This window comes from Chelonia mydas, chromosome 2, assembly GCF_015237465.2.
Source record: "Chelonia mydas isolate rCheMyd1 chromosome 2, rCheMyd1.pri.v2, whole genome shotgun sequence".
Lineage (NCBI taxonomy): Eukaryota > Metazoa > Chordata > Testudines > Cheloniidae > Chelonia > Chelonia mydas.
This window is the reverse complement of record NC_057850.1, coordinates 106,727,244-106,799,332: the sequence shown is the minus strand read 5'-3', so window position 1 is coordinate 106,799,332 and position 72,089 is coordinate 106,727,244. Positions and strand designations below refer to the sequence as shown.

The window sequence follows — 72,089 nt, the reverse complement described above, 5'->3', positions numbered from 1 at the left end:
TCAGACATGTTTTCTGGATGATGTTCATAAGTGCTCCTGGAGCTCTGGGGCTGGATCTGACCTATTATAGGGATAGGCAGTGCAAAATGACTTTATGGCGGGGTGGGCAAGGATGCTCTTATAGTCGTAGCAGCTTTACACTCCCTACTTCCAGCATAGTGGGTCTCTTGTTGCCATCTGAGGACAGATGTGTGACAGGGACCAGAGGGATAGGACTAGAACACAATGTGATCTGCTGATCCCTGGTTGGCACCATGGTCCTCCTGAGGCATCTATTCTGGCCAGAGTAGGGTAGAGCAATTCTGTGGCTACTTGTGACAGGGTCTGTTTGGCTCCCTCAGTCAGCCCAGATTAAGAGGAGGCCTAAAGGTTGCTTACAGCCACCTTTGCTTCCCTCTACCCCAAATAGCTGGAATGAACATGAGTTCAGTGTAGTTTGGGATTGACTTGTGGGTGTGGATCAGTATAGATAATCATTAGATGTGAAGAGCAAATCCAAGTTCCCTCAGAGTTTGAGAGTGTTTGTTTGAATCTGGAGTTTTGGTTCATGCCTCTCTGGACCTGAAACATTATGTGGTCAAAACAGTAATATTTTTCCTACAAAAGGCAAGCATGGGAAAGGTTTCCAGCTGGACAATTTGATTTTTAAATAAGTGTTCCTGCTTTTAATGAATCATTTAAACAAAAGTGAGTGTGTAAGGAATAGAATACAGGTCGTGACACACTTTTGGTTTCTTAAAATGCTCAGTTTTCATTGAACCAAATAGTTCTTAAAATAACAGCATCTGAAAACCTTGGCAATCTGTTTCCCTGTCTCTTACCCTTTTTACAAGAACTGAGAAGTCTTTCAGCATTATGTAGGAGGGCTGCTAAATAACAGCCAGAACAAGAGCGCCTCAGTCTCTACTGCTCTATCTGGGGACCTATTGGACTATTATTAGCATGGCATACAAAATAGATTTTGTAAATATTTGAAAAGCCTTGCCAAGCTGTGTTGCAAAGACACATGCTCTTTTATAAGTTCCACGATCATTAAACACAGACAAAAAGGAATGAAAGGGCTGATGGCAATTCACATTTATCACTCTGTTTTGTCCTTCTCTGTATAATAAGATGGGTCCATATTTCTTGGATCAAAATTTCAAATGCTGTCTCTGAAACACTGGAAGGGAATTTTGTTGCAAGTTCTAATCAGAACATCTAAGTCCCCAGTTTTAGTTTGCAGGGGCCCCCTTGTTTTCTGTGCTCAATTTGGAGGGTTAGTCTGAAAATTCAGCCCCTCTGCTTTAATGTAACTTGAGATGCAGAACATTTATTGCAAAGGATTTCCCTTGTATCTGCTGTGGCTTATACAAATATATAAGCAGTGAATTGTAGTCTTTATTTTAGTCACTAGAGGGAGGGCAACTACATGGAATTATTCACTTGTCATACTTTATCATCTACTCATCTGTGCATCTACCTCAAGCAAGAAAGTAAATGCTCTTTTTGGTGGTTTTGGTGAGAAAACTGTGTTCTATTGCTCCGCCCCCCCCCCCCCCCCAAAAAAAAAAAAAAAAAAGAGAGAGATTTTACTAGTATTATATGGGAAACTTTTATCATTGTCTTTTGTGGGGCAAAGGGACACATCCTTTCAGAGTAGCAGCCGTGTTAGTCTGTATCCACAAAAAGAACAGGAGTACTTGTGGCACCTTAGAGACTAACAAGTTTATTGGAGTTGTCTTTTGGAAAGGACCTACATAAACCTTTATTGTAGCTGTAGTTCCACTGAGTAGCCGATGAATGTGGAACAGCAAGGGATAGGAAAACTGTCCCTTTAAAGCATCTGGAGTCAGTCAACAAGTGCTAGCCATGTTCTTTGGAAGCTGGGGAATTTTTGTGAGAAGTGACCTCCTGCTTTGTTGGCGAAGAAACTGAGTTCCATCACTAATGTGTTTGCCTGGCAAGTGATGTGGGGGTGGGGGGCAAGAAGGTATTTCATGCCAACCAAATGCTGATGGTCATGCTAAAATTTCAACTCTGTACATCTCTGCTCTGGGAAGGAGAAGCTACAGCCAAGCCAGGTAGTGGTGCCCAAGATACAAGACCCAGAACTGTTCCAAAGAGACACTGACTCGATCTCATGTAGATCCTTAACTCTCAAATTTCTTCATTTAAGACAGTAATGCTAAGTAAAACAGAAAATGATGCTGTGAAGAGAGCTCTAACATTCATGGGGAGGGTTGGTTAAATGTGGAACTGAAGTATGTTGTAATATACTCCAGAGAGAGGAACTGTTTTGACTTTCTAGTGTGTACCAAGAAATGAAAGATTGGAACCACAAAATTCCATGCTGGTAGACAGACAGAGTGGGCCAAGTTAACGCATGGATCTGCCAAAGAGCAGCATACCCTTCAGCTATTTTTTTTTCTACATCGGAGTATATGATGATTCTCCATGTAATCCAGGAGGATGGTTACAACAGTTTGAAATTAGCTACTAGCATTCCTGATGGTGAAGAATATTTCAAGGGTGTTACAGTGCCTCTCAGAAGTGAGAAACAAGAACTTTTTGTTGTCTTTGCTCATTAAGGACATATGAAGAGTCTAACATTTGGCTATTCATCTGCATAGTGGGCTGCAAACATCACGAGCCAGGTTCACCATTACACTCTAGTTACTATGTGCTGCTCTAGTGATGCAAGTTAGCGATAAACTTGTTTTTAGTGGCCAGTTAATCTGTGTTCTCAGCTGCTTTGCATCACCAGAAATGGTACAAACTAGCCAAGGAATCTGACCCTGCCCCACTGCAGAGGGATCATACCTCTCTCTTTCTTCACACAGTTTAGAAGAGGGATCGGAGACCTGGCAGCATGAGCCATTGGGTCTTCAAGAAGAGCAAGGAGCCGAAGTCCCTATACCTCTGACAGCTAGAAGCTGGGCCTGGATGACATGGGATGGATAAGTCAATAAATTGCCCTGTTCTGTTCACTCCCTCTGAAGCATCTGGCACTAGCCACTGTCGGAAGACAGGATACTGGGATAGATGGACCATAGTTCTGACCCAGTATGGCCATTCTTATGTCTCTCCCTCTTTAATTAAATATAAAAGTAAAACAAGCATGTAACAAAATGTTAACTCTGAAAAGTTAGAAAGATGAAACTTTAAACAATAGTTTTTAATGAAATTTCTGAAGTCCTAACTAGACGAGACAGCCAAAAGAGTTGTAATCCACTGAATCATCGCCGGTGAGGGAAGAGGATGAAGTATAACAACATAGGGGAGCTCACCCCTCTCTTCTTTGTCTAAGTAAAATGCCTTTATCCACTATATGCAGTGTAGTTGTAGCCACTCTACTTCGAATGGTCCCTTACAATATGTGCTAACTACTTATGCTAAACAATCTGTTTCGCCCTGGACTTTGCTGTGAGGCTGGGAGTTCCTGTCCCAGACCTGAAGAAGAGCTCTGTGTTGCTCACAAGCTTCTCTCTCTCTCTCTCTCTCTCTCTCTCTCTCTGTCCAATAGAAGTTGGTCAAATAAAAAATATTATCTCATCCACCTTGTCTCGCTCTTATCCACTATGGGTGAAAATGCTATGCATATGTGGGTTGTCACAAAAACTGAACAATAGGTGGAGGGGACTGTATTATGGACGTATAAGATTGGGGAATATGAAGGTTAGTGAAAGACCAGAACTGGATAGTGCTGCAAGGATTTAGCATTCCCAGTGGAAGATCGAAAAGATCTGTAACACTCCGTGAAAAAGAGGGAGCAAAAAGGATTCTAAGAACATGATGATCTACTTCCAGGTCAGCTTGGGCCTCAAGCACAGACTGTGGGTCAGAGTCACAGGTGGTGCTTTTACAGAGCTTTTTAAGTGACTTTGGTTTGTGGAGGAAATGAGGTGGTTTTGTTGGCCAGAGGCCTAACTGAATATTGCCAGTGGCCTGGAAGAGAGGATGGATTCTAGGAAAGGAAGAGTGCCAAGAAGATCTTGCTGGCAGTGGAGCAGCTGGCCTCCATTGCTTAGTCAGATTGGCCGACCCATGAGGATCCTAATTGCAGTACAACTGCTGCCTCCATTATCATTGCAACAGGAGCAGTCAGGCCAGAAGGCTTGGAAAGGACCCTGGATGCTGCTTCAGAGGCTATTAGATTTACTGCACTCTGCCCTAGCCATCGAGTAGCAGAGAAATTGTCAGATGGCAGCAGGGAAGAAATGGGTGATAATCAAGGTACATTTACACAAGTAGTCCCATTGACTACTCATATGAGTAAGTGCTTAGCAATGTGAGCAAAAGTTGCACAGTTACCTTTGTATTCTAGTGAGTGTGATTATAGAGACAGAATTGGAAATGGGATGAGCTCTACTCTTGGCAGCAGGATGTGAACTGGAAAGCACGCGCCACTTGTGAGGCCAATATCTGCCGTAAATAACATGAGCTGCTCAGGTGGAATCCCAAAGAAGGAATGAAGCTGTAGGGGATATTCCTCTACAGTTAGTGATGGCTGCATACACACCTAGCATAGGAGATTCATCCCTAACAAAACAGAGAAAGGAGGAAAAAATTGTGCTGAAAGATTAAGAAGGGCTATAATGAGTGGCAAGGAAATAGTGATTCAGACATAAATGGTCCCCAGAGGCTTGATCGCTTATTCCCAAAGCCAGCTTCTTTAGGAATAGAACAAAATCAAGTGAGCAAGTCCAGGCAACAAGAGTTCAAAGATGTATCACAGAGCTCCAAGTCTAACATAGGTAGATGATACTGTCATCTGGATATCTGTGTACTTGGACCAGGAAAAAGCATAATAGTTATACAGTAAAATGGTTTTAGTGATGCTTCCCCTTCCCCACCCATCCCTCCTACTTTGTTTTCATTTGGTTTCTCTTCATCTAAGTCCAAGAGTTATTTAGTCTCAGGTGGTTAGCAAAAAGTCAGACAAAAAGAACCTGGGAGATTGGGTCTTTTCTGTCGTCATCAGGTGCCACAGAAACCCAGGAAAGCTTTTTCACTCAGTGTTTTATTTCCAATGTGTCCACAGGAAGGTAAATGTCTCAGGGGCAGGGATCGTCCTTTTCTCAATTTCAGTTTGCACAGATGTGTGCAATACAGGTACTGATCTAAACCAAAACAGGTATGAAAAAGCATGAGCTAACAGTAAAATGGGGATAGTAACACTCACCTTTGTAAAGTGCTTTGAGATCATAGGCTAAAAATCATTACATGTGTGCAAAGTAGTCATAGATTCCAAGGCCAGAAAGGGGCAATGTGATCATCTAGTCTGACCTCCTGTATAACATAGGTCATAGAACTTCCCCAAAATAATTCCTACAGCAGAGCTCTTAGGAAAAAAAAATCCAATATTGATTTAAAAATCCACAAAGACCCTTGGTAAACTGTTCCAAATGTTAATTGCCCTCACAGTTAAAAATGTACGCCTTATTTCCAGTCTGATTTTATCTTGCTTCAACTTCCAGCCATTGGATCATGTTATACTTTTCTCTGCTAGACTGAAGAGCCTCTTATTAAATACTTCTTCCCTTTATAGGTGCATATATGCTGTAATCAAGACACCCCTTAACTCCTCTTTTGTTAAGCTAAATAGATTGAACTCCTTGTGTCTATCACTATAAGGCATGTTTTCTCATCCCTTTAATCATTCTCATAGCTTTTCTCGGAACCCTCTCCAATCTATCAGCATCCTTGGTGAACAGTGGGCACCAAACCTGGACACAGTATTCCAGCAGTGGTCATGCCTTAGGTTCTAGGGGAGAAAGGGAAGCTTCCATTTTTTCCACCATCTCTTTGTCAGAGAGAAGAAGCTGGGAAGATGACCCTTGTAGAAAAAAATATTTGAGTGTGTATATATGTCCTTAAAGTATGAGTGTGAGCACTATAATGATAGCAATAGCATTACTTTCTGCTTCTGATGAGCTTGCTTTCCCACATTTAGCATTTTAGCTCTTATTCACCAGTCTACTGTCCTACAGGACAGACTGCAGTATCGGTTTCATTATTGCACAAGATGTTGTTCATATGACATAGTCTGTCCAGTAGCCAGGCCAATCATTTTGATCTTAAACAGTGATGCATGACTAACATTTGTTTTATTTAGATCTGTTCATATTGTTAGATCTTTCCTTGCCAATGACAGTGTGGCAGAGGGAGATATAAGAGGAAAGTATGAAACCACGCCAAGGTGACAAGCTATTTTGCATTGGCATCTGATGGCACTAATCAGTAATGATATACTCTAGAAGGTGTCTTTGATAACATGCTTTCATAATGTAACCCTCCTCATATTTTCATAATTTGGGTATATAATTTGTGTAGGGATTACAACCTGAATCTCTTTAGGTACCTCGGGTTTCTGATACAGCAGCCTTTGAATCAGTGAGTGTCTGCTCTTGCTGCTTAATCTCTGAGGCAGCCAATTTGAGGACAGAAGGAGTTTTTACTTTATCTGCTCCAAACACACTTGTACTTTATTCCTTTGTATTGGAAAACAGCAAAAGCTCTCTGTGTATGTACACATGTGTGCACGTTTATGTAGTATAGGAGATAGAGACAAAACTGAACAAGTGTGGGAAGGTGAGAACCTTCATTGTGCAACAAACTGATGGCACCAAATATGCTGCATTTGTTGTGAGTTAAAACGCTTATACAAAGATTTTCTTAGTAATGTCTAAGCTTTTAATAGGGTAATTAATCTTTCTAAGTGTTAGTGCCAGATTATGGGATCAGCTATTACCCCTGGCTACAGAGTACTCTTTTGTGTGTTGCTATGAACAGGACTCGGTGATGAGGATACTCCATTTGCCAAACAAAGATATGGTTGCAGCTAGCTTATGTTTGAAATGCATTTTCTGGTGCAGTAAAAGAAGCCATCCTTTCCCTGGGAATATTGGTGCCCTTTTAAAAAGTCCAATTAATAGAAGGAGGAGATGAGGCTTTGTAGAATATCCATAGTTTACAAAAATGATTTTTGATAATGGTGGTTTGCATGCTTGGCCTTTCCTTTTTTCTTAGTAGAAAGAAGGAGCTGTGTGGATAGGAGCAAAAGACATCTACACTTTCTCAGATGTTCTGATGGAAGCAGGGGATGAAAGAGATAAGGGGCACTTTAATTGAGAAATTTAAAATCTAAATTTATTCCAGTAAGCCAAATGAACAGGAAATAAAGCTAAGTGACCAAATGTTTCTGAGTAAGATAGATAGCTTTGAGCAAACCTCATGACTCCATATGGCTAGTCAAAGTTATTGATTTTTTTTTAAAGAAATAAGTAGCTAAACGCTTTTTTTCCATGACATTAAGTAAAAATATACAATGAATGTACAGCTCAAGGTAGGTACTGTAGATACAGTGGATTTCAGTGGGCTTCCTCTGATGCAGATTTGGCTCAATTGTGATCATTTCCATACTGCTGAGTGAACAATCTCTATTCTGATCTTGATCAAACTACACTGTCTACAGAGTTAGAGTCTCTGGTCTAGTGAAAGCTGTGAGTTTGAGGGTTAGGTCAGGGATCTGGAGTATATATTGATTTCTACGTCAGCTATAGGGTCTGATTCTCTACTAGCTTGCCCATTGTGTAGCCCTTTACACCTGAGCAAAGGGCCTTTTTCACTCACTTTGCACAAATGCAAGACAGTGGCCAGCCAGGCTGGGTAGTCTTTCATTCTAAATAACTAACCCATGATGAATTTACCCTTGTGGTCGGGGGAATAGTGACAACACTGTTTGTTCATCAGGTGTCCAACAGCTGATTAGTTATGAATAGAGCATAATCAAGGTCTCAATTAACGTGACTGTGCCCATATCTGTCTGTTTAACCCCTGCTCTGCCAGGAGGCCTGGAGTTTGTTGGCAGCCCTTGAAACTAGGTGGGGTCAGATGAAGATGGGATAGGGCTATGGCATGTGGGAAACAAACTGATTCAGTGAACCTTTCAAGAAGCTTCTGCCATTGAGGATGCTGTGAAACCTTAAATGAAATTTAGTTTTCTTTCACCAGGACTGAATCCTTCCCCAAGTGTAGCTGCCAGTTGCCCATGTCGGTGTTAATTGTCACCCTAGGTGTACTGGTGGAGATTTTCAAAAGTGCCTAAGGGGTTTAGGAGCACAAGTCACAATGGGATTGTCTGATGGACTTGTGCTCCTACATTCCTTACGTGCTATTGAAAAACTTCTCCATAGTGAATAATATGCTCCTGGTATGAATTTGTGGGACTGGTAGGTCTCTTAAATGTTTTAACGACTACTGTATGCAATGTTGTTGTAGCTGTGTCAGTCCCAGGATATTAGAGAGACCAGTAGGTGAGATAATATCTTTTATTGGACCAACTTCTGTTGGTGAGAGAGAGATTACCTCACCTACGTTGTCTATTTAATGACTACCATCAGCCAACTGAATATTCATCAATAATGAACAGTCTGAGCCCATGAATTTGTCTCTCTGGCCAGGTACTTACATAGCCCTGAACATTTACCATTAGTATCCTCCCAATAACAATCTGTGAAATTGAAGTCATTTATTTGGAAATCTGTGTTTTCAGTAGGTGATCAGTTTTAGTGCTTTCAGACATCATATCCCATTGTCAGTAACTCTTTCAATTCAGATTCTGTAGTTTGCCATTATACATTCCAGTTCCACACTATAGATAATATACTGCATGAGAAACTAAAAACTCTGAGGCAAAGTCCACAAAAATAATTCCATCAGTCATAACACAAGGAAGTTCCTAGTATTATAAATAATATACTCAGATATTCCATAACCTTTGTTTTCGACATACACACAATAGTAGACAATTGTAATAATCAAATAGTAACTTTATTCCAAGAAACAGCTATAAAATGCCCCTGAGAAAGAAGTGACTAATTAAGAAGTAATGGAACTTTTGCATGCCTCAGGCAATGTTTTCAAACTCTTGCTCTCAAAACCAGTCATTATAATCATACCACTTCCCAAAGAGAAAAGAACAATGTGGGAAATGCATCTAATGCAGTATCACAGGTCTGAGCCTTGGAGCAGAACAAAATGGGTTATTGAGACATTATAGTGAAATAGGTGTGACTGCAACATAACAGGTCAAAGCAAATTCTCAGATGAGTAATTAATTCTTGTTCTCTTACTCGTTCTGTTACATCCTTATGTACTTAATTATACATTTTATTTTTTTCATCTGTCCTAACATACTGCATGTTGATTTTTTTTCTTTGTGCCTGGGAAACAGTGAAAATGATGTGCTGGTACAGAGCTACTCTCCTAAAAATAAAGCTCAGGGGAATGCATTTCTGAAATGTCTGAAAAGTGGTAGGACTAGAATTGTCATAATATTTGTTTGTATTATGGTGGCACACAGAGGACTCAAGTGGGATCAGAGCCTTGTTCTAGTGGGTGCTAGACAAATGTACATTAAGTCAGGAGGTTAAAAACTGAGGTCCCAATTCAGCAAAGCACTTAAACATGTACTTTAAACAAATACTTAAAGCCCATTGACTTCAATAGCACTTAAGCACGTTTAAAGTTATGTATATACTATGGTGTTTTGCAGAATAACTAAGCATGGATTTATGTATTTTGCCTAATTGGAGCCTAAATAAAGACAAGGGTCCAAATTCTGCTTTGATTTAGATACTGCACAATCCACTGACATCAGTGTAGTTACAGATGGGGAACTGAAGAACAGAAAACCTGCTCTAATCTTAAGTCAATCAAAAGACTTCAGTGGGCATTGGATCAAGTCAAGGGAAGACGACACATGGCAGGGTCATGTGGGGTCACGTGCCCCCCAGATATAACTGCTTGGCGTGTAATGAGCATACTCACACGGACTGAGCATGCTCAGTAACATCTGCTGACGACGCTGCCCTTACTTGTGCCCCCCGCATTATCGGCAGGCATGGGTCATCCAGGCCACATAAAGTCTGTGGCAAAATTGGAACTGAAGCCTCATCCCATTCCTTAACTACAAGACCATTCTTCCCTCTCAGCATAGTCTCTGAGCACCTAGCCATCATTTCCTATACTGTGATACTGAGCCCCAAACCTTGATAAGGGAGTGGTGCAGCTCTGCAGGGCTCCATAAAGAGCACTTGGGAGATGACATCTCCTGCTGCTGCTCCCTGTGAATGAAGAGTATGCATTTGGTACCAGTATTAAGCAGTAAAAACGAGTGCACTAGTAGGATTGCCAACCCTCCAGGATTGCCCTGGAGTCTCCAGGAATGAAAGATTAATCTTGCATTAAAGATCTTGTCATGTGATGAAACCTCCAGGAATACGTCCCACCAAAATTGGCAACCCACACTGGGTGCTGCTGTGTGTGTGTGTGTGTGTGTGTGTTGGCTCAAAGTCAGGGTGTGTCTACATGGCAATCGGAGATGTGACTGCAGCCTGTGTAGGAATACCCACATTACCTTTAATCTAGCTAGCGCTGCTCAACTAACAGTGAAAAAGCGGTGCATGGATCCTGGCAAGGGCTACCAACGCAAGTACATACCCAGGGTTCCAGGCAGGCTTGTCCAAGCTGCTCCATCTTCTCTGCTAGTTTTAACCCCGCTAGCTAGATGAAAGCTAGCATGGGTGAGCCTACCAGAGCTACAATCACACCGAAGACAAGGTGGTTAAAATGCCAATGACCAGTGACGCCTTACCTATCCTAGCATTTCCGCTTTTGCTACTGCCAAAGGCTTTCAAAAGTTCTGGGCACTGGAGTAAGTCTGCTCCCACTGAATTTAGTGGTAAAGAAACTCCCAGTGACTTCCGTGGGAGCAGCCTTCTGCCCAAAGTGGTGATTTTGAAAATTCTATGCTTAGGTAGGTAAGGTCTTATTGACTATTATTCTTTTATATTCTTCACAGTATGTTAAGCCTAACCACAGTGGCGTTCTACAGCAAAACTATAGTTTGCATCATACTTAGCCCTGATTGAACCAGACTTTTGTGGAGCTACATTTTATTTTTAATAAAATTGCTGTATTTTCCTTACATTACTTCTGGTTTACTAAGATGGTAAAAGAGAACCAGAGTAAATTTTTTGTTTTAGACATTCTCTATCTATTTAGGTACTTATATGGCTTCTGTTGTAGTATTTCAACACTGCTGCTACTCCAGATTTTCAGCTGATTCCACTATGTAAATTGAGTCTCTGCTAGCTGTTTTCCTCCCATTGGTTAATATTAATAATCTAATATTAGTTTGACTCTTGCAATCACAGTGGTTCTTTTTGTAAAGTGTGTGGTGGTAAGAGACTAAAATTGTTAGATTTAAGAGCATTGATTATAGGCCTGATCCAAAACCCATTGACATCAATACAAGAACTCCCATTGACTTCAATAGACATTGAATCAGGCCCTATACTAATTACTGTAAATTTCTTAGAGTCTGGTAAAGTACTAACGTTTTTCAGAGTTCACTTAAACAAATGCAGCGCACCAACCTTGCTGTCACCTCTTAGTTTTTGTTAATTTTCTTCTTTTTCTGATAATGTTTTCCCCTTTAGTGTTTCTGTGTGAGGTTGTTTTTTTTTTTAAAGTGCTCTTACATCAGCCCTAAATGATCTTCCTATTAGTACAGGAAGCTGGCAGCAGCCAATCTGCAGCCTTTAGATAGCCAACTAATTAAGGGAAAAGCAGGTGTGGATGGATCTATTCAGTCTATAAATAAGTGCCAAAAATTAAAGTTATTGGTCTGTGAGTGTTAGCAGGTGGAGCACTGTTTTGTACCTTTAATGGAGAGGGGAAAAGGGGTTTAGAGGGAAAAATGACTTTTTTTATGATTTAAAAGCTCCTCACAAATACAGTGCTTCTATTTTCCAAATCATTGTCTTCTGTGGGATTAATACTGAAGAGATATAATTGCATGTGCTGGGGTGTTATGTTCACTGAACTGGGCTTGATGATGAACTACATGGTCTGTCCAGAAATAATTCATATTCTCAGACTGATACTTAAAAACATAACAAGTGACTACAGATGTAAGTGCCTATTGTTCCTTTACAGGTCTGTTTATTTATAAACTCGACCTGCCTTCCCTCAAATACTCAAAATGTTCTGATCTGCAAAAATTCTCCCCTAAGTGCTAAAGAAAAATACAATCTACCGAAGAAAGTATTATGCAAGGGAGTTCATCTCTAAGAATACATTCTCTCCTCATACTGATTTCTCCTCCTCCCCAATTTCTTTGCTTGCTGTTTTCCTTTGTGTTGGATTTACTAATTTATTCAAACATTTTTAACCAAGGGGCATTTTTCACCAGGATGCTGTGGCAAGAGACCACAAATGCATTACATATAATAAACACATTCAAAATACATTCATACACATTCAGAGTATACACCATACAATAGAAGGGTGGGATTGTAAATTCATGGAAAATATTGGTTTCATTAATTTTGATCCAACTGGTATAAAACTATTCTGCATGGATGCCTAGTTAATCACTCTTATATTTAGATGCTGTATGTAATGTCAGTGAAAAAAAGTATAACACTGAAGCCTACATGTATAAATCTGGGGGATGGAAGAAAAGCATTGGATTCAAACACAGACATTCACTGGTTTCAAGTCAACAAAATTCTCAGAACATTTATAGTCAAAATTTGACCCAAGAGATGTAATTATTACAATGTAGTCAGGTTAGGGTGACCAGATATCCTGATTTTATTGGGCCAGTCCTGATATAGCTTTGTCTGATATAGATACCTATTACTGTCCACCCCTCCCGTCCCAATTTTTCACACTTGCTATCTGGTCACTCTAAGTCAGGTGGAGGCACAGAGGGCCAAGACTTTTAAGAGTAAGTACTGATTTTTGGGTGCCCCAACTGAGGTACCCTAAAGGGGCCTGACTTTCAGAAAGCGCTGAGCACTCAGCATCTGAAAAATCTAAGATGGCATAAATTGGGCACCCAGAATCATTAGTCACTCTTTAGAATCTTGGCCTGGAAGTGTAAAAGGGATATTGAATGTGGGACCAAGACGTTCAACATTAACACAAACTCCTCCATACAAGTTTTTAGGGGACTGATTCTGCAAGGTGCTGGGCAAGTCTCCTTTGGGGCACTAAGCATAATCAATTCCCCTTGTTTTCAGAATAGCCTTAGGTGAGTTGTTCTAGTATAAGAAATGTTTTACTTACAGGGTGAGGGCAGAATATCATTACCTCACCCCAAAGCACAGACAGACCTCCCATCTGTGAGATTTTAAGAGGGCTATTCATGTGTGTATGGTTATTCCCATGTGTAAGTGTTAGCAGAATCAGGCCCTAAATTCCTCCCCAGTACCATTCTAAAGCATACACAGATTCCTCATATAGGACCTGAGTTGCAAGAGCTCAAAAATAAGATTGGGACTAGAGCTAAGGGCAGGGGCTGGAGGAAGAGGCTTAAAATGCCAATAGAAAATCCCACCCTTTCTAGAAGTTTCTCTTTTTAAAAATTTTTTTACACGGATTTTACAAAACTTTAACAAGTCAGTTTCTGAAGACCTGGGTCCCACTTCTATGTGTAACATAATTTACCACAGTCTGGGCGCTGAGGTCACAGTAAATTAGGTCCTTGATATTTGTTAATGATTTACTGAATAAATACATCTGTATAAATCAACTCATAATTTGTCCTGTGTTACAAAAATAAACAGTTTTGATTTCCTATGTGAACAATATGGCAAACATTTGTGCACGTTTAAGTACTATGAATGTTTACCTGTCTAGAAGGAAAAAAATAGTCAGGGCTATGTACAACAGGATTCAGGACTGATTAGTGGAAGAGTCTAGAGATTCTCCTCTCACTTGGACCCTCAGAAATCAGGAATGCCTCCATCAAGCCAGTGGAGTGACACCAGTGTAACTGCATAGAGAATTGGGCACTCAGAATTTTCAGTTCTCATCTTGTGTTAAATTTTGCCTCACTTGCCTCCAACTGAATGAGAATAGCAAAAAACTGAAGCCAGAAATACCTGACACAAATTTCAAGGAGGCTCTTTGGTATGTAGGATTAGAGCCTCAGGGTGCTAAGTGCTGTAGGAGAAAGACATTGCCTGCATGGAATAGTTTATAATCTAATTCAGACAAGATGCAACAAATGAATGCAATAGGAGGGAAGACAATGGAACCAGTAATAAGAATATGGGTTCATGTAGGATAGACAGTGTGGTTAAGGAGGAGAAAAGAGCAGAGTGTGGGTCTTCTAAGTATAGTAGTCTGAGTAAAAGGATCCAAAGGGAATGTACCTAAAAAGAATGAGCCAAACTTTGCTCAGTTAAAACACCAATGGTCCTATCCCGGGACTTCAGTAGTGGTTTTGTGTGAATAAGGATCTCAGCATTTGGCCCAATGATGAGTCTTCTTGGACCATGCAATGCATTAGCTTGAAGGTTGTATTTTAACACTGGATGCAATCATATAATTTCAGTCTTCCAGAAACAGCTATCTGTATTTGGCATTAGGTCATTTCCAAGCGTTTCAGAAGATGTTACCAGCAATAGACAAGTGACCCTATTGACATGTCTTTCTCCATATCTAGGGGCTGTGATGTGTCACACTGATATAAATTTTCACCTTGATGCTCATTCCATAGCAGCTGAAAGTAAAATAGCAGCTTTGTGGTGTGATAGTGTTTCCCTAATGTATAAAGAGCTACAGAAATGTACGCATGTGCCTTTGCTGTTCTTATTCATATAGTTTACATGACAAAATGAAAACACTCCCATATCATAAATATGCAAGTGGTTATGCTGTTACACAGAAATCCACACATCAGTGCCTGTAGTATCGTTGTACAGCAAAAGTTCTAATTTACGCATTTATTCTGGAGATCACTGACAGTAAATCAGTGTCTAGAAACGGATGAGTTAAACAGTTAGTTACCATATATAATAAATATTGTGTAAGTGCAGTAAAAGTGAAAGAACATTAAGCAATCTGCAGGTATGATTTTAGTGGCTTCATTGAACTGCTGGTGCCCTTCAAAGGGACCTGGGAAGTTTTCACTGTTTGGAGCTTACTGTTTAATATGGCAAAGCTGAGGATCTCCCTAGGTTAAACCTTTCAGACTGGAAGTCAAGACAGAACTAGAGCTTAATGAGCCAGTCCTGTGGTAACAAACTGTGATTAGTACAAGAGGATTTTTAATTTCATGTCAAATTATTCAATAAAATTATACATTTCTCTGAAAAGTTAAGAGAAGACTCTATAATTAACATATTGTGTGTAATATGTGCACAACATATAGTGCGAGAATTTATAAACACCAAGTCAATGGGACTCTACACAGGAGGGGTCCAGTGAAAGACTGAGGCTTGTGAATTTATAAGATCTTAAAAATTGTATAAACACACATGATAATTTGCAGAGGCCAAAATGTGCAAAGTGAGGTGTCTAAAGTTAAGCTTCTAAATTCATATTTAGGCACCTAATTAAGAGATCTGATTTTTCTGAGCACCCTGCACTTCCCATTGATGTTACTTGGAGTCAGCAAGGCTACAAGGGGCTGGAGTAGTAGATCTCAATGCAAGACTGGGGCCTAAGACTGCATTGCATTTGCACTGCACTGTATTCTATAGATAATTGTGCCCAAGTTTTGGCTCACTTTAATGACTGGTTTTGTGCTGAGTCCGTATTCATTCTCAAATATTAATGCAATCCTGACATGAATTGACAGCAACATCATGAAACTTCTTATCCTTGTGTATTTCCAGGGTGAAAGTGCTCTAAACACCCTGAGAAAGGCAGCTTTGGCATTTTCCCTAATGAACTGGTATTGACCTGATTGATCATTTCAGTTTCTTCCATGAAATGGCAAAAGCTTGGTTACATAGGGAAGAAAGAAAAGCTGTGGGAGAATGGGATATACTAAGCCCATGCTGGGCAACACAGGGTTAATGTGGTGGCTTCAACCCATCACACCTGTAAGAGAAGAGCTTAAGAGAGAAGCATTCTTCACACAATACACAGTCAACTTGTGGAACTCATTGTCAGGAGACTTTGTGGGTTCAAAAAAGAATTAGATATGTTCATGGAGGATAAATCCATCAATGGTTATTAGCCTAGATGGTAGGGACACAACCCCATGCTGTGTGTGGTCTTAAACCTCCAACTGCCAGAAGGTGGGACTGGACAACAGGGGATGGATCACTCTAGAATTGTCCTGTTCTGTTCATTCCCTCTGAAGCATCTGGCACTGACCAGCGTTGGAAGACAGGATACTGGGCTAGATGGACCATTGGTTTGACCCATTATGGCCATTTTTATGTATGACCAGCTCAGTTGATGGCAGACCGGGGAGGAGAGCAGACCTTTAGTCCTCAGCTCCTGGAGAGAAGGCTGACCGAAGGCAGGAGCTCCCCAGATGACTGTTTCCCAAGGCCCCACCTGATGGAAGGGAGGAGCAGCTGCTACCTCACGTTGGGTATGTCTACACAGCAACTAGACACCTGCGACTGGCCCATGCCAGTCAACTTGGTCTTGTGGGGCTTGGGCTGTGGAGCTGTTTCATTGCTGTGTAGATGTCTGGGCTTGGGCTTGGGCTGGGGGTGGGAGGATCCCAGAGCTCAGGCTCTAGCCCAAGCCCAGAAGTCTACACAGCAATGAAATAGACCCACAACCCGAGCCCCAGGAGCCCAAGTCAGGGGGCGTGGGCCAACCATGGGTTCTTCTTTGCTGTGTAGACACACCCTTTGAGAAGGAATCATTTCTCTCTACTACCTATGAACTCAGTGTAGGGACCACAGCCTGAGATATGCCCTCTGGAGGAAGAGTCTTAACTCAAGTTTGGGATGAATGATTTGTGTTAATTCCCCTTATTTCTGTTCATTGACTGCCCTGGAAGGGGAGAGACTTTAAAGTGACCTTGCCAGAGGGCTAAGCAAGAGGGAGACTATCCCAGTGCTGGAGTGACTGTTGGCAGGAGGTACCTGGCGGAGAGAGAACTGATACACCAGTCCTGGCCACCAGGAGGCATTAGTTGTGAGTCAACCCCTTCACAGAGAGAGATCCAAGCCTGTTTAATATCACTACAGTATTTTAATAAATATCCTCCCACCAAGAGGCAGTGGATGGTGCTGTAAAATATACTTAAAACCCATTTCTAAAAATACACTAAAATATTAACACAAAAAACCACCCTATGTTAAATTAACAAGTCAAACAAACTGAACGGAGTCCCATACAAAAGATAAAAAGGGAGAAAAGACAAAGGTAGGAAAGAAGATACCTACAGATGCGGCCAACAATTGTTTTCTACAAACACCTTTTCTGTGGGTACGTATATGGTGGGAAAATGTAATGAGATAGATTGCAGGTGAGAGAGAGTTCTACGCCCTAGGGCCTGTCCATAGCAAAGGCACAATTGGCTGCTGACCTCACGTGTGATAACACCAGCTTGATGTGGATTTCCAAAACCTTGCCTCAGCCATGATGTGTGCCCTAGAAAGCTTGAATGACCCTGATGCCTGAGGCACAATCTGGAAAGCCTTCCATTAACGCTTTTATAAATTCTGTATGTCCCCGATACAGATGGCTAGGCTGGAGGGAGCAGCAGGCAAGGAACCACCTGGGCTGTCAGGGCTGGTCTGGAGAGAATGGGGGAGAAAGAGAGAGACACACACAAGGGGAGTAAGAGTGTCCATGTGGCAGATGGAAGGAAGGGGAAAGGCAGATGGGGAGATCGTCAGCAGTCATTGCAGAGGTGGGAGCAGGTTTCAACCTGGCACAGCTTCCAGCTCCGTCTGAGTCCTAGGCAATTTGTAAGCTCCCAGATGGACTCCTGTCACAGAGACCTACTGGGACACTTGCAAAAAACCAAAACCAAACCAAAAAATCTAAAGAGAACTTCCCTCTTTATCATTAAAAAACAAGGAAACCAGCCTCTTTTCCCCTCCTTTTCAGCCGACCTTTAAGATATTTCCCTGAAGTAAATTTTTCAGTCTTAACTCCACATTACCAAAGATTTTTTTTTGCCTGGCATCGGAGAAGGCTTCTTATGAATAACAGCCTAATTCTCACACTAAACGTTGTGTGTATTTTATTATCAACATTGTTGGGGCTGCACTTGGAGATAAGGGGACGTATGTTTTCCTTTTTGCCTCCATTTATCAGACTAGGGATGATCCTAGAGATGCTGTTAGGGAACCCGGATAGGACCTGGGTGATGAACGGAACATGTTCTAAAACCCATCTGCCCTTCTTGTTTCCTTAAGTGAAGAAGCAGACTGATGTTTCATATCAAAACACATAACATACATTGTAAGCCTACTGGAACAAGGACTGTGGGGCTGATTGTGCACTGCCTAGCTCCTGTATACTCATTAACACCAGCACAATGCATAACTTGGTGAATATTATTTGTATTACAGTAGTGCCGAGATGCTCTGATTGAGATTGGTCCCTCATTGTGCTAGGCACTGTACAAACATAGTTTTGTCCAGATCAGGCAAAAATGTCGGAGTTCACTAACCCTACCTTCTTAGCGGAATGTAGAAAAATCTTAGTAGGACAGTTCCTGTGCCAAAGAGTTTATAATGTAAATAGAGAAGCTGGACGAAGAGTGCAAAAAAGGAAGTTGTTTTTTTTCCAGAAAAATAGTGAGCTGATGCTCTGAGATCATAGGTAATTTAGCCAACGACACACGGGAAGGCTGTGGCAGAGCAAGGAATTGAACCCAGGTCTCCCAAAGTCCCAGTATATCAACTACAAGATGATCCTGTACCCCCAGATCAGAATGGCAGTTTGCACCTGCTTTGCAAAGGCTTAAGATGCAAGGCACTGGAGAACGGGACCCCCCGCCTTCTGCCACTCGAAGACAGCACTTTTCAGGGTTATTTAGCTGTTACATCTATTGCCTAACTCCCATTCTCCAGCGCAATGTAGCTCAGAATATCCCATTGGTCTGTGGTATTCATTCCACGCCTCAGCTTTGAGGAGCACAGGGAGGGTTCATGGATGGACCAATCACACCATTCATCAGAGCCACAGAAAAGAGCCCTTCTTCATTGGCTCTAGCTTCTCCATACCCCTGCTATTGGTGGCTGCAGCAATAAAATGACTGGACCTTTCCTATCACGCAGAGAAAGGGGGAGGAGAACAGATGAGGGGGACCATGCAGTGACTAGTAGTGACAGGTTAAGCTGCCAGTGGGTGCCCTCCTGGTCAGAAGTCATATCGTGGCTTCCTTAAACTGCTTAAAAACCACTTCTTAAATAAACCCAGTTGGGATTTTTTTTTTATTAAGAGTTTTTTAATATCTGAAAAGTGTTCTTGGGAGGGTGAGCCCCCTCCCACTTGTTAGAGAGGCAGAAAACTGCTGCAGTCAATACTGAGACTGCAAAAGCACTGTGCAAAACAAAATATTATAGAATGAGACGTACAACACAAATCAATATTACAGGGACTTTGAAATACTGTGTAAAGAAATATTATAGACCACAGAGACTCAGGAATGCTGCTGACTTGGTTGTAGAAATCAATACATGAGGGTGATTATGAAATATGTTTCATTTCCAAAACACTAACTATAGGTCCCAGTCTTCCCAGGAGATCAGCTAGTGTGGACCCTTGCAGAGTTGTGCAGAAATTAGTGAAGCTCTTGAGGGGTCCATACTACTGGATTGGATTGTACATCTAGGGCCTCAATTAAGATACAGATAAGGTTGTAGAGAAGTGTCCATTACTTCTGGCTATTTGGTAGAAAAAACCTGTGTGAAAGCAAGGCAATTCTAAGATGAGGATAAATGTATAGAGAAACAAATGCTTGAAATTCAGGAAAATCAGAATTGAGGTTTCACAAATAACCATAATTGACCCCCCGCCATCCCCTCCAAATTTTCTTCTGGCTTAACACTAATTGTGGAATGCTTCAGGGCAGAAGGAGATGTGTGTGTGTGTGTGTGTGTGTGTGTGTGAGAGAGAGTGTGTGTGCACGCATGTGCATGCTGAAGTTATTAGCGGAGTAGGCATGGACAGACTGGCCCAGGATTCTTAGGCTGCTAAAATCATTACAGGCTGGCCTGTATTTTTGCCTGGCTAGGCACTGTTTCTAATTTTTAATAGTGCTCAGCCATTAAATAATAGCTATTTGCCATACTGATGAAGAGGACAGTGGGAAATTTGCATTGGAGAGAAGACTGGTGGAGGATACTAAATGAATACTGATCTGCCCTCGGAGGAGGTGCCTGCTGTAGCCTGTGCCTTTAGCATCGGGACCTGAGACACAGTGAGTTGCCCAAGGGTGAGAGTGGAGATGGTCAAAATCAGATTTAGAATGGAAATGGTTTTACTACCTGTATCATTCCAGGACGGAGAAAGCGCTGTTGATGTTCACATTGGCATTCTGCTAGGTGGGGTCAGGCTAAACACAGTCAGAGCCCTCTGCAGGCAAGTTCATTTGGGTCCTCCAACCATGTTGTCATTTGTCCCCAGCCTTCATTTGTTACTGAGTGAATGGAATTTTAAGAATCTTAACCTGATCATGATTGTTCACAACATAGCTTGTTTACAAAACTCCCCCTACAATGGATCACATAATTTACACGTTAAATTCTGAAGGGAAATTGACTTTTACTCAGACTTGTGCAGTCCAGCATCATCTTAGACAAGTAGGACCTAATGCTAAATGTTGGCAGGATGTGAAGTGGGTTGAATTTCACACATATTCAATACACAGTGAGTGTGGTGGTAGTCTTGATGACTTGCTTTGCTTGTAGGGGTTGGATTTACTGCAGCATATCTTCCTGATATGAAGGATCAAAAAGAGCATTCTCAAAGGGAGGAGGGGCAATCTGGAGGGTTTCCTAAAAACCTGATCTTGTAATTCCACTAAGCGATGCTAGAAATGCACGTCAGAGATGATCCGGGGGGCATCAGGGATAAAGGCTGCTAGGCTTTCTCCAAAAATAGCTGACTGGCAATATACACTAGAGCCCTTAATAGACCCTTCAGTTTTTGGTGCTTTCTGAGAGAGAATTAGCACCCTTTGGTTTCTTCTGAGGCTGAATGAGGACCCTGTGCTGTGTGGTACAGAGGCCTCCTGCAACCAGCTGTTGATATGAAGGAGCACTTCTAAGTGAAGGCTTTTCCTAGTGGGAGAGGTGAAAGGGGCAGCGCAGGGATGTGAGAGGACACAGGGTGGTCTTAGACTCCTATTCTTTCGCTATAAATATCTCTATCTGTGCCCAAGGAGTTTTTCCCTGGTGAAGGGTAGGTCCTCAAAATTCTTCTAGACCTTGTCATGGAATACAGAGGCCTACAGCCACACAGGTATAGGGAATCTACCCTGACGCAGTAAGTGTTACCCACAGCAAAGTCTGCCCATACCCGATCAAAAGGCCCTCCAATTGCACAAAGGGACTCAACAACATCTGGCAGGGAGAGAGCAGAACTGTGAAGGCAGCATCAGAGATAAGTGAGTAACCTGCCCGGTGTCCCTGAACACACCCTGTCATTCAGGATTTCTGTCTGTCTCCATACCCAGAACCTGAAGCGAAGGGTGTGGTGTTGGTGGTCCCTGAAGGCCTCAATTTTAAAGTTACATGAAGTGGTGCTTCACTAGCAATGCATCATAGGGCATCTCCTACTGTTGCTGCTTATTCAGAAGTGCTCTTTCGTCAGATGAGGCAGAGCTCAGTTTCACCAGCTTCAGGCACTGAGATACAGAAGGTGTGCTGGAGTCTCCAATTCTGAGGGGAATGATGCAGGCTGATTCAGTGATGAAGCTCCCATACTGGGCATAGAGGAAAGTTGGGGCTCTGTTGACACAGGTGGTACTAACAGAATCCTGGTGGTGAAAGCTGAGTCACTTGTATGCTGTGAGGGTTTGTCCTTGAAGCCCTGTGTGCCAGACTTGTGGCAAACTTACAGGGATCTCCTGGTGGTGCCTTGAGTAGGGACTGAAGGTGTTTCCCATGATGCTATAATGCTAAAAGTCCCATCTTCAAGCAGAATGGTCATCTGTGGACTGCATGCCGGACCTCCAGCCAGATGATGCAATGAATGGTACTCCGTTACTAGTGTTCTGATGCTACACTGTAAGCACCCAACCCTCCATTTCTGTCCTTAGGGGCCAAAAGTATAGAGCTTAAAGAGTTCCACTTCTCTCATGCTGGAAGTGCAAGATGCTGGAATGAGAATCCTGTCTAGATGTATTTCAAGAGAATTTTATCCCTAGTTTACAGGGCAAACCATCAAATAAAAAATCCAAAAGGCATGGTGGGGTGGTGGGTGGGGAAACAGGCTTTGTATCCTGTCAAACTGAAATAGCACCTGTCCTCTTTACGTGGTGGCTGAACAAGGAAAAATTACAGCAGAACCTTTAGGTTTGGGAGCTGCCAAGAAAGAAATGCCAAAGAATCTGGAGGCAGCAGAAGCTGAGTTTGCGGTAGCATCAGAGCCCTGGTCAACCCAGCCAAAGCATATTGTTGCTGTTTTATTAAAAAGGTTGATTTGGAGAATGTTGTGTTTGAGATTCAGCGTCGTGCCTCTGAGCCTAGATTTCAAGCCTTTATTTATATGCCTAATTGTTGCTATGGCAATTCAATATTTAAAGAGGTAATTATTGCTGATCTTGTTGCATGTGTCCATTTCTGATGTCCAGCTGTTAGCTCTTTAGCTCCAGACTAGCAGATTAATTACTGCTATTGATTACTTTGAGCTTCTCTCTTCACACCTGCAGTCTGTGTAATTAGCCAGTGGCCTCCTCTGAAAATTAGGAGCAGTTTCATTCTGGCACCTTGCCATTTCCCAGCCATGTGCATTGCACTGATGAACAAAAGCAAATGTACTTTAAATAGAGATATCTGGGTAATGTACTCTTTGTGTTTTGAACTATCCAGGGATAATCCAAATTACCCTATGTTAGCAAATATTACACCTCATTTGAAGACCATCTACAAAAAAATTCCAAAACATTGGTGTTTATTCCTATAACCACCAGTAAATGTGCTCTTGGCTTCCTTAATTTTGTTGTTGTTGTGCTTTTGCAACAGATGCGACCCAGCCATCTAGGCATGGGCTCTTCTGCTCCAGACCTGCTTTCCTGATGCGGGGTATCCTTTCTTCTTCATTCTCATGCATGTAGTTTTCACCATTGGTAGTGGATGTTACGCATGCACATCCAAAGACCAAGCCCATTAAAGGTAAGTGGGTAAAGGTGTCCTTACCTTCCTAAGGCAGAGAATAGGGATATTAGGTTAGTATGAAATGGTTCATGACCCCTCCCTTTATGCAACAACTTTTTCTCTGATGTCCCTTCTCCCCCTTCCTGGTCATCTCATCATGGGCTGCCAATAGCTACTCATGGTCAGTGGCCTCCCCTATGAAGGAAAATCTGTTGAAGAAGTTGCCATTGTGACACTTTCTGCTCCTGTTGAGTCAAGGAGTGATGATTTCAAGGCTGGATTTTCAAGTAGTAAAAGTGTGCTCCACTGTCAACCAGGCCAGCTGATTCATCCGATCCAAAAGAAAAACCTTTTGTTTATTTAACTGCTATTGCAGGTGTAGGGCTTGGTAACATGTAAGTCGACATAAACAGTGTTTCTGCTGCACACATAAAATCTAGGTTTATAGCAGACCCAGGACAGCCAAAACCCATAGTCCTGAGGGTCTATGAAGTGAAGACCACTGAAGATCTGTGAATCTGAATTTACTTTTGTACAAAGTCTGTGTGTTTGTATTATGCTGAACCTTTCCACTTGCTGTCAGTGAATAATATGCTCTGAGCTCATGGGTAAGTAGTGACAGAATCTAGGTGCTGCCTGCTTCTTAGGTCAAATGCAGTGTTGCTGTAGCCATGTTGGTCCCAGGATATTAGAAAGATAAGGTGGGTGAGGTAATATCTTTTATTGGACCCATTTCTGTTGGTGAGAGAGACAAGTTTGGATCTTATGCAGAGTTGAAGAAGAGTTCAGCATAAGCTTGAAAGCTTGTCTCTCTCACCAACAGAAATCGATCCAATAAAAGCTATTACTGCACCCGCCTTGTCTTTCTCAGGTCAAAGATAGCCTGGTTGGAGCCAAAGTTATTGTGAAGATAGTGACCAGAAGACAGGCGTCTACTCACTGATCCAGTGCAATTGTTGCTTTAGAGTGTTTGGTACAGCACTGGCCTTTAGACCAGAAGGTCCCCAGCTGGAATCTCATCACTGCCACTTGTTCCTAGATTAAATTCTAAATTGCGTACTGTCATTTGGAGGCCTTCTGTGCAGGGTCTCATTGAGTCACCAGTTATTAGAAATGCCTCCTATTATCACAACCCTAAAAGCTATTTGAACAGAAGCCTAATGTGACTGTGATTTCCAAGGACCATTTGCTCTTATTGCAACTCTGCTTTTTTTGTGAGCAAGAGAAGCAAACCAAAGTTGCTTTCACGTAGCATGGTGGGGAGGGACGGAGAAGCAGTGGCACTGGAGTGACATTCTGCTGGCAATAAATGTAAATTCACCAAAAGTAAACAATAGCCTTCCTCTTCTTTTTCTTTTTAACTACAGCAGGGTCATCTCTACTACTGGAAAACAAACATATTCATTTTATTAAAAGAGCTACATTTGCAGGATTGTGTAATCTTCCTCATTTCAGTTTGACTTTGGCTAAATATTTTTTTTTCAAAGTAGCTTTAAAAGCTAGTTGCTCAAGACATGAATAGAAGCTCTTCCCTGTGCTGCCCTTGCTGGGCTGGAAAGGGATTACTGCTGTGTAAAGAGGAATACCTGACATCAAGGTTAGAAATCCAGACTGGAGCTGAAACTGCACCCGCAAAATGTACGCAAGTCAAGCAGTAATTTGTGTGCACAAAATGGGATGCTGCAAGCACACACCGAAATCCACGTGTGGGAGTAGAAGTCTAAATTTGGTGGGGATATGAATAATAGAGCAAAGGTGCTTGGAACTGAACCAGCTCTGCCATACTATGGACCCCAGTGGAAATAGGACTAAGAGCTTTTGAAAAATCCCACTCTAAAGCCTTACTCTGTTAAATCCCTCAGTGAATGTCAAATGAAAGTATTGACTGGGGAAAGGACTTCAGGATTTGGCCTTTTTCTTTAAAAAAAATTGTCCTTACTTTAGTAGCTATATTTTTATAAAACGTTAAATGGGTTCTGCTGTGTGTACAACTCCAGCTGGTATAAAATGGACGTACTCCACTGAAGTGAATGGTTCGATGCTGATCTACACCAGCTGAGGATATGGCCCAAGATTTTGTATTATTCCTGCATAATACAGTAGTTCACATAAAACTTTCAGCCCTGGCTTTCTTTAATATACCCCATGGCCCTTAGTGGTGATAAGCCTGTCCAGAGGGGTATTTCAGGCATAAAGTGACAGGTTCCTGCAGATTCTTACAAAGCTCCCTAGTAGCAGGAGGCCGGCAAGGTGTGGCAGCACCTCCCCAAGACAGTCTCCCCCGGCGTGGCATGTATGGAGCCTTGAGCACAACTTAAAGCTGGAGCCCTGGAAGGAAGATAGTGGTGCAGCACGCTGCCCTCCCCACTCAGGCTTCTGGCCAGCCTGAGGGGTGGAGGGAAGGCACTACTTGCCATCATTGTCTTCTGGGAATCCAAGAGCAGCAACTAATTCAATACAATTCAGAGGCAGCAAATAGTCCAGTTACAGCACAGACACATCCAACAGACAACGTACATGGCTCAAGCTTCTTTCCTGTAGATATTTTGACCTACCTATTGGCATTGCTCAGTCTTATATAGATTGAGCCTAGGACAAATTGTTCTCATCCGCGTTCCTAATTTTGGTAGACACTAAAAACAAAGACACCATAGCATCTGGATTCAATAAAAAGGAGCAACTGATCATGCTTCAAGCAAAACCACCTTACTGTCCTGCCCACGATTACATTGATTCACTAAGCCATGACAAGTTGGAAACCCTGGTGGTTCGACTCCCCTTCTATGTGAAGACTCTTGTGGGGGAAAATGTAAATCCTAATGTAACAACCTATAGTGTCTCTTGAAGAGGAAGGAATGAACCTACTAAAAGACCACTGCCTCCATTCTTGCAAGAACCTATCTGGCATGCAACAACACTTGTGATCACTGCTATCAAAGGCCCCTGGTTGATCTAGTAAAAGTGTACTCATCCTGTACTTCCCAGAGTAAGCATACCTGCTACTAAACCACCTAAAGGTGCTTTGATTTATAGCTAGCCAGCTCTGCTGACTCTCCTGGTGAGGGGTCAGGGCAGGAACCTGCCTTCCCTCAATTTAGGCACTTAAATACTATGGTGGTGGGCAGTGTATAAGGCCTGAACAGAACAGAAACTGCTCCTTCCCCTTTTGTGATGGCAAGCACCCATGTGGGTGTGTGGTAGGAGTGAACCTGCACATTGTACATGCTATATACCATACCTTCCCATCACTGCTACTCTCATCCTGCTTCTTCCATTCCCCCCACTTGGTTGTTACTTTAATTTGTGTTTTATTTTTAAAATTTAGATCGTGAGCTCTTTGGGACAGGGGCTATCTTTCACGATGTGTTTGTACAGGGCCTAGCACAATAGGAGTCTGATCTGATTCCATTGTAATACAAGTAAATAATAATGAGAGTGGGAAAGAGGGCAACATGCTGTGACACAGATTAGGAATGTGCACACTTAGCAGGTTTCATGTCAAATGGATCTGCTTTGTGTTCTAGGTTTAAAATACCAGTGATTCCTTGTTTATTTATAGCAGTATATTGACTTATTTGAAGTTATACCTGGTATGAATTTGGACTATAGGCCCACATTCAGCCTTGGCATAAGCAGACACAACTACCATTGACTTCAAGAAGAGCTGCACTCACTTACTACACCAGGTTTGAATTTGTTCCATTATATTTATGATACTTGTATTGGTGTGTGATTTATTCTCCCCTTTAATGGCTTAGCGATTACACTTTCCTTTATAGTATCCTGAAGTTTTCCTTTTAAATAGGTGCAATTGGGAACTGATTTAGAGCCTGTGTGCCTTTTACTAGCCCAGTGAGACCATACTGAGCCATTTACTGGATTACACCATATCAAATGCAGAGGCACTCAGATTATACTTTAAGATTTGCTCTGCATACATGGTATGTTGTGTTTCATTCTGTCACAGAATCAGAAAACTCTTGATCCAATATCCTACCAACCTGCCTGCAAGAATAGGACTAAGATAAAGAGTGAGGTGAATGATCCATTTCAGGCCGTAATAGAGCATCAACTGAGATTAATACCATATCTGTTTAATACCATGGTATTAATATCATATCTGCGTGAGATGAATGATTCATTCCAGTTGCAGTAGCGCATCAGCTGATTAATACCATATCTGTTACAAAACCGACCCCTAAAACCACACTATTGCCGTCTCCTGTGTACAAATTGCCCTGCATGTGTCTCATGTGCCAGAGTATTACTTTGTAGGTAAAGGGGCCAATCTAACCAAAGTGTCTTTTGATATCCATTACTAATTAATGCAGTATCTGCACTGTTCATGGGCTAATGAAAAAAATGCTGCATTATAAAGACCTTGTGCAGTACAGCTGCACTGGGTTTTCTATGTGGCTAAGTGTCTTCAAAGAGCATTTGAAATCCTCATTGTATCCCCCTGATATAAGATTCCTTTTCTCAGGGGACTTCTTTTTAGATTTGCTATATAATCTGTGATCTACCAAAATTACTCCAAAAATAGAGAAAACGTGGTTTGATCTGGGTTTGTGTGTCCCATCCATACTATCCACTCTCACCATAATGAGCTGAAACTACATTAGCAGAATCTTAGGCAGATAAATTGACTTTAAACCTTGGTTTGATGATCCTACCAAGACATTCAATTAATTCTATTTTGCTACTAGCTAATTTATGACTTTGTGTTTATTCAAAAAAAAATGTTGAACATACAAATCAGTAGGAGACAAAGTAATGAATTATTCTACCTTCCTTCATGCTCTTCTCTTCACACTTCACTACAGTGGGAATGGAAGAGGGAATACGAAATAAGTGTCTTTTGATGTATGAAATGTGGGTATTTTCTCATACTGAGCAGTATCTAACTGGTGTAAATACATAATCAGGCCCTCTAGGAGATGCTAATTAGTGCAGTAATGTTAGTTTATTAATTGCCATTACGTTTCTCTTTGTTTCACCAGTAAACGTGTCTTTTCAGGAGAACAGATTTGGTATGACATGTCGACAGAATTTATTTGTCTTCTTGGCATATGAAGACAAGTAGCCTGGTAAAGCTGTGATGTATTAACAGTGGTCTGTGAGATCAATGTTTCTGTAACAAAGTCCACAAAGAGCATGTGCTGTTGCAAGATCTGGACTTGGGGGGTAGGGGGGTGAAGAACCCACAGAGGTTTTGATAGCAATTTATTGCTCCATCCCCCTACTCAGTGTGTTTTTAATGAGCGCTCCAAAATCACAGGTAGTAAAACTTTCCCTTTTTGATGTGGCAGAATACATTGACAAGACATACTGCAGGAGAGTTAGTTCAAAGGAAAACAGCCAGAAAATACAATCGCATTAGGTGAGGCTGCTGTGTATAATTGAGTTCCTCCCATCTTTGGAAAGTGATAGAAGACAGAGTTGAGAGGAAACTGTCCCTTAACAATTCCCTCTTCCTGCATCTCCTCCTGCATCTCCATCTTAATAATATAAATCAATACTCTCCCTGTGTTGTTCACATTTTTAAACTATAATTATCACTTGCTGTATTGCCTGTGCCAGAGTATGAAGAGCCAGAAATATGTATTTCCGTAAATAATAAGGACCTATTTGTGCAACCCTCCTGCACCCATTGGCTGGGGTGGGTTGTAAGTAGGCAAGCAGCAGTGGGGGGGCGGGGGGGGAGGAGGAGAAGAGAATGTAGAACTCTGCAGAGATAAATCAATTTGCTCCTTGTTGCAGGCTGGCAATAGTTGCTTAAAACATACTACTACCCTTCTAGGTGTTGCTCCTGCCGGAAAAAGCTTGAGTGGGTTCTGCTGGCTCACTGAAACAAGTAGCTCGTTACCTGAACTGGGTATAAGGAGGTGGGAGTCACTTTCTAGATAGAGAGGACCTAGGGTGCAGGCTGATCAGATCTCAGGTAAGAACCCTAGTTGCAGCCAAGTTTTTGGAGAAAGTCTGAGTTTCTTTGTTAATAAAGCCACACCATGGGAAGAAGTTTTTGACCCTACACAGTGTGTGGAATCCTGGCATGTCTTATTTTGACTTTGTCTTGGATCAGTCTAACAAAGGTGCACACATACCTTCCTGCACAAGTGGACTAGCCCAGGGGCTCTAGCTAGGAAATCACAAATATCTTTCTCTCAGACATGTACATACTTTTGCACAATTTTCTTTAATTATATTAAAAAGAAAAGGAGTACTTGTGGCACCTTAGAGACTAACCAATTTATTTGAGCATGAGCTTTCATGAGCTACAGCTCACTTCATCGGATGCATACTGTGGAAATTGCAGAATATCATTATATACACAGACACCATGAAACAATACCTCCTCCCACCCCACTCTCCTGCTGGTAATAGCTTATCTAAAGTGATCATCAAGATGGGCCATTTCCAGCACAAATCCAGGTTTTCTCACCCTCCGCACCCCCACAGACAAACTCACTCTCTTGCTGGTAATAGCCCATCCAAAGTGACCACTCTTTTCACAATGTGTATGATAATCAAGGTGGGCCATTTCCTGCAGAAATCCAGGTTCTCTCACCCCCTCACCCCCCTCCAAAAACCACACACACAAACTCACTCTCCTGCTGGTAATAGCCTATCCAAAGTGACCACTCTCCTTACAACATGCATGAAAATCAAGGTGGGCCATTTCCAGCACAAATCCAGGTTTTCTCACCCCCCCCCCCCACAAACTCACTCTCCTGCGGGCAATAGCTCATCCAAACTGACCACTCTCCCCACAATGTGCATAACAATCAAGGTGGGCCACTTCCAGCATAAATCCAAGTTTAACCAGAAGGCCGGGGGGGGGGGGGGGGGGGATAGGAAAAAACAAGGGGAAATAGGCCTAGTTTTTTATATATTAAGTTCATGATCCCACATAAGGATCTGCTTTCTCGGCCCTCTGCACATGTTTAGAGTCCCATTGGAATTTTGCATATATGGAACACATCTCAGAAGTCATAATTCATTCCCCTATTACATGCTACATAGTGACAATGAGTCACACTAATAGATCCTAGTATTAGATTGAGGACTCAATTTCTATTAAAGGAATTTATAGCATAGACAATAACATTAACTAATTAGGTTTATTTTCATATATCAGTAATCATAACATTAATTTTACCCAGGTTGGAACTCAGCGTTTGAAGATTCTGTCCAAAGATTGCACTCAAATGAAAAATTGGATGTTGTGCCTCTGTAAATGGGGTTTCCTTATTTCAGGGTTATAAGCAAAATGTGATTTTTGCATTCAGTTTACAGCTCCAGCACAGGTTTAGGGAGCACGGAGAAAGTTTCATCCCTTTAGTTAAATGGATTGTTGCTGAATTTGGTTGCAGAAATATGATGGAAAGTGGACACTAGCTTTGAAATTTGTTTGAAATCTGGAGACAGAGAAAATAGTATGTCCTCTGAGACATGCTCCATATATGCAGAATCCATCTGAATAAATGAGCCCCTTATTTAACTGGGAACGTACTGTATATTCCATCTGCAGATTGAATGATTGCTCCATTTCAAGCCTCCTGACTCCCATGGAGCCATCTGGTATGTGCTAGTTTGTATGAAGAGGTGAGGATTCCTGCTAATACAACAGCCTTTAAGTAGTCAGAGTTCTGATATGTAGCGCTCCCTTTCACATCTGTGTACAAAGCCATAACAAAATCTCAACACTTTCTCCATTTTTTTAAAATTTAAATGAACCTTACTTTTCTCTACAAAGCCAGTTGGGACCGGAAAAAATAATTAAATTACATCAGAAGAGTTGAATTATTAATATGTCGGCTAAGAAGAGACTTCATGTTATCTGGTGTTTGTGAATTTTTCACCCACTGTTTGCTTAGAGCTGGGGGTGGGTGGGAAATGCTTTGTGTTGATTTTTTTTTTAATGTCACTTTGAGGCATCCTCAAGTAAGGAATCTTGTGATCTATTTAATGTTTGTGAGCACCAGAGAGTTGGAACTCAGTGCAGCAATAAGTGCGAGGTGAAGGTGGACAGAACAAAAGGAATGGAAAAGGTGTCTGGGAGAGAGGGGGCATCTGAGAATGAAGAGGAAGGCTGGCAGCTTGATCAAATTGCTTTAGTATCTAAGAGATCAGTGAGATTTAGTTATTTAGAGTGAAGAAAAACAAGCACATTTAATTTTAGCTTTCTGAAAAATCATCTAGTATCAACAATGTGATTTTAGGGTTTCTCCCCAATATTGTTCAGAGAATAGATTAGCTTAAACTCATTGTCGGAGGGCTGGTCTACCCTGAAAACTTACATTTGGCATAGCTATGTCTGAAAAAATCCACCCTCCTCTTCCCCCCGAGAGAGGAAGCTAAGCCATCCTAACCTCTGGTGTAGACAGAGCCAGCTCGATGGAAGAATTCTTCAGCTGACCTAGCTGCCACCTCTTGGGGGAGCTGGATTAACTATAGTGATGGGAGAACCCCTCCTGTTGCCGTAGTGAGTGTCTACATGGAAGTGCTACAGCTTTCCATCGGTATAGGGCACTTGGCTGCCATCTCTTTACTTCTCTTCTTTTACGGCTTGTGTGACTGCTGAAAATGATAGCAAACCTTTCCAACAGAAGGATCTTTCATTCAAACATCATGACGACCGTAGTTTTTGACACATCCTGACTGAACTGAAGTCACTTCTGAATACTGCAAAGATTCAGGATTACTAGTAATGCAATAAGCATGTTGTTTACTGATGCAGCATCATAGCAGAGCATATTTCTACAGTACATGTCAGCATAATTTCACTTTGTTTTAGCAAAGTGTTGCCCCACAGACATGGGATCACTGCTCAGACATCTATTGCACAATATAGCATACTGAAAACAGCTGTAAGGAGCTCCCTTTGTCTGGCTGGGGTTCTTCACTTAAGTGCTTGTGGTGCCTGATTAAATTAGTAATCAGAGATATAGTCATGCTATTTTGTGACTGAGAGCCTTGATTGTAGATTATATTTACAGACTGCAATTTCTTTCTAAATGGAGCCCTTTGTATTCAAGGACCTTAAGAGTCTTTCAGTCTGAAAAAATCCAGTTTACTTCATAGATCAGCTTTTGCTGTGATGCCAAGATCTCGGTCAGGCAAGCTGTGTGAAATACTTTTCAGTTTTCACAATAAATATAGCTATGGAAAGTTCATGTTTGGTGTGGTGGTTTTGTTGACCCTTTACTCTGAAAAATTACACCATGTTGGATAGACTGTGGCACCAAATGTCTTAACCTCATATAGCCTCAAAACAACAGCATTTCTGTTATTGTCAAAACTAGAGAGGCTTGAACAAAAACCACATACATAACACTAAACTTTGCGGTGTTCAGAATCCATGCGCAGCTCCAAATTCAGTGGCCTGTCTCTAGTCAAAACAAAAGAGCTGGAGAGTTACCCAGTTCAAAGGGCATGTTTAAATTATATATTGCTCATTAATATAATCAGACTTGTGTAAAAGTGATTTCTTTGGCATGTAATGATGTTTTTCTAACTACCAGAGCTGGTTGAATACTATTTGTTTGAATATGTTATATAGTGAACAATGCAGGGGTCAGTGGATAGGACATTGAGCTGGGACTAAGGAGACCTGATTCTATTCCAAGCTCTGCCATTCACGTGTTGTATGACCTTGGCCATGCCTAATCTCTGTGCCTCTCTTCTCCTTGCATCCATTGCCTGTCTTCTTCAGTTAGATTTAAACTCTTCAGACCACAGACTGTCTTACTGTGTGTTTGTACATGTCAGAGTTCATTACTCATTGCTGGGGCACCTCCTTGAGGATCATCTGGGGATTAGCTCTCCACCAGTCTGATGCCCCCCTCCTTCAGTTGCTTGCCACAAGGTGTCTTTCTCTCTGGAGTTAGATTACTCCCTCCTCGTGACTCCCTCTTTCTGGGTTGGCCCTCCAGTTTTCCCCTTCCAGAGTATCAGAGTCCCACTGGATGGACGATCTCAGGCAGTCTTCCTGTTCGCTGCCCAGACTGTGCCACTTCCCCAGTGGCTGGTAGGGGAACCCAGGCCCTCCTACTACTCAGGGTTCCAGCCAAGGGATCCTATGACTAGCCACTGTAGTCTCTGAAATCCCAGACTCTGTTGTTTCCCTGGCCTGCTTCCTACCTTTTTCTACTCCAACCCCCCTCTGGGTTACCACTGAAGCTTCCTCTGCAGGAATCCCTGCAGCTATTTCACCCTTCTCAGGTGCTTGCCGGAGTCTGTAGTCCAAGGTAGGATCCCAGGGTTTACTCTTCCCTAGGACTCTTCCTTGTCTTTTACTAATTCTCCTCCTTTCTGGGAAGTGACTGTAGCATTCCTTCCTGCAGCCCCCTTCTTGCTCTCCATTTCCTGGTTTTATACCAGCTCAACCTGCCCCTGCCCAGCTGGGCTTCATCATCAGTCAGACTTTATCAGCCCTGATTCTCCTCCAGGTGCCGCCTGTCTCAGGGTTAATTGGCCCTTTTTACTTACTCTGGTCTTGTGTGGGATAAACACCCCATCACAGTACAGTGTCCAGAAAATAAAGTCCTGATCAGGGTTACCTCCTCTAGGTGCTACTAGACAATAAATAATAATAACAAACAAACAATAAATAATAATACTTAATAATACTAAATGTATTGAATGTACAAAATGTATTGCATATTTTCACAAAATATTTTTGACTATGCTCGCTGCTCTAACAACTCCTTAACCATTTTAGAAATGAAATAGCTTAATCCCATTCTGAAATCCCTAGGTTACCATTATTAATGACCCCAGGGAGTGGATATGACCCACACATTTGTAATACTAATTTTTTATTTGGACAGAATTATAGCTGTCTCATAAGAACCATTATAGCTCTCAATAATTAACACTTCACACTCCAGACCAGGGGGAAAAAAACCCAAACAAACAAAATGCTACCCTCTTTGAAATAGCCAAACACAAATAAACTGGAAATGCACCAGAACCTCAAATGTGGTGAATTTATGGAGGTTTACGTTCAAACTCCTGTATCTGAATCTGCCTCTCTGGTTTCTGTTTGAGGTTGGATGCAGCTGAGAACTTGTTAAAGCAACCGTTCTCACAAGATTTCAGCCCAAGATGGTGTAACTCTCACAAATCAGCTGCTTTTAAGAGAACTCCATTATTTTGGTCTTTGATCTCATGAGAACACAACTGATGAATGTTTGGCATTGTCAGATCTGAACCCAAAACTCAGCCTGGAGTTGTCCTCAAAACCACAGGCTGAACCACTAGCCTGAACCTAATCAGATCCAAATACCACCACCCCTTCTCATCTCAAATGCTATCATTTGGTCAAGGTGAAATTTATTATACATCAATGAGTAGATCCCTAATGCCATGTGCCTCATTTGGTGCACTGTATGTGTGGTGATATCCAATCAGGCCCTCGGGGTTGCAGAAATGAGTATTAGGTCATTGTTCTATAAAGGAACATTACATACTGAGGAGCAGCGGAATGGCCATAATTTCAGTATAGACCACTTTAAGATTGGACCTCCTTGGTGTGTTTGATTTAGGTTCTCTTTGGAATTCACTCTGTTATACATCATGGGCCTGGCAGACTTGCCATACCATAGTCAACCCCTGGATACAGCAAACTACATTCTCACCTAGATGCATTCCCACCTAGTTCCTATCTCAGGATGTGACAGGTTTCAATCGGTCCACCGAGCCTCTAGGGGGCAATGGAGAGCTACTGTCCCACTGGCAGGCCTTAGTCACACCTTTCGGTCACTGGGGAATTAGCGGAGAATGCGTGCCGGCACGAGTCCACGGCGTGCCCCTAGGGCACGGGGGCCGCCGGCACAAGTCCGCGGCGTTCGGGATTCTGCTACCCGAGGCGGGTTGGCCAGGGTCAGGGAACGCAGGCCCACCCAACTCCTCTGCATTCCAGCCCAGGGCTCTGACAGTGGCAGGAGGAGAGGGTCCTGCCACTGGGTCAGCAGGGAACCATCTGTGCCCTGCTGACCAAATACACCCACCACACTGTGCAGTTCTGCCCCTGGGCTACTTCCTACCCAGTCTCTCAAGCGGGTCTCTCCAGCTCATCCAGGTATTCAGCTGCTGGCAGCTCCCACTCCCCCTCTGCGTCAGGCTCACGCTGGCCCGGGTTACAGTCTGGCCCTTCCAGGTCCTCAGTGGCTGGCAGTCCTGGTAGCCCCAGTCCTTCCTCCAGGCCCAGGGCCTCTCCTGGGTCAGCAGCAGGGTCTGGAGAGAACAGCCTGTATCTCCCTCCCTCCCTCCCTCCCTGGTGCTGCCCTCACTGGGCTAAGGGCCCTGCCCTTTGTACTTCCTGTTCTACCCCTCCCCTTCCGGGGATTGGAGTAAACTTGGTCTGGCCCCGCCCACTCAGGCGGAGAGGGTGGATCTTTACCCTCTGGTTCGGAGGGAAGTCACCCTGGCTCCCTACACAGGACCTATGTTCTGGCTATGATCCAAATGTACCCTCTTCCTAGAATTTCCCTTTATTGTTTAACTTAAATTCCAACAAATCATAAACCTCAGCCTAGGTTTTCTCCTCAGCCTGACAGTTCCTTGAAGGAGCTTATTGTCCCTCAGCCATAGCAGGTAGGTCTATACAGTTGCTGGGAACAAGTCTTGGAGCCTGGATTGATGGACTTGTGCTAGTTGGGCTCAGGCTAGCTTACCAAAAATAGCTATGTTGACATTGCTTGGATGCTTAGGCTGGAGTTTGGGCTCTGAAGCCCACCACCCCCCTTAGGCCTCAGAGCCCAAGCACCAGCCCAAGCCAGAACACTTATACGGCTGTTTTTAGCACACTAGTGTGAGCCCCGCTACCTCAGATCTGTTGAACAAGACGCAAGACTTGCTCCCAGCAGCGGTGTGGACATACCCAGTGAGGCTCAAATCCTCTTCTATTCCTTGGTTGTAGTTAATGGGACCCACCTGGTTTGGCTGCTAGAATGAATCAACAGAATAGCATGGCATCTCTGTGCTGTCCTCTAGCACTTCACATCTTGCAATAACAGGGACTGAAGAATTGTTTTAAAGTGGCACTGTACATTAATAGTTTTTATTGCTTTCACGGGGACCACTCTTCTCATTTTTGTTCATTCGGTTTTTGAGGGGAGTTTATTACCGCAACAATAGAAGTGGTCTGGTGGTTTATGTGACACAAATAAAGCAAGACTAAAACTATGACTGTAAAAGTTAAAAGGACTGTATTTGCTAATGCTATTTTTGCATAAGGATAGCAGCTGCTTTTCTTTTCTTTTTTAACAGATGGAGTTATTTCTCATGTAGTGTTACAGTAATGACCAACATGACACAGAAGGAAAATTCTGTGACAATATGTTAGGTAAGATGTTATTGACAGCTCCACTTGGTTGTAATTTGTAAGATTACATTGTTGTTCTGTTCTTTTTTTTTTTTCCATCTCCCAAATGCTCTCTGTCTTTTCTGCTTTGTAGAACCAGATTTTACACTGAATGGAAAAACTTAATTTTAAGGATTTTAAGTAAAACCATTGGAGGTTAAAATGATTAACAGAATCTACATATAATCTTAAATTAAAATGAATTGCATTTTAAAATAATCTAATTAAAAATCAGTGCCCCTTTCACTTATGTGCCAAGAGTTCAGGATTTTTGATTTCCCCTGTAAGTGTTGATGACTTGGGTATCACAAATGCAGGAGATATTCTGTTTGGATAAGGGAGTCCAGCAGAGATACTGGAAGCTAGAATGACCAAGGAGACTAGAACATCATGAAAACTCAGAATGCCAAGGGAAGCCACATAACTAGAATAAATGCTTAATTAGAAGTAGATCAGTCATGGATTTGTTATAAAGTTTGTTTTTCTGGGAATAGCCTGAACACATTAGTTAAAACTGACTTTTTTTTTTGTTGTCAGTTCATCTCATCCTTTCTCACCTGGCTCCACTGAAAAATTCACAATCCATTCCTCTGACAACTCTAGGAATTCACATGTGCATAAATAAACCTTCACAAGGCTGCCTCCACTCTCGTGGATCTCTAATTTCATTGTTGTTGGAAATAAGTGATAGGAAGATATGATTTTGGGCTCTGATTGAATGTTGTTAGTCTGAGACAGAGAAGAGACCTTAGCTCAGCAAGTCTTTTATTCAAACTTACTTCAACGGTTAGACCAATGTGTCTGGTAGCAGTGTGTCTGAATATAATACAAAACAATAGTGAGCAAAAGAACCGTGACAAAAAGCCAAGAATCATGCTTCTAAGGAGTGGAAAGGAACTGCAGGGAGGCCATGTAGCTGATTCAAAGACACACAGGTCTCCTAGGATAGGATCCTTTTAAATCTGTGGATATCATAGAATCCACAAGTCTGGGGACCAGACTGGCTGCTGCTTCAATGAATGGAGGTGGGAGAAATGCCACCATCCTCTCATGCAAGAATATGGAGGAATCTCCACCTGGAGAACTTCACTGTTTTCCTTCCTCGAGGGACACAATGTAGCTTCTGTGTCACCATGTGTATTTCCGTTAGCATGTTCTATGCTATTTTGGCTGCAGTTGGTAGAAGACTGCTAGCGGCCTACCAGGGTTCTCTATAAATCTGTACGTGACCAATATGTCACAAGGCATTGTGTATGTAGCACCTTGGCTACCTGGTATTCCTGGGTCCACCTTGCCTTGAGTCTTGTAAATTTGGAACATATTCTCAAAGAACACACCAGCTGTAGATCAGCAACTAAAGTTAAAATTCTTTGTGTTGCTTTTTTACAGGAAGACTTAAAATGGCTGCTGCCATTCCATATTTTTTTAGCTATTCTCAAGGTCGACTTATTTTAGGGTGTTCTGTGCTGTCTACCATAGAACGAATACTGCTATACTGACTCTTGCCAGACCCTTCAGAGGAGGAGTTATCCCTGAAAAAAATCTGCTTCGACCTGTCCATTACACATACTTTTGTGTACGCCACCCACTCTCACAGTACGTCTACTGTATTTTTATAGAAGTAAAACTTTTGCAGATGAATATCTGAAAAGGGTGAATTGAATAAAAGTCCCATAATAAAATGAAAAAATATAATGGCTATCAAAGGGGCTGGAAGAAAAAATCCCGTTAATCTGTCTGAGCTAATTAATATAGTCTTTTTTTTATTTACTTATATAAGACAGAATCTTGGTAAATGAATACCAGATAAATATGAAAAGGATGTACTCTATATCAAAGATGTGCTTTAAAAAAAGTTTCAGTTCAGTTAAATAGGGAACTTAGCATAACATTAATAATAATAATTTATAATAAATTAATAAATTATACTCCTTTGTGCTACCCTCCACCTCCCTTATCCCCCCTCATCTTGGACAAGATTAATCAAATATATATTTGCAGGATTTGGGTCCTGTTGGAAGTACGTGTTGCCTTCCTTTAATGAGTTTCCACTCTGCTTTCCACTGAGGCTGTCTCTGCAGTGAATCAAAATGACTTTTTTTTAATTGACAAGTGCCACACTGAAAAGCAGAGCTTGTTACATTGGTTCCAAATTGTTAATGCACAAGCTGGGAGCCCCACCAAGACTCCCAGCCTGAACCCAGACCTCTCTGCTCTTCGTCTTCTTTCTACTTCGACCATTTAAAAGAAATAATAAAGTTACCATCTTTATAGAGGGCTTTGCATTTTAAGAGTGCTGTGCAAACATTAAAGAGTCCTAACAACATCCCTGAAGAAGAGCTCTGTGTAGCTTGAAAGCTTGTATCTTTCAGAAACAGAAGTTGGTCCAATAAAAGATATTACCTTACCCACCTTGTCTTTCTAGAATTGTTAACATCCCTGAGAGGGAATTTAGTAAATAATATGGTCCTGGGGAAAATGACAGAGAGAGGTTAAGGATGTGCCTAAGGCCACACGTTTAATAGGTGGCAGAGTTGAGATTAGAACAAAAGTAGGGCTGTCAAACGATTAAAAAAATTAATCGTGCGATTAATCGCACTGTTAAACAATGATAGAATACCATTTATTTAAATATTTTTGGATGTTTTCTACATTTTCAAATATATTGATTTCAATTACAATGCAGAATACAAAGTGTATAGTGCTCACTTTATATTTATTTTTGATTACAAGTACTTGCACTGCAAAAACACAAAAGAAATTGTATTTTTCAATTCACCGAATACACGTACTGTAGTGCAATCTTTTTATCATGAAAGTTAAACTTACAAATGTAGAATTATGTACAAAAACCTTGCGTTCAAAAATAAAACAATGTAAAATTTTAGAGCCTGCAAGTCCACTTAGTCCTACTTCTTGTTCAGCCAATCACTCAGACAGACACATTTGTTTACATTTTCAGGAGATAATGCTGCCCACTTCTTGTTTACAATATCAGCTGGAAGTGAGAACAGGCGTTCTCATGGCACTGTTGTAGCCGGCGTTGCAAGATATTTACGTGCCAGATGTGCTAAAATTCGTATGTCCCTTCATGCTTTGATCACCATTCCAGAGGACATGCGTCCATGCTGATGATGGGTTCTGCTCGATAACAATCCAAAGCAGTGAGGACCAACGCATGTTCATTTTCATTATCTGAGTCAGATGCCACCAGCAGAAAGTTGATTTTCTTTTCTAGTAGTTCAGGTCCTGTAGTTTCTGCATTGGAGTGTTGCTTTTTTCAGACTTCTGAAAGCATGCTCCACACCTTGTCCCTCTCAAATTTAGGAAGGCACTTCAGATTCTTAAACCTTGTGTCAAGTGCTGTAGCTATTTTTAGAAAGCTCACATTGGTACTTTCTTTGCGTTTTGTGAACTCTGCAGTGAAAATGTTCTTAAAATGAACAACATGTGCTGGGTCATCATCCGAGACTGCTATAACAGGAAATATATGGCAAAATGTGGGTAAAACAGAATAGGGGACATACTATTCTCCCCCAAGGAGTTCAGTCACAAATTTAATTAGCGCATTATTTTTTAATGAACGTCATCAGCATGGAAGCATGTTCCCTGGAGTGGTGGCTGAAGCAAGAAGGGACATACGAATGTTTAGCATATCTGGCATGTAAATAACTTGCAATGCTGTCCACAAAAGTGCCATGCAAATGCCTGTTCTCACTTTCTGGTGACATTATAAATAAGAAGAGGGCAGCATTATCCCTTATAAATGTAAACAAACTTGTTTGTCTTTGTGATTGGCTGAACAAGAAGTAGCACTGAGTGGACTTGTAGGCTCTGAAGTTTTACATTGTTTTGTTTTTGAGTGCAGTTATGTAACAAAAAAAAAATTCTACATCTGTAAGTTGCACGTTCACGACAAAGAGATTGCACTACAGCACTTGTATGAGGTGAATTGAAAAATACTATTTCTTTTGTTTATCCTTATGAAAATGTAGAAAAACATCCAAAATACTTAATAAATTTCAATTGGTATTCTATTGTTCAACAGTGCGATTAAAACTGTGATGAATCGCGATTAATTTTTTTGAGTTAATCGCGTGAGTTAACTGTGATTAATCGACAGCCCTAAACAAAAGAGTTTTTGGTTCCCAGCCCAAGAGGCTGAACGGTCCAAAGGAAAGAGCCCAAGGCTGGGATTCAAGAGCTAAGCCCATCTCTGCCACTGACTTGCTTTGTGGCCTTGCACAAATCACTGAAGGCAAAATTTTGAACTCTTGGATCTAAAATTAAGCATGTAAGTGGCTTGATTTTTCAAAAGTGTTGATCACAGGACATTTATTTAATTGCTTAAATACAAAATTAAGTTCCTATTTTTAGGCATCAAAGTTTAAAAGTGTTGGTCTTAACCTCCCTGCTTCAGTTTCCCCATCTGTAAAAGGGAGGTATTATGACTTACATATTTCTCACCAGAGTATCATTTAGCTAATTATTTATTTATTTACAGTAATACTCACTTTGTGCCAGGTGTTTTCCAAACATTCAAGAAGGATACTGGGGTACTGTCTGCTCGGAAGAGCTCCAAAACCTAAGGAAAGGTCGTCAGAAGTTAGTGGAAAGGGAACAAACATTAGGCAATTTATATACAAGTCAACTTGACTCACTATGAACAGCATGGCAGAAGTGGGTTTTTAAGAGGAATGTATGTGTGGGCATGGTAGGGGTTATTAACACACTTTTGGCTGGGAAGAGCGAGGAGGATAGCAGGTAGGTGAAATCACAGAATACCAAGTTCAGAAACAGCATGATACAGAACTGCAGGGGATATAGTCTATTGTACCTCTAGGACGACATGTGGAGTTTATGCACATCGTAATTTTGACCTTCAATGCACATTTCTGACTAGCTTTCATGGTCCACCTGCATTTGCTTTTGAGATTTGTAGAACAGAGAATTCTATTGTTGGAGGCTGATCCTTAAGAAATAGTTCCCAGGTAGCATATCAAATTAGTTTTCAGGCTTGCCACTAACTGCCCTTCACTTACAATCTTTTTACACGCAGTATAAGTTGCAGAGCATAGAATTTTCTTGATAATTGGAGGGAAAAAATCCCTGCGAGAGACATTTCTCTTTACAATCCAAAGGCAGTGCACAGTGTGTGCTGTGTCCTGCAGGAAGATATTAAATGGGGTTGTTTTAATCTCTGTACCAGATTTACCTTTGTGGATTTCTGGAACTGGTGGGACCTGTGGTGGTGTTTTTCAGGAGGTTGGGTGGAATATAGAGAGATTAGAGTGCTTCTGTATTCAGTATTAACTGCCTTTTAAAATTTTTCTGAGTGAAGGGCTACCAGCCTGCTGCTCAGTGACTAATAAATTTGATTCATCCTCACTCCCCACAGGGCTATCCTCCTTCTTACTAATGTTTGACATTTTACATTTTAATTAAGCTCACCCTCCAAGCAGCAAACCACTAGGAGAATGACAGATTTTCTTACTGCAACAAGATACCAGCAAAAGGGCAGTTCACCAAATATACATCTGATGGTAACACCCACTAATGCTCTAGTCTACACGACCACCTAAAGGGTATATGTGTGATAGAGAAAAAGAAATGACACCCTTTGAAATATCGAGGCGATATGAGTTCCTGCTGCTCCTGCCTCCACAACAAGATCATTCAATATTTATATCACAGTAGGAGCCAGAATTCCAATGAGGATCCAGGGGGCCATTGTGCTAGGTGCTGTACAAACACATATGAAGTCACAGTTCCAACCATGAAAAGCATAGTCTAAAAAGGTAAGTTACATATAAAAGGTGGGAAAGAAGAGGACTGTAAATAAATATACAGTTTGTATATGCATTTGCCATTAAAAAAAAGTGTATGACAACTGACCCCCCCGCATCTGCTCAAGCCATTATTAAATGGTTGATTCTGTGTAGGCATCATTGCAGAGGTGTGCCTTGAGCAGCCATTTGAAGGAGGTCTTGCAGATCAGGGAGGGTGTTCCATGTGTAAGGGCAGCACTGAAGAATGTGTTAAGATGTCTGTGTGACAAGAAATGGGGCAAGCTGGCGTCCCTGGCAAAGCAGAGGAGGTGGTGGGTGGCAGACCAGGGAACAGATTAGAGTAGGCAACTAGAGTTGTTGTCAAGTGCCTTGATGGTGAAGACTAAAAGCTTGAACTTGATGTGGTGGAACAAGGGGAGACAATGGAGTCAATGCCTTAGAGTGGTGAGGGACAGCAGAGGACGCTGGCTGCCGCCTGTTGTATGGACCTGCAGGGGCTGAGGATGAAGTCACAGCAATCAGGAAGGGAGATAACTCATGGATAACGATTTTGACTGCCTGGACAGAAAGAAATAGATCTTAGCAACATTGTGAAGGAAGATTTGGATACAGCCTGGATGTGTGGGGCAGGAGAAAGGAAGAAGTTGAAGATGATGCCCAACTGACAGAGCTTGGTGACAGAAGGATGGTAATACTGTCAATAGTGACAGAGGATGCAGGGCGTAGAGAGAATTTAGGAGGGCTAGCAGTGGAAAGCAGAGGGAGCATACCAGTGAGTCTGGCACTAGGAGTTCAGCTGGTAGTTGAAAATGAGCATATGAGATAGGGGAGAGAGAGAGAGAGACAGTGAAAAGGAGAGGTTATGCGGGCACAGTTGTGTCACCCTGGAGGTGTGATTTTTTTCTTCACATTCCGAGTCAACATAACTATGCTAGCAAAACTCTATAGTGTAAACTAAATCTTAGACTGTAATGAAAGCAATTCAACTACCCACTGATAACTACACACATTCCAAAATAGTATGGACACATGCAGACCCACCATACATGGGGTACCACTGATGCCAGAAACAATTCTCCTAGGAGGCAATATTTCTGGGAAAGACTTCAGAACATCAGGCAGGTTTTTGGTGCCACAATGATGTCCTTGTTTCCGAGAAAGAATTTAGAAGAATAGTGCTGAAATCTTGGCTGTGCCACTACCATTAAGGATTTTGATATATGCAGCGTTATTGCAGCCGTGATGGTCCCAGAATATTAAAGAGATAAGGTGAGTGAGCTATAGGCTATAGGCTCCAGGCTATAATCAAGTTGCCCCTTACCCTTCTATTTGTTAAACTAAATAAATTGAGCTCCTTGTGTCGATCAGTATAAGGCATGTTCTTTAATCCTTAATCATTCTCATGCTCTTCTCTGAACCCTCTCCAATTTATCAATATCCATCTTGAAGTGTGGGCACCAGAACTGGAAACAGTATTCCAGCAGCAGTTGCACCAGTGCCAAATACAGAGGTAAAATAACCTCTCTACTGCTACTCGGGATTCCCCTCTTTGTGCATCCCAAGGAAGACCTTAGAAGAATGGCACTGAAACCTTGACTGTACTATTACTTTTAAGGGGTTTGATAGGAGAATGAAGGCATTTTGTTAACTAACACCAGGAGAGGAGTCCACTAATAAGTTTGCCTGGTTTTGTTTAGTGTACATGTGCAGGGGGGTTGTGGTGGGTGTGTGAATGTTATTTTTTTTTGTCCCTACCCTGGTGTAGCATGTTCTTGGGCTAAATCCTGCTCTCCTTATTCATACACGTATTATTCATACATGTAGTCTGACTGAGTGAGCGAGATCTAGCCCCTCATGTTTTCTTCCTTCTTTTAAAGGGAGTTTAAGCTGACTTATTGATTTTAAAATATTTTACAAGCAATAACTTACAGGAAAATGGGAGATCAAGAATAAATAATAAGGTGCATAGGTGCGAAGAGAAAACAGTCGTATGTATTTAAATTATCGTTAAGAACTCAGTCATATGCTAAAAGAAAAGAGATAAACATGTAGATGGCTAAACCAATAGGTGTGCAAAGAAATAACAATCTACAATGAATTAAAAATGCAAATATTGGGGACTAAAATGCTACTCAATACATTTTGTTTAAGTGCCTAAATGCCTTCAGGTATGAGTGTTAAAATAGAAAAATTATTCTGATGGCTTTTTGGGGGGCAGATAAGTGGAATTCTGTGAAGTCTCCTGTGCCCTAATTCAGTTCCTTATGGTTAAATGTGATGGGCCAAATTTATCTCTAGTCTGCTATATTTACTGCTGGAAGCACTTATGGCATATTAAAGATATTTATAAAGAAGAACTGGATTCCAAACCGACACTCATTTTCAAGCTACAGAGCAAGAAAATAAAATGGAATATGATCTCTCAGGTCAGTTCAGTTTTTGGTAGGAGGAAATGGTTGCTTAGTCATATTAGTCTATTGATTCTGAAACAACAAAGCATGAAATCTGCAGTGGCAAAATACATTTATGTGTGGTGAATCACTGGCAATACTGAGCCTGGTCTTTGTTGCTCCTCAGTTTTCTCTTACAGATTTCATCCTCATTAGCTCATTGATCACCTTTGCCCCTGTAACTGCTAATGCCAGGATCTCTCTTCACCAGTCACAGTGTGGTGATATTAAGGCGACTATCATTCATGTTCTGTAGTATTTGTGGCAGAATATACTGAAAGGGCCTAATCCAAAGACAAGTGAAGTCAGTGGTAGTCTTTCCATTGACTTCATTAGGCACTGGGTTGAACCCTAGAAAAGGACACCATGATCCTGCCTGATCTGCACCAACTTTGGGGGAGTTACTGCCTAAGAGGTGCCTCATGAATCCCCATCTTCCATATAACTGACATTCCACCGCTGCTACTGCCTCAGCCGACTTGGGCAATACTTAACGTGAGGACATCTGCAGCTTTGCGGTGGCCCTGGTACTGCCAGTGATTACAGCAGAATAGGCAGATTCCGTGCCTTTTCGCACGTTTGTGATCCATCTCCTACCGGCTCGAGTGCGCTGGGCCATTAATGAAGAATCTGCCTGACTGTAATAGAATGCAACAAATACTAGGTTAAGGAAAAGGGAGAAAACTTCCTTGGCATTTGTATTTTTTCTGTGCTGAACTAATTTTTGTCCAGATTTTGTATCTCAGCTATGCAAAGCTGATAGCCGTGTCTTTAATTGGAGAATCTTATTTCTTCTGCAGTCATGGGTGTGACTGGCATTTGGCATACACATTGGCCAATCTGTTGCCCTTTGCCACATTATACTCAGAATCTCCTGTGATAGACACGCCACTGCATACAATCTGATCGCTAACACAGCAGGTGCAGTGTCTGATATAGAACAAAAAGAACCATCCAGTTGCGGCATGAAATGTTGCCCAAAGGAAATTAAAAACTGTATGAGGCAGTGTGCATGGCACAGCGGAGTGTATGGTATACTTGCGTATACCCTTGCTTGTCATTATTCTAAAGCAGGAATATAAGAGAACTATCTGAATGCTTAATATATTCGAAAATAGAATTTAATCCAGTGCTTTTTATCATTTTCTTCTTTATGTTTTGGCAGAATTTGATGTAGTTTGGAGAGCAGAATTTGGCAGCTACTGGCTGCATGTCTAAAAACCTTAATTTGTAAATTAGAAAAAAAGGGCTTTCTTTCTGTTTGCAAGCCCGGTTATTCATTTTGCATGTGCAGAATGGAATTGCGTGTGCAGTGAGTTCACTTATAATACTGATTATGAAGATTAAAGGCTTAATCCTGCAGGCTGCTAAATTTTGCTGATAGAGCTCAGCACAGTCTTTGCTCAGCACCTGTGGAAACACATTTTCATCACAGGAAAATGAACATAGTGCTGCATGCATCTGTGTGTGCCTGCGCCCAGGCAAGTAGCGGGGGAAGTGAATGTGGGATAGGGACGATTACAGGACACTGAATTTAGACTTGTTGAATATGGCGAGAGAGAAGGTGGACATGATGGGGTGGATACAGGAAGAAGTTAATGTACTGAAGTTGTGACATGAGACTGGTCTTTATTTCCCAGACCCAGACACATGACATGGATCAGAGTTACAAAAGTTTATGTCCCTCCTCCATAGTGTTATAACTTTAGTCACTGACTCTGGTGGCTACTATAAGAGATTTGGTAAATGCATATGAAATTTGAAGCAGCCATTTTAATGATTCTCAGTTATATTATTGCCATCCAGCAGAAGTGATTCATTTGAGTATGCTTAAGAGCTGCACTTAGCAGACACTAAGGGCAAGGGCCAGACAGCGTGTGGCCTGACCAGTCCACCCTAACCACATCACAGTGGTAACTGAGCACCTCGAATGTGGAAGACACAGAAATGTGTTTGAGAAAAGAGTATCCCTCATAGCCAGCTGCTCTTAGCCTTGTGACGTATGCCTGGCAGAGTGTTCTTGCTGGTCCACTAGCCTGCAATACTGATCTTCATCAGCTTTCTTCAATTTTTCTAGATTAGAAGGAAATAAAGTATCATGCTTGGTAGCACTACTAGATACGGTGTAAGTAGCTCGTATCTGTCATGACTTGTTGTCTGGGCACTGCACTTCTATATGGAGAGAAGTCCCTGTCCCTAATGCAGAGGCAGTGTCCACGTTGTGTTGGGATGCAGCCTAATAAAGAGGGGACAAATGCAAGGGGACCTTAGGGTCCTATTTATTTTTAAGTATTAAAATAATTGAAACAGGCCTTATATAGTTGCTTTTTGTGCAAACGAAAATATAACTGTGATTCAGTGCTGTTTCCTCAGGACCCTCCTCTATCTTCCTGGAGGATTGGGCCCTGTGGGACAGTATTTCCCCCCTACCCCAAACTTGTCCCATAGCACCTCTAATTACACTTGATAAGGGCTAAATTCTTCTCCTATTGAAGTCAATGGTAAAACTCCCACTGACTTCAATGGTGCACGATGAGGCACTAAAAGAGGTGTGCAGACACTTTGCACATAAATTGTAAAATGACTTCAGGTGATTATTTTTTCATATTTCATTACTAACAAGGAAATGGGGCTGTTCTCCCAGAAAACCTAGTTAAGTTATGCCAATTTTTCAAGCAAAAGTTCTTCCTTTTTATAATGAAAACTGTCAATTTTAGTACAAAAATTGCCCCAATTTCTGAGGGGAGAGAGAGATGGCAAATCAAAAACATGCATTCTGGTATGCACTAATAGCAAAGCACTTTTATTAAAACTGTGAGTAAAGCAGTTACAAAAATAATGAACAAAACCATGCAAATTTCCATTCAAAACGTTGTGAAACAAACGTGATTCTTGCAGAGTGCTATGCCTGGTCAAGCTCACATCTCCTCAGAAGCAAACCCTTTATTGTTTTATCTGCTTTTGACTCAATAAGGTGCTCATGAAAGTGTGAGACAGAATATTGACTAAGGCCAGGCATAATGTAGGCAGGTGCTGTGTAAACTCCATATGCTGCTCTGTCAGCGTGCCTCCGTCCCGACCTGCCAACTATTCTCTGTCCTGGGGCATCTCCTCAGCAGCGATAGCCAATCATACTGGCATGTATGAAAGCACACAGTGGGTTTGTATTCAGGTCAAATTGGACAACCCTTCTAGTACGTTTGAACCCAGATATCCAGAGCAAAAGAAACTAGTCATTCCACAGTGCTACCCAACCAATACGTAACTATTTTTTTTCCCTGTGCAAGCAGAGCAGGTAACTACAAACAATCTTTCTCAAATAATTACTGTTTACAGAGACATTTTTCTTGGTTCCCAGAGGTTTTTAGCTTGGGGGTGGTGGGGCGGGGGTGGCGAAAGGAATGGAAGGAAGACACTTGTGGTCGCAGCCAACCAAAAGTTCCTGGAGCCATTCTGCCTGCATAGGGCAGATGCAGGCAATATGGCTTAATGTAGCCCAGGGGAAAAGCACACTCAGCAGGAATTCTTACACCTGCTTCTGTATGGAGCACTCTGTGTTTCCCTCCAGCCCTTCTGCTGCCAGATGCCAGGTGGCATGCAGAGGGATGTAGAGGGCCAATCTGGCTGGCCATGTTCCCCTGGGACTCAGCAATCCTGCTGAGCATGATAGCCAGCCCAACAGCCTGGTGTTCCAGGGAGAGTAAGTCTAAATTCTGAGTGGCTCTTAACACATTGGTTCTTCTATGCTGGGGTAGCCAGAAGTGATCCCTTAATTTGCAGAAGAGAAAGGTAGGCCCAGGTAGGTAGGGCTGAGATAAACTGAGTTTACAAAATGTCATGTGGTAGAATCTTGACGTAAACCCTGTAGTAAAATATGCAGGGAGTTGGTTGTTCAATTAATTTGAAGTTCTTAGGGACCTTTTCCCTTAGAGTTGCTCTCTCCCAAGAGACTTTACCCTTAATCAACATGCCTGGGAATTCTCCTACTTATCATTGTTGCCCTCAGAAAAGGCTGCTGCTCTCCTTTCACCCACAGCTTCCTTGGTTTCTCATACCATTGTGCACTTTTGGGTGGGAACAGCCAAGCAGGGCCATTTCGCTTCCAAATTCAAAGTGTCTTCTACCCGATTGATTGCAGATTGATACTCTCCATAGGACAGCAAGAGAGGGAAATCCTCTGTTTCACTCCAGGTGACTGCTCTGCTATAACAATTAGAGGAACCCTAGCTGTAACCCATCTCCCTCACCTTTACCGATCCCCCACCCCTGTAACTTTTATTTCTATTGCACTGGAGCTACTCTACCACAATGAGAAATGACACATGATCAAATTAAAATGTATGCTGTTGTAAGACAGTGGGAATCACACAGCGTGGTTAAAAAGAAGGAAAACAAGGTTCTGATTATGCTTGTACCCTACCTCCTTGCACTCAGTTCTGAACACAGAAATTGGAGCAAGGAACTCTGATGCTTTGCTCCTAGCTCTGGCAATGAGCTCTTTTGTGGTCATTGGCGAGAACCATTCTGAACAGTTTCCCCTTCTGTAAAATGGAGGATACTTCTTTACCAACCTCACGGCGATATTGTGCGAATTAATTGGTTAATGATTATAAACGACGTTGAAAAAGAAAAGTACTATGGGCCTGGTTTTCAGAGATGCCGAGTACCTATACCTCAAGCTGAATTTAAAAGCAGCTGTGGGTGCTCAGCATCCCTACAAATCGGAACCGAGGTCCTGGCTACAGAATGCCATGATATTGCAAAAGAGCGCACAGACAGTAGAGGGAGGCAGCAGCACACCCAGATTGCCCTCTTGGGTCGTCATAGCCCCTGCAGGCTGGAGAGAAACTCTTAGGAAAATATACCTCCATGTGTTGGCTGGATCTAGGGGCTTGCTTGTAGAAGAGAGGGAAAGTTTACATTTGTCAAAGCAAACTGAAGACGCATGGGAGAGGAGAACACTGGGTGCTGGGAAGATAAGCACCATAGCCCCCAGTGCAATGAGTAATCGAGTCATTAATTCTGCTGATTAACTTGGCCCTGGGGTTCATGGAAATGACATCCACCTTTTTTTTTTATGCTCAAACTGTGGAACAAGGGAGCATAAAAAACAAGCTAATTAGAGGGAAATCAGGAGAAAAGAAGCAGGGAGAAACGAAAGACAGTCTAAGCATTAATGAGACTTGTTTGGGGAGAGGATGTGACAAGCTCTTCAAAAGCATTATTGTCAAATGTGTCACTGTTTCATAGATGGCTAGAGCTACCTTTGAGCGTCATGCTGATAGTTAATGATTTGAAACTATAAAAAGATTGAAAAGGTAAAAGGGAAAATGTCAGACTCGACTGGATTTTAATGAGCCCCTTTCTTTCCATGTGAAACAGCCTTAGAAAGTACAGAAAGTTTACTTTCACTCTGTCTCCAGTTCTCTCCCTTTTTCAGTGTCTCCTGGTAATAATTGTTTATAAAGGAACAGTGGGAGAAAGAAATCAAAGGTCCACCTCCTCCTAATCACACCCCTCCGCCCAAAATCCACTGACTTTACTTTTGCTGGAAGATGGTTGGTGGAATCAGGGCTGCACAAGGATGTGGATGACAACAATAAGCAGAGATTGATGGAGGAGACGGCAATAGCTCTTGTTTGTTTTTTTGTGACGTGCTGAGCAGAAGCTGTCTTCACACTGTGAAATGTAACAAAGAAATCTAAAGTGATTACGCAGGTTCATTTGTCAGTATCACTGCTCTAGCTATTGCTGGGTGCGACAATGAGATGACAAGGCATTTATTGCTGATGGTTGGTTATTAGTATCATTATAGGAAACATTAGCGCAGTCTAGGATACATAGACCAGGGAGACAATAGCTTTCTGGGCTCCAAACTCAGCGGGGTAGCCTTGTCATTAAATTTGGCAGTACCAATTTAATTTTTTTTAAATAAATTGAAAGGAAACTTTGAAAATGAAATCAGTAACCCTACATTTACCTCAAGAAACTGATCAGTGGCTTTCCTCCAGAATATCAGAAGGGGTTACGCAGATTAGAAGCCAAATGAATCACATAAAAATAAACACGAGTTTTTTGCAGATCTTATCCCTTCATTCTGTTAACTTTGCAGTACTGACCTCCACCAAACCACCACTGGCCTGCTGATGGGCTTTTTCCTCTCAAATGGTACATCTAATAACATATTAAGAGGAAATACAAGATCCATATGCAAAAGAGACATATCTCACGACCTCTTATAGCTGTAACCTTTGTGCTTCCCCTAATTACCCACACTGCACCCCACCCCCTTTGTTTGTCTCCTCTTGTGTTTGGCCCAGTTTGGGACCTGACACTGAAACTCTTACTTTCGTGAATAGCCTCATTTAAGTTAATGGAACTAATTGAGTGAGTAAGGACTACTTGAGAGAGTAAATATTTGGCCTTGGACTCTAAGCACTTTGGTGGATTGACCTGTCATTTTTTATTTGTCTGTAAATCTTATTTGCTCTGTGGTAGCAAGCCAGTCCTAAATTCTGCAGCAAAGTGCTGTTTTTTTGGTAGCTCTCAGATGCTGAATTCAGTAGCAAACTGGAAATTCTGTAGCAACTTAAAGTGAATTAAAAGGTGGAGTTTTTTATCGAATTAAATAGGAAAACGATTCATACAATCAGTGCATAATTTCCTGTAACATTTATTTTAATATGAAATTCAATTTATTTTATGCATATTTTTAAAATGCTCCATATTTTTGCATTGACAGTGCTCAAATACACTGGAACAGTTCTTCTGGGGAAGTAGGAGGTTTTGACTGCTGTGTAAAGGACTTCAGATAATAAAATACAAGTACAAGGCAAGTAATTATTACAACTTATTTTAAATCCAAGTATTACTAAATAACATTGCAGATAGTAAAAGAAGTTGTCTCCTGTGTGTTTTGACTACAGCCAAGTGACAAAACCTTCTTTGTGTATATCCTGAACATTCAAAAGTGAATTTTGATTTGACTATATTCATGACTAGAGCTGGGCGAATAAAGAGGAAAATTATTTGTACGTCTTTTTTCCCCCAAAAATGTGACATAATTCCCCAAATTCTTTTACCAATATGTTGGTGAATTATTTCCCCAGCCCCCTAGTTAAGACTAAAATCTAAATAGCCATGAATTTAGCTTCAATTGTTTGTTTTAAATGCAACTTAATCACTTAAGAGCCAGTTCAGGAAAGCAACCCTATTCAGGCTTCACAAGCCCATCCATGACCCCCGGATACTTGGGGGGCTAGCCCACCCTGAAGTCCATACTAGCACAGTTTCATTGCTATTGGTACCCAAGCTAGGTTGGGTATGTCTACATGTGCTGCAATCACACCCCTTGACTGCATTGTAGCCATCCCTCTAGCTCTTAAGTCACTGAGGCACTTTTGAACATTTTACCCCAGACCTTCATGTGGAATATAAATCAGGTAAGAAACCACATAGAGTGATCACAGTTAGCAGGGCAATAACAAATGAACACCACCTGAAAGTGATAGTGATACAATATGAAATTTACTGAGTGAGGCATATACCTATTACTACTTCAAAATGAGCAGAATTTTAAATTGAACCAGGAAGAGACCAAGCTGAATATTTGTGGCCTAAACTAAGAACAGAGTTAGATGCCAAACTGAGGACAACTTTTATTAAAAATTATTTTACTAGCAGTGCTGAGAAAAAAATGCTTTCTGAAATGCATAGCAGTCATCTAAGTATTGAAAAATCCAAGCAAAGGATAGGAGAAAATGTCTGATTTGGGATGAGTACTTAGCTGACAAACAGGCTAGTGCATTGTGATACGTGTAGTCACTTTCTGAAGAGCACAATAAAAGAGCCAATGGTTAGAAAATCCCAGAAAGCTAATGGCCGAGGATCGGGGAGGGGCCGTCTTTAAATTAGAAATCTATTTACTTTAAACTGAATACCACTCTAAATTTATGGAAATTTCCAAGCTATGAAGTATAAGCATAGCCATATCAAATCACAATATGGAAGGCATGGAATGACAACAGACCTAATTTTTCAAGTACTGAATTTCAGGAATTTGCTAAGTCCTACAAGTTTATGCATATAATTTCCTTGCCAAAATATCCACAAAGAAATGGGATGGCTGAGAAAGCTGTTCAGACACCAAAAAAAAAAAATCTCTTAAAGGAAACTAAACACGACAATAATAATTCATGTATAAATTTGCTGAGTCTTAGAAATTCACCAGTAGAAGGATTGATGTCCCTAGTAAAGATACAAATGGACAGAAAACCAGAACTTTTCCACAATAACTCATTTGCTCAAAGTTTAACAAATACCAAACTTACAAATGCAACTAGAACAAAGGTAAAAGTAACAAATTCTACCATGACAGACATAGCAGCTGATGCTCCAGAACCAAAGTATCTTTCTGCACATTTTCTTGTGTTTTTCACAGCAAGTGACACCAAGCTTGATCATGTGTTGAGAATAGGGACACTCCTACTCCCCACTCCCATCTCTGCTGTGGGCGTTCCAGACTAGAATAAACGACTACGCTGCTAGAACAGATAGACAAGCACAGAGAAGCAGTGCTTGGTGCACTATTTCACATGTTGCATCTGGATAGGCAAACTTCTGGATTAATCACTTAATTAAAACTTGTAGGTAGAGGCAGAATTGACAAAATTACGTAGGGAAAACAAAGCTGGAAGAATATTTAACTAGTACTGGCATTGCCATCTAAGAGACTCAAGTGCAAGAACAGACCGTGGTCATTATATTTCACCAAAAGATGTTCTCAGCTTATGGGGAGGGAGTTATTCCTTTACTTCTGGCCTTACACTAAACCCTCTTAAAGCCCAATCGATGGGAGTTGGGATGAAAAGAAAATAAAGGGAGGATGTGAGTTGTTATTTATTTCTATAGTGCCGTACATGTGCCTGGTGCCTTAGAGACAAATATAAGACGACACAGTCCCTGCCCCAAAGAGTTCACAATAGGTTATATGATATGTGGACAAAGGTGATGGGGAGGGACTATAACATATTCGTGAGACATGTACTGTGGTAGTTAGGCATGTTTCCCTGGGTTTTTGTTTGTTTGTATCAGAGAGGCAAGCACAGGAGAAGACAGTTATTGGTGGAAGGCTGGCTCAGAGAAGTGAGTTTTCAGGGAGGATTCAAATAAAGGAAATGGCTAGTAGCTCTTATCTGGGACACTGTCCATGGCGTGTGGGGCAGCATGAATTGGGGAGTAACTACAAGTCTTTCACATCACTATGGTGGAGAGCATGCAGTGTAGTGGTAATTCTTCTTGTTCCCATGGGGGAAAAAGTTTGCAGCCCCCATGGCTCTGAGCAACCAGACAATTCAGGAGTCATCTTGTGGTTAGGGCAGTGGATTGGGACTCACTTAGATTCCCTAAGGTCTCTCAGTGCCTCACTTTCCAATGTGTAAGATTGGGATAGTATTTCCCTACTTCACAGGGGAGAGCATCCATTCATTAATGGCTATGTAGTGTTTGGGTGCTATGGAGTTTGTGGGCCATAGAAATCCTGACCCAGATAACCGATATCACAATGCTTTCTGGAGTTGGAAAGATTGAAAATGTCACCAAAAGGAAAAAAGCATCCAAGATCTGGTTAGCCAGCTTGAATGCAATCCTTTCCATCAGAGACAGGAGTGGGGTGGTGCAATGTTAACATACGCTGAGCCATAAGTAAATTCAGAGTGAGCTGGTGGCAATGTATTTTACAACTGGGAATCCTCTGTTTTTTTTTACACAAACAGTTTGAAATATTTACATTTTGCACCGTTCCCAAAATGATCCCACTATTTACAGAAGTAGCAAGGTGTGAGGTGGGGAGACTCAAAGAGTGATTTTTTTTGCAGGGCAATACTCTGCCAGAAATAGAAAAACTGAGGCAGTTACTCACTCAAACCAATTTGTGACAATATGCAGAGAGAGAAGAATGAAGAGAGAACAAGGGAAACCACCTCTGTGTGTCATCAAACAGATGAACAGGAGCTTTGATTTAGGTAGGATTCAGCACATCTGGGCTCTGCTCTTTGGAATGCAAGGGAGCTTTGTCCTTTTATGGAGCAAAGTAAAACCTTTTACTGGCATGGTAACAGGCAGCTTTCTTGATGAGCTGAAGAATAATACAGTGTCTTAGTAACACATGGGCCAAACAAATGATTTTTAAAATGTAACGTCTGCCAAAGTCTTGCCAGTGTTGCTGAACAGGCAAATTATTTAACAGTCATAGCAGGGATTTTGCAACTGGGATCTGTGCATATGCAAAATCTTGGTTATAGCCTAGCATGATTTTACAATGCCATTGGCTGTAATCACTTTTAAATAGAAATATCATTGAACTTCATTTGTGTGTGTGTGTGTGCGTGTGTGTGTGTGTGTGTGTGTGTGTGTAACTGTAAATTGGCATTGTTTGCAGCAGCATGAAATCCTTACTAGGCTTCCTGGTGATGAATTAACCTCATTGGACTGAGAGGTTTTTTAGGGCACTACAAAAACAAAACAACAACAAAACACTCTCGAAGCACTCGCAGCAAGTTATCCGCACATGAAATGGTAACAAAATGGAGATAGATGAAAGTTAAAGAACAAAGTAAAAGAATGTGCAGCAGAATTGTGTTGTTTCAATTAGCATGGGATAAAGTGAGTACACAAGTATAATGCAGGTATTATATTATATTATATTATATTACATTATATTATATTATATATTAAAAGTATAATACCAAACCTGCACATGGATCAAGGTAATCATCTGCACTGGTATCCTTTCTCCTTTTGGATGTAGTGTAAAGTATGCAGTGCATTATTTCTCACCAAATTGCAGACTTTATCCTATATATGTACTTACACTGCCATGTAATAAAACATACACACTGGTTTTCCCTTCAGCTCCAACTAGTGCTTGTTTTGCTTCAGATATTAACTTTCAGATGTTAACAGTAGAATTAATCATGGCTTGAATCCATATGACAATAGACGTTGTGTAGTCTGACATTACTTTATGCAGCCACCACTGAGAGGGTTGGCTATTATTAGGAGAAACAATATCTGTTTAATAATTGGTTACACAAGTTCTGATTAATTCCCTGAGATAGTATTGTACTTGAGCCTCTTTGGCAATATCCCCTTTTTTTGTCATCTGGAGAGAACTGCCAGTTAGGCCTCAGTTTTCTAACCATCATTCCAATGCAGGCAGCAATTTATTTATTCATTCAAATTTCTGTAACCATAGGACACCCTTTAGTGCTCCGTGTGCCTATTCTGTAAATGATACAGTATTGTTATTACTGCAAGTAAAAACAGTGACCTAGAGTCTTGCTTGAAGGTTGAATTATGACCTAAACAGTCATGAGCGTAGGACAGCATTAAACTGTAGTTGGTCCTGGTTTATGAGTGACCATGAAATGTGTATTAGTTTGCACAAGCTATAGACTTCCTTCCACTTCAGAAAGACTAAGGTGATGTGAGATGTTTGCAATGAAATTTTTAAAAAAAAACCACCTTGAAATGTGAGACATCTTCATGTCTTTTCAAACAAGCTAAATAATCTTGGTTCTGTCCCTTTATATAAAAGTGGCTAAAGAGTCTCAGTCATTTTTTGCGGTCTTGCGCAGTTTTGAATTTTTTAAAAAAGGATACATATATGAGGGATTTAATTTTCTCAGATTCTTCAGTAACAAGGAACCATATTCAAAGTTTTTTCTGAGAATGGAGGATTAAGCAATTCAGGACTGAAAATATATCTCTGTGCTCCCAGTGTTGGGCCAGCCACCTGCCTATCAAGAGTAGCTAGATGTTTGCAACTTACTAAGGGTTAAGATGCAATGTAAGAATGTCTGCCACATGGGCAGCAGGTTGCCTTCGTAATAGGGAGCATGGTACCCTTAGCAGTGGTTTGCATTGTGGTCTTGCTTTGAGAAGTGGTCACCAAGTATATTCACCTACTTGTGGTAGTTGCTAACTTCTGTGGTGCATGAGACAAAGCACAAAAAGCAAAACACCAGACTCGCAAACCTTTAGCTTTCTGTTTTCAACCCTACATTAACATTGTATTCTGAACCCTTCCCTAGATGATGTTTCCCCTGTTCCCCTATATCTTCATTACTCATTCTCAGGCTCTTTGTACTCCCTTCCTCTCTTCTATCCCACCTCTCCCCTTTTGTCTGCTGTTGATCTCTTTTCCCCCCCTCTTCTTCCGTGTAGGTGGCTCTGATGGAACTCTTTTGATTTGGTTCTGAGCCTTAATGCCTTTGTAGAGTGTGTTTCTTTCCCTTTATCCTGATGCTCTAACATAGATTTGCGTTCACATTCATTCATTCACATTCGTTTGCTAGCTCAATTTGGGAACAGTTTCACTCTCTCTTGCTACATAGTGGCTGTACGCCCCTTACCGTCAGCCTGAAATGACTCTGGATGCCTCAGGTGAAGCCAGTCCACTGGCGTGTGGAGTGAGCTGAATTGCCACTGCTTCCTGCTGTTCCAGTGATAGATAATACCATACAATGGCGGTGACGTGGTTCTCAGGCTGTGAGCTGGTTCATACTGAGCTGTATTGATTGGAGTTGGTTCGGTGCCTGCTACCTATTTCATCAATTGACCTTCCAGACTGTGTTCCTGCTTTGCTTCTTTTGCCTCTAATTTGGCTTTATCTCCTGATTTTCTTTTAGTTGATTTTTGTGGCATATTTCTTTAGTTTTCTATTATGCAGAAGGACTTTTCTAATGAAACCGCACTTTCTCTCACCCAGTATTTATTTATTTTTACAGATCTAGTCTGCTCTTTTCTGGTATGTCAATTCCATTACAAGACTCTGGTTCTAAAACAGTTCAGTCCTTAGCAGGATTGAAACTGAGGTGCTATCTGATGAAGCTCATGGGTTCAGAATCCAGGTTTACAGTTGAGCTGATCAAACAGAATTTGTAGAACAAAACAATTCAATAAAATTAGGCCATCACGAATTGTTCCTAGGGCCATATCCTCAGTTGGTGTAAGTATAGTTGTACAACTGAGCTACACTGGCTGAGGATCTGGCCCCTGATTTCTAAGCATGTATTAGTTATTTGTAAGCATTCACTGAATAGCCTGGAGGAATAATCACAACCAAATGCATTTCACTATTTGCAATTCATGATGTGTAATCAGTATGTGCAATTCATGATGTGCATTGTTTATAGACCCAGACAGAAGAACTAGAAAGGCAGTCTGGTTTAGCGTATAGGGCACTGGATTGGTAGGAAAATGAGGCAGAGAGGTTACACACAGTGGGGCTTTAGGCAAGATGCTTAAGTAGCACAGCTAGGACTAGAAGTAAGGAATCCTGGGCTCCCAGCCCCAAGCACAATCCATCAGACCACACTGCCTACATTGTTGCCAGAAGCTTGACATAGAGATTTACTTGGTCAAAATAAGGGATTAAGGTGTCAGGAATACAAGGGATAATTTGAAGAAATGAAAGGCAAATATCAAATAGCTCATTCAGAATTTGTTGTTTGTTTAAATATAAGGGCCAAGACAATGCAAACCTATGGAGCCAGCTATGTGGCAGTCAGCTGCAGACAAGCAGAAAGGGGACAAACAGGTTTTCTAGCCTTTATGTATAAATGGTTAATTGAGGGGACAGACAGAAAATGTCTGGACACGTGAATTTATGGAGTATAGGTGTAGGGTTAATCCACACAGATATGAATTGGGATTGTCTAGAGAGCTCAAATGTAAAATAGTAAAAATTGGTGGAAGACAAGCTGCTGAATTATAAACTACTTCAGAAGACGTTTTTACCAACCCAGGTCATTAACGAATTTGCAGCTCATTTCCCTGTAGAATGTTGGTAATGTCAAAGGGTGACAGTAATTTTGAAATATTTAGTGCGTAACTGTGAAAAGGTACTTGTGATTTCTCTTGGAAATTGTCCTCTATGGTCATTCAGGACATGATTTCTGCAGAGGTGGAGGTAACTTCAAAGCTAGCATTGTTGTGTTGGATAAAAATGCCTGTAATGCTCCCTCACGCTCCCACTCGGAGGGAGGCCACTCAGTCCGGTCCTGTCTGGCCAGGACCAGAATCCGCAGGACAGTCAAGAGTCCACACAATAGGGCTGGGTGACCAATAGTCACAGTCAGGCTTCTGCCTGAGTTTGGGCAGCTCAAGCTGCCAGCCCTTAAACGGAGTCTATAACTGAGCTGGGGGCCTGGGCCTGGGCTTGAGGAGGCTCAGGCAGCCAGCAACAAAACAGTCTCAGGGCTGGCTTTAGCCTGGGTGGAGCCCAGGCAGCCAGCAAAGCCACAGTCTACAGGTGGGCTGGGACCTTGGCTTGAGGAGGCTCAGGCTTCCAGCAAGGAAACAGTCTTAAGGCTGGCTCGGAGGGAGGCCACTCGGCCTCACTGCAATGCCGTGTGTAAACAAAAATACAAAACAATGAGATGTTAAACTAAGATTTGCATGTGAAATTCTGTTCCATTTAAGTCAATAGGAATTTTGTCATCGACCATCAATGGGGCCAGGATTTTACCCTCTATATTTTCTTATAAGTAGGGCTTCTGTTTTTCAGGGTTTATTAATTTCATTTTTTCAGGGTTTATTTTTAGCAATTTTTGAGTTTTATATAGATGTCTAAAATTGGGAGTTTTTTAAGGCTTTCTTTTTGAATATACTGGAAGGAGTAATGGATAAACACTGATTTCACCTTTGGGATCTGGGGTGTTTATCGGTTAAAACCATAAATTCAGGAGCCCTGCTTATAAGGTACAGGAAAAAAGTGTTCTGATACTAGAGTGGTAGGGGACATATAAATAGATAAATATCTCTATGGTGCCAAATGCAGCAGTACAAAGACAACCTCCAAGTCTATATCTCCTTCACAGCAAATGCCAACAGCACAGCCTCCTTTTGCTTGTCCAGCATTGGTGTCAAAATGAAGAACAACTGACTAAAGCTAAAACAAGTCAAAATGCAAGGGATATTGGTAGGACGAGGGAACCACTGTAAGGAGCTGGCTAAAACCCTGGCATCCCCTCATTTGAAGCTATCTGCCCTCCAACTGAGAAACGTTTCACAGTACTAGGCCATCCTGGACTCTTTGCTTCTAAGGGATTCCCCAATAGCAATAGCTGCCACCCGGTGGACAGCTGACCTACCACAGTGACTTTTCAGGCTCAACTACTGCACCACATTCTACCTGGGAATGACAATTGTAAGCAGAGTCAGGATGAGCTCTACCCTGACATCTGGTGGTGAGTCATGGTGGGTTGTGGAAAAGAACTTCAGGGGCTGATCTCATTTGCATAGGCACACCCACCCTGCCTAGATGGTCACTTTGGCTGCTGTAGGAGCCCCAGTTTCTCTGTTATTGGGGCAGGAATAAACTGTTATTATCCTGATTATGTGAATCAAGGACAGTGGAACTGTACTTGGCCTTTTGTTATGATGGAGAGACTCACCATCAACTAAGCAGCACTCACTAGGCAAGGGTCATGGGTTCCAAAACCCAGTGAATAGAGAGAGGCTGGGGACAGGTATTAATACTTGGTGGTATGGCCCCCCTGGTGAGGGCCTTACATGCTACTTGTACTTCCTCCTCTCTCCACTGTGGAATATCAGAGCTAATTTTGATTCTATTAGGAGTCTAGTTAGAAGCTGAAGAGCTGAATTCACTTTGGGCTAATGGTGCACCAGCACTGAGGCTCCCCTACTACAAGCTGAAATCATAAAAGAGCTAAACTTACTAAGAGCTGAAATCACTGAGTGTTGTGTTAAGTAGTGGGGGAGCCTGAAGATATATTGCAGAGCAGTTTGTGGGACGGCTGGCAGAGCAGAGTGGCTGGTGGAGCACAGCAGTTTGTCAGATGACTGGAGCAGCTCATAGGGATGGCTGGCAGAGCGGAGCCCCATGGCGAGGTGGGGCAATCAGCTTTGGACCACGTAAGGTGCCCCTTAACTTCCCCCCCTCATCTCCACCCAGGTTGGGAGGTAAAACTCTGCAGATAAACTTTTGAACTCTGGGGCTGCCCTGACCAGGGACAGAGACTTTTGGGTTGTTGGACTTTTGGGACTTTGGGTGATTTTGGGTTGCTGGACTCAAGAACCAAAGGGAAAGGACATGCCCCAATTTGCTTGGGGTGGGTTTTTTGCTCATGGGTTGTGTTATGAATCCCAACATAATGCCACATTGTTTCTCTCTGTTATTAACAGGCTTTTTTGCTACACTCAGACTCTGTGCTTGCGAGAGGGGAAGTATGCCTCTTGGAGACACCCAGCGGGGGTGGTATATATTTGTCCCAGGTCACTGGGTGGGGGCTTGAGCCGGTTTTGCATTGTGTTATTGGAATGGAACCCCTAGATACTGAGCCCAGCCCTTGTTGCTGCCAACTCTGATGGGCAGAAGGGTTACACAATGATAGCCCTGAAAAAATACCAGCTAGTTCAAGAGACAGTCTCTCTCAAGATTAGCAGTTCTTGAGAGATTTCTGCTGCCTTCAGCCATATTTGAACCAGATTAGGCTAACAAAGCCCTCTTGGTTTTGCCTTTGAATTGAGTACAGAAGTGTGGGGTAAGGTTCAGAATGGAGTATCTGATCCTGAGCCCCTCTGAAATTTGGAATGGAGGCTGGCTTGGATGTGAGATGCTAGTTCAAGACCATCTCTACTAACACTAATATTGAAGATAAGGGGAAAAGACACATATCTGAGAAATTGCCTCCATTCAATACATTAATATACAATATGTTTTTGACTCCTCTTTAGAAGTGCCTTTTAAAAAATCCTATTTCAATTATCTCTAAGAAGACCAGCCTGTCTGATAGCGATGCAATATGAAGGCAGAGCAAGAAATACTTTCACAGCCAACTCATTCTTCAGAAAACCATTATGGTCCATTTTCCTAGAACTACCTTTATGCGATGAGTCTTATTTGTCTTTTTTACTTCCCTGTGCATTAGAGGCAAGCCAGCCATTAGTTATAAATCATTCAGCTTTTAAAGGAATATTGTAATGGACACTGGAGGGTTTTATTATAACCTCCCTTTTGTGGTTGTTTTTACATTTTGCAAATGTACATTTTCCCTCAGTCTCATTCACTGCCATACATTTCAAACTTCAATTATTTCACAGTTTCAGTTTCAACTCAAACCTGAAACTTTTTAGGTTCAGGTCAAGACTAAGGCCAGGTCTACACTACTGCTAAAGTTGATCTAACTTACGTTGCCCAGGGGTGTGAAAAAGGCTGTCCCCGAGCGATGCAAGTTTTGTGCTGTCCATACCAGTGCTATGTTGTCTGGAAAGGCTCTCCTGCTGACATAACTTCTGCTTCTCGCTGAGGTGGAGTAATTTTGCCGACGGGAGAGCACTCTCCCATTGGCATAGCGCATCTTCACCAGACGCACTATAGCGGCGCAGCTGCATTGATGTAGCTCTGTAGTGTAGACTTGCCCATAGTCACAGATTCATAGTTTCTAAAGCCAGAAAGGACCATTCTGGTTACCTAGTCTGACCTCTGACATAATAAGCAAATCACAGATTTTCATACACTCTCAATACTTAGCGTAAAGAAATCCATCTTGGGGTCTCAGCAGATTTCTTAAACTCTGCTGGGCCATCTGCTTTCTTTATATCATAGACTTTAAGATCAGAAGGGACCATTATGATCGTCTAGTCTGACCTCCTGCAAAATGTAGGCCATGGAATCTCACCCACCAACTCCTGTAACAAACCCCTAACTAATGTCTGAGCTATTGAAGTCCTCAAATTGTGGTTTATAGACTTCAAGGTGCAGAGAATCCTCCAGCAAGTGACCCGTACCCCACGCTGCAGAGGAAGGCGAAAAACCCCCAGGGCCTCTGCCAATCTTCCCTGGGGGAAAATTCCTTCCCGACCCCAAATATCGTGATCAGCTAAACCCTGAGCAAGTGGGCAAGACTCACCAGCCAGACACCCAGGAAAGAATTCCCTGTAGTAACTCAGATCCCACCTCATCTAACATCCCATCACAGGCCATTGGGCATATCTACTGCTAGTAGTCGAAGATCAATTAATTGCCAAAATTAGGCTATCCCATCATATCATCTCCTTCATAAACTTATTAAGCTTTGTCTTGAAGCCAAATATGTCTTTTGCCCCCACTGCTTCCCTTGAAAGGCTGTTCCAGAACTTTACACTCCTCGAATGGTTCGAAACTTTCGTCTAATTTCAAGTCTATATGTCACAAGTTCCAGAGCTTCCTTGGGGTCAGAACTTTTCTTGATATACTTGCCTTGTTTTTTATGACTAGATCCTCTGAACTTTTGGAGTTTTGCCCATCACTAGCAGTAACTAACTGCAAATAGTTTTAATGTTAAGATTGATTTGAAATGATTATTTTCAGCTATGATTAATTTCATTCAGTTCTTTACAACATGAAATTCAATGTAAAATTCTTCTATTGCAAAGCAGCATTGGAAAGGGAACACTGATATATTGTAATTTTTGTCAGTAAGGGCTGCTGCCAAGCTTTTGCAAATAGAGGGGTATGACATTTTTGGCGCAGTTCTTGTAAGCAAGCAAAAATGCGGCAACTTTCATCCCACGAACCCCCAAATTACTTTGTGAAATTTCATGACGTTAAAAAACAAAACAACAACCTCCACAGCCCAACACTTTGCCAGGATTAAAACTACTTTTTGTGACCACAGTGTCACCTTTCCCAATGCCTCAGAAAATGACTGTAGAGATCCAAGTTTGGAGTTCACTGTATCTTTGGTATATTTTTCTGTAATTCTAAAACCATTACAATTAAAACAAAAACAAAACAGTAACCTGAAAATAGGCCATGCATGCTGTCCTGTTGGTGGAGAAGAAGGACCTAAAATGCAGAAGTTGATTTCATGGCCAGATACAGCACTTGGAGCTTAGCTATTAAAAAAAAATGAAAATGAATGTTTAAACATACCTTACTTCTCTATAAATCTAAAGGAGGCCAGACACTTGTTCTGTATGCATGTGTGTTTGTGTCTATCTATTTCTTTACAGAAGACATATTTCCTGCAGTGGCGGGTAGTAGAACTGATGAGTACAAGATGGGAAAATGCTTTGGTGATGAATGATCAAATTTTCAGAAACATCTCACTTCATTTGATTTGTCCATAAAAGCCATTACAAGAATAAATAGTGTTTCCCTACCTCAGGCATTCTGCAGCTCTTGGTCACAGGGTGATGGTTTCTGCAGTATGTAGAGTTGGAGGTTTGTTGCTTTTTTTAAAAAGGTATGTCGTCTGAACAAATACCGTTAATAGTTTAAAAAAAACACAACACTGTGGCACTGGGAAGGTGGTAGCATTATCAAACAGAGCAGTGGAGTTTAGGTGAGGAATTTATATGGAGAACTACTGTACACTGACCTAGCTAGTGTGATCTCTTTAATAACCAAGGATGGGAGAAGGAGGGGTAAAAAAGCCAGACAAGTGATTGTGCTGATATAAATTTTTCTCTCTTAATTTTCCTTCCCTGAAAGAGGTAAGATGCTTTGCACCCTTGATTCACGTTGACTTCAGTGAAAGTTGAGTTGAGGGTTCTCAGTGGTTCAAAGGAAGGTGCTCAGCCATTCACAAGATCAGGACCAACATGTGAAGTTCTCTGCAAATAGTGGTTTCTCTTCTCAATTGCAGAAATGTACACTTTTTGCTGCTTTCCCTCCCATATTCCCCATCCAAGTACATTTCCCATTTCATGTGGAATTCTCCCCCCTTTGGAACATGCTCTCTTTTCTGTTCCATCACCTGTCACCAGTCTAAAAGGAAGGCTCATGAAGTGTCAACATTCATGTTCGAGTGTAAACTGGAAGGTGCAGTCTTGAGTTTCCTTAGCTACTGCTTAGGCACTAGAGTAGTCAATATTTGTGCTATTGAGTACATTAATTAATTGAGCCCTGATCCTGCAAAGATTTACAATTTTTCTGAACTTTAGGCAGTGTAAGTGGTCCTGTTAACATATATAAGTCTTTATCCCTAATTCTAAGATGTGCTTAAAACTGTCACTTGTTAAATGTCTGAGAAAATAAGACAAGTATATTTTGAAAACATCAAGCATGGTAATATATTCATAAAATGGAAAATAACAGGATATTTCTTTGGACTCCGTGGAAAAACTCCTACGGACTTCGGTGGACTTCACATTAGGCCCTTTGTGTGCATTACTATTTATAACATTTTAAAAACCTCTTTTTTTTTTCTTTTAAAGGTAAATTTAAAAGATGTGGGGTTGAGAATCCTGGAGAATAAAGTCCTCTATTTTCCAAAGAGTAGGTAAGCTCAGATAGTGGCAGTACAAACTTCTCCAGTCAGCCCCAACCAATGTGCCTGAGTCCTGCAGAAATTACTTCTGGTAGTGAGAGGGTACCACAGTTTAGTCTTCATGCGTGTTCAGTCCTTGGTCTCTCTGCTGAGTCTACCAAACCGGGCACCAGTGAGGTCCAATTACACAGCTGGATTTTGATTTGAACTGTGACCTGGAGGTGAGACGCTCGCTACTCTGAGCCTACTTCTTTTCTTTTGACGAGACATGTAAGAAGCTGTATTACTAATGCTGTTGTTGTAAACTATTATTCTAGGTTTAGGGTTTCACTTCTGGCAGTACACATGTATCCTTTGTTAATGAAAAGCAAATGTGCACACAAGGAATGCAGCACTTTACATCTGAAGTTCACTCATTGTGAAACAGAATAACAATAATCGGCTGCAGCTACAGACCTGCAAGTTAAAATATTTTAAATCTCTTGATATATGGCTGCTACTCTTCTTGGAACATGCAGACAGCAGGGACAGCAACCTCTAAAAAGCAAAGGAGCTGAACTCTAGTTTTTTACTTACTTCTTTTTGGCAATAGCTTCAAGAAAACACATCTGCTACCCTTGGCAATTAAAGACACCTTAATTTTCAGATAGATTCTGTGTAAATATCAACTAAACATGTTATAGACACCTGGCTTGGACTTAGTGTAAAATTTGTTTGCCTCCTAAACTGCCTTCTTTCTTTTTCCCTTAGATTTCTGTATGCTGATTGATGGTACTGTACAAATGTATGAACCCCCATTTAGCTGATGCTTTCGTAAGCAATTTAGACAATTGGCATACTAGGCCCAATCCTACAGTCCTTGCTTATATGTGTATAGTAAGCAGAATGAGATCCATAGTAAATACAGTACTACATTTCTTCTTATAGTTGTTATTATGATAGCACCTATAGGTCCCAGCCAAGCATCAAAGCCCCATTGTACTGGGCACTATGCACACATAACAAGTGATGGTCCCTGCCCTAAAGAGCTTAAGCTCTAAGTTTAAGACTAGAGACAACAGCAAACCAGACAGAGAGGTGGGAGGAGCACAAGGAAACAGGGAGGTGATTAGGTTAAGTGTAATAAACAATTAAGTAATTTCTTCAGTTTCCTTTTTATTTTTCAAACAATCTATATATATTTTTAAAAAACATTTTACCTTGTATTACACCACTCTTGCTTTAGGTCCAGAACCAATCCCCATTGAACTCAATGGAAAGACTACTGTTGACCTGGAGCAGGTCTGTAATACACTCCCCTATTTGGAAGATGTCAAGGGCAGACCTTCCTCCTGACCAGAGTTGAATGAATAACTGGCAATGAATAATTTACATGATGAATTTCACTCCCCTTTTCAGTTTTTGAATGACCAATGAACACATCAGGATTTTATCTATGTGTTCCTCATTTCTCTGAAGGATTCTTTGTCCGCAGATTGTTGTTAAAATGTAAGCATCTGATTGGAGACAAAGGTTATATGGTAAGTTTCTATTCCTTGATTAGATGAGTGGAACTCTTAGAATATGATTTCTGGGGTAAATATTTGGGGTTACAAATAGGGAAAAAGCTTTTCACAAATATTTGTTTACAATTGGCAGGTTTAATGACTGTTTCTTCAGTAAACATATTTGCTGGAATATTTGCAGAAATTAAATGCAAAACAGGTGTGAACACAAAGTGAGCTCATTTAAAATATCAAAATAATATTTATGGGTGTGTTTCTAGTTGTTTGTTTTTGTTTTCTTTCAGTATTTGCCCAGTTCTAATCCTGACACACACCCCTCCCCGCAGAGGTCTTTGTGGGTATCTCCACATGGCAAAAAAATCCCATATGGGAGAGTCTCAGAGCCCAGGTCTACAGACTTGGGCTTGTGTCACGGTGCTAAAAATAGCCATGTAGACATTCTGGCACAGTGTGGAGAGGGGTGGGGTTCAGAGGCCAAGCGGGAACGTTCACACATTGTTCAGTGCTGTAGCATCAGTCCTGCAAGCCCAAGTGTTTCTAGCTGGGCTCTGAGACTTGCTGCCGCAGGGTTTTTTTGCTGTGTAGACATGCCCTGTGTGTGTGTGTGGGGGGCCTTTCTGCAGCCATCTCATCAGGACCCTGCTGGGGTAAGGCTGGCAGGCTCTTCCACATACAGATGAGCCGGTGGAGATTGGGTAGATCGCAGCCCACCCAAACTGAGAGGGGGCAACGGTCTGAGGACAGGGAAGCTCAGCCTGCCTACAGATAAGAAGTGATGGCCCCCTGTCAGGTCAGCAGATGGCTCTTGTGTAGAGTGGCCCTTCTATGGCCACCGTAGCTATGGGTAGGACTACAGTACAGAGAGTGGGGCATGCCCCATGGTGCATGGGTAAGGGGGCTTCCATAGAGAATGTTATTAGGGACTAGGATTGCCTTAATTTGGCCCTAAACAGACACTGCTGCTTTTTTTTTTCAAATCCTTTCCTTGAATTTTTCCTATATATCTTCCACTGTCAGATGATAAGGAAAATGTTCCCCAGTTCACTCATACGCTATGTTATGTAAACTTTTATATAGACAGAATCAAAAGAACTCAAACTTATGGCAGAAGTGGTGCTGTTGCAAATAGTCTTACTTTTTCCTTAGCATGCAATCACAATTCAGTCTTTAAAGAAAAGCTGCAGTGGTATTAGTTTTGTGAGGTGGTTTCTTTTGGAGCGAACTGTGACAAGCAGCCGGGGCATTTGCTCTTTGCCTTAATCTCTGTAACTAGAGTAAATTCTTAGGGCAGGTTTGTTTCCTGGGTACTAGGTATTGGTATTTTGTTTGAGATTGGTGAGGGAAAGATTTGCCCACAAGCTGTTTGCTCGAATCTGTTCAAGGACTGATGTATATAGTATAAAACAGTTGCACTAGATTCTTGTCACTTTCTCCTGCAATAGGAAACTGACCTGCAAGGCCCTGGACATCTGCTATTGTTTGGCAGAGAGGTGATGTTATTATTCTTATTAGTAGCAGTGGTACTAGATCAAATCCTGCGGTTCTTACTACCATTGAGAGTTTGCTGCCATATTTCCATTAAGAAGTCTTTTGAACCTGGCCTGATAATATGTTTCATTGGATCAAAGGTACATCCAATCTGCGTTACATCATTAGAAACAGGAGTTAGAAATCTTATTTCCATCATTGGAAGCACTCCATGGCTTGTCAGCATTGCTGAAGATAATCAAAACCCCATCTTATTAAAAACCCTTTTCTTGATCAGTATGCTGTCCACTGGCAAAGTGGGAGGCTCATTCAGTGATACCAGAGGAGACTGAAGGTTCACAGAGAACTAAGAGAAGCTAATTACATTTTTTCTTTTCAGCACTGAAAGGATAGTTGTGAATAAATTAGGAAAAGGGAGGGGGAGAAGTGCTGATTAATATTCATATTTATCCACAAGTATACAGAAAAGGTGAGAAGGAGCTAGCTCCCCAGAAACTTATGCACCTTGGCAGTAGATAGAAATTTTCATTTAATTATAGCCACTATTAGCTTAGCACCTAATGAGCATGTTTGAAACCATGCAGGGTTACAGTGTACTAAAGAAAGATCCAAGAATCAAATAGAAAATGAAAACCTTTCCTTCTCTTCTGCTCTGCTGAATTTAAAATAACTCTGCTGGGCCCCGGAGATCAAGTGGACTTTTATTCTTGATTTCTCAGATATTGTCACAGAAACCCATCCAACAAAAAATAAATAAAGTGAAATGGTCAGTAGGGGGTATCAGCACATTTTAATGGAGAGCAAAAAAATGGGTACTTTTCCATTTTCACTTTGGCTGGTGAGCATTATTAAGGTCTCAGTGTCTTCTTTGCCTTTCCCAGTGGGCTATCTAGCCCCTAGTAGCTCTCAGCATTTTTATGCTTTTATTTTTTGGTCAGTGTTATATGATTTTATTACATTTTTACACCTGGAAATGTAGCTGAGAAGCACAGTGGCCAACCAGGTTTCTTCTTAACACGTTGCTTATAGCAACTTTCATTTGCCGGTTCACACAGCAACTTTAATGCCATCGGGCCAAATTCTGCTTTCCGGTGCACCAGCACAAGTAGAGATTGAAGCTAGTTGAGTGGCATGAATTTAAAGGTTTCAGAGTAGCAGCCGTGTTAGTCTGTATCCGCGAAAAGAACAGGAGTACTTGTGGCACCTTAGAGACTAACAAATTTATTTGAGCATAAGCTTTCGTGAGCTTACAGCCCACATAAGCTTACAGCCCACTTCATCAGATGCACAGATGTAGCTCATGAAAGCTTATGCTTAAATAAATTTGTTAGTCTCTAAGGTGCCACAAGTCCTCCTGTTCTTTTTATGAATTTAAAGGAAAGCAGAACTTGGCCCTTCCTTGTCAGTAGTCTAATGAATTTTGTCTCCTTCCAAAATCTCTTTTAAACAAACATTTAAAGCTGCTTTAAACATGACAGTGATAAGCCATGGATTGTAGAACAAACAGAACAAAGACTACGGTTTTCATTTCAGTGGCAGAGACAGAGAAGTACCCCGTATGTTTTTAGCACATATTAAGTTCTGGGTTTTTTATTCCAATCAAGGCTTATGGACCTGAGGTGCTGATATTGACTAGATATGGAGTCTTCGTCCAACGTGAGTCAAACCTTAAAAGTTACCTAAACTGAAATTTCATGTACGCTTAGTGGCAGGTCACAGTTCTGAGATCCATAAGTTGAATCTTGCATTCATATTACTTTTCAAATCAAATAACCACTAAGCTGGGGGAGAGAGTCTAATTTTCAATAAGGCTCTTGTTCTCATTATATAACTACTCTAATGCACACCATTTCCCCACCTATGTAAACACATCTGATTGACTACCTCCAGTCCTATAAGATGGGCAGAAACTGGTGTGTGTGTGGCACCTGAGGGAAAAGTTGAAGAACAGCCACTCTGCATGGTATGTTCCCTGACTCCAGCTGGCACAACAGATGTTGGAAAACCCCACATTACATGAATCAGCCTTAGGGCCATGCACATGAAGTGGTGGGGTGAGACAAGCAATGGCAGCCTACAAACTTTGTTACCATAGTAACTTTGTTAGCCATACCACAAATGGTGAGGAGGGGGATGAAGGTATCTGAGATGGGCACAAGACTAGAAAGGGTGTACACCTGTGACCTTGGATCTGTTAGGGTTTTATCCAATATTCCTCTGGGTGTTTGGGAAGTACAGCCTCTGTTTCTTCCTGGCTCCTGCTGGCTCTGCCTTGATTGGGGAGAATGTGGTGGACCTTGCAGGAAAGAAAAAGTGAGTAGTTTTCATTGTTCTCCTTTTTTTGTGTTTTTGTGAAGAAGGGGAGTTCAGGGACCCAAGAGAGCAGTGCGCTTTTGCTTAAATAACTCTAAGCTCCTAGCAAACAAATAAATGGGCTTTTAAAAGATTCTCACAATAAACGTGTTAAGGACACACAATTGTTATTAAATCCACAGTCATATTTTTTCCCTTCCTGCTTATGTGGCATGCATCAGTGATTTGTTGGTTTGTAGGGACTACTCTCAGGTTCAGAACTCGCCTGTATCTTTTATTTTTTCCCCATTGTGGACATTTTCTTCTGCTCCTTCTTGTTCGAATCATATCACCAGCAGTATTAAAAGCTATTTTTGGTGATTTTAAAATGGGACAGCTAGAAATGCAGAAACACTCTTCTGTGACGAATAAATGAACACAGATATACTTTGCACATAGTTTAAAATATTTTTAACCATTATTCCCAGGCGGGCCATTATGTGATCATAATGTCCTTCATCTTTCTGTTCCTTTAATTTGATCAGCATTGCTTTGTTACTTCTCCCCCTTCCCTTGTAAGCGTAGAATCACATTTTCAAAAGTTTGCAGATAGTGCAGGTATAAAGGTGCAGATAGATGCCTAGTGGGATTTTCAAAAGCATCAAGGCACTTAACTCCCATGTAGGCACCAAGGCACTTTTAAAAATCTCACTGAATGTCTATCTGCAGCTGTAGGCACCTAAATACCTTTAAAAATCTGGTCCTTAGTCATCATTGCTCTGTGAACTGAAGACAAGAGGGAACTTGGCTAATGTCAGTAGGGTTTTAGTAAACCATAGAGTTCTGTGTTAAAGGAAAACATACAGATCTATGGCTAGGTGCATTTGTCAGGAACTCTCTTCCCTTCCTTCTGATTATTAGGTTGAAGGCATTTAATAAGCTGTCAATCAAGTATGAGAGGCATATAGAGTGGGCCGCAAATATGTGCAGACTTCTTAACCTGTCCCAGGGCCCAAATGTGGCACACAATGTGTGACAGAGACCCAAAACAAAGGGCATCAAATATTTACTCACTCATGGAAGTTAAAATGCTGTGAGATTCCTTTCTTTAGCATAAACAGCTCCTACCTGGAGAAACGTGAGTGTGTGCAGATAGCTTTGAAGAGCTCTGCAGGGAGTAGACTAGTCACTGCTTGGTTCTTAATCTGTTTGTGTTCAGATTAGGTAAACAGATGGTATCTTGTAGTTTGGGAATGAGTGTAAATTTAGGAGAAAACTCTGAGACAATAAATACTTTAAAAGAGAAAATATATGTTTGTTTGCATTCCATCTGTGATTGGCATAGTCATTCTAATACACTGTGAGTTGTATTGTACGTAGCTACAAACTCATGGGGGAAATGGGGATTGATAACTCACTGAGTTGCCAGTCAGTGCAGAGAGGCTGGAAGAATGGGAGTGGAAATGAATAGAGCTGTTTGAAAAATTGGCAGGTTTTTGTAGATTTTTTTCTTTTTGGTGAAAATTTGAATACTGAAAAATATTTCAGCTAAAAACTAAAGAATTTTAATTTGGAAGTGCTGATGTGGTGCCACATGGGAGTTGTAATTCATGCTTCCATTCTCTTCTGTATCTCAGGATCCCCGGACCAACTACATTGGACAGAATGTGCATGGCATGCACCACAGTAGTAATAGGAAAATATGGTTATGTTAGGGGTGACAATGATTTTGCGTGCATAATGCATTCAGCCTCCAGGTACATTTACCCACATGTTTGGATGATGGGTTTTTTGCATTGCTATTTTAAAGATATTTTAAGTAGGTGG

General features: G+C 41.5%; 1 long non-coding RNA gene across 1 annotated transcript; it reads right to left on the bottom strand.

The window, feature by feature from the left end:
• Window positions 1-22,952: 22,952 nt before the first annotated feature.
• LOC122464531 lies at window positions 22,953-66,276 on the bottom strand. The gene is made up of 3 exons (XR_006288661.1): window positions 66,177-66,276; window positions 40,974-41,044; window positions 22,953-23,136 (listed from the first exon to the last, which is right to left on the bottom strand). It is a non-coding gene; the product is annotated as an uncharacterized LOC122464531 (long non-coding RNA).
• Between the last annotated feature and the right edge of the window lie 5,813 nt (window positions 66,277-72,089).